Source organism: Diadema setosum, chromosome 21 (assembly GCF_964275005.1).
Source record: "Diadema setosum chromosome 21, eeDiaSeto1, whole genome shotgun sequence".
In the NCBI taxonomy this organism is placed as follows: Eukaryota; Metazoa; Echinodermata; class Echinoidea; order Diadematoida; family Diadematidae; genus Diadema; species Diadema setosum.
In genome coordinates this window covers 22671071-22743159 of record NC_092705.1, presented here as the reverse complement: position 1 = coordinate 22743159, position 72089 = coordinate 22671071, and the positions used below count along the sequence as shown (strand labels likewise).

The 72089-nt window shown below is 38.2% G+C and overlaps 1 protein-coding gene across 1 annotated transcript; it reads right to left on the bottom strand.

The window, feature by feature from the left end:
- Positions 1 to 14392: 14392 nt before the first annotated feature.
- Positions 14393 to 60108, bottom strand: LOC140244409 (probable E3 ubiquitin-protein ligase HERC4). Its single transcript, XM_072324047.1, has 13 exons — positions 59933 to 60108; positions 59093 to 59174; positions 57847 to 58063; positions 57182 to 57327; positions 55334 to 55469; positions 54425 to 54507; positions 52642 to 52911; positions 50467 to 50571; positions 47722 to 47843; positions 25319 to 25477; positions 17152 to 17323; positions 15005 to 15107; positions 14393 to 14652 (listed from the first exon to the last, which is right to left on the bottom strand). The coding sequence occupies exons 1-13, from the start codon at positions 60106 to 60108 to the stop codon at positions 14393 to 14395; spliced, it is 2031 nt and encodes a 676-aa protein (XP_072180148.1).
- Positions 60109 to 72089: the final 11981 nt, after the last annotated feature.

Below are 72089 nucleotides of genomic sequence, written 5' to 3'. Positions count from 1 at the left end.
TTCTTACTATTACCTAGAAGGTTATTTGAAATTTTGCAAGGGTTTAATACTAAAACAGCAGGACTGTTCAAATTTACACAAATGGTACATGTCCAGTGAAGCACCATGATATACTCTTATAAAACGAAAATGACGTGTAATCATCCCTCCAATGTTTTTAGGTCCCGTTGGCTTTTGGTCTCGGTAATATCAACACTCACGGCACTAGAGCTGAGTATTAATTATTGTTATTGTGGTGCAGTCGAGCTAGACGCGAACCGAAAACATTATAGCCCCCTTTATCAACATTAATTGTTTGTTCTTTCCTCCTACCATTGATGAAGGTCTGTAAGGATGTAAAGCAAGCATGAACTGACGAGTCACGCGCAAAACAAACTGCTCCTTTAACATTATATTCCCAGATATCCTACACTCATGATATGACCCAGAGATGTCGGAACTAGGGTTGGGTATTGGTATAGCAGAGAGTAGATTGGTGGACTGGTTAGAAGATATGCTTTCAAGTTTCCAACAAAGTGCTTTGAGTACACCTCGTTAGTTTGCGTCTTGGTTCTTGCTCAATTATGGCACAATAATTTTGAGTTGAGTGGGTACTTAAATGACTATGAAATTTCATGAGAATGATTATTGGGCCAAAGGTACAGACAGTTGAATTGCATGAGTGAAGTTCCATCCTGATATTGCTAGAAAGTGAAAGGTAATAATATATCTCTTGTGGAAATGAGTTGAATATAATCAGATGCCAATGAGAAATCTCCTGTCTTTGGTGTCATGTCATAGATGCTGTCATTTTTTATGTTGTCTAAGAAAAGCATGTATGCTCTGAATGAGCACTTTACATGAGACGTGCACGGTTCGTTGGTTGCCCTGCAGAAGTGCCTTAGCTTAGGTAAATGTTCCTAGCAGAAAGGTCTTAGCATAAAAGTGAGTGTAGCGTAGAAACTATCATAAGATTATTGATTCAAATTCTGAAGAACAGTGTACAACAATATTGACTAAATGGAGATAAATTTCTAGCCCAGAAGATTAAGAACTCCATTTTACAGAGACATTCGAACATCAAAAATGTGATTATCTAAAAAAAGTACCTTTTTGTGTGTGAATAACGCATCAGGCAAGGCCCTTCTGCAGGGCAATTGACGAGTTGTATGCCAGAATCATGCAATTATAAAAGTGAACAAATTGAATTTAAATTGAGATATTTGCTTCAAATGAATTATGTTATGAGTGCACAAGATGAATGCTGCAGTGGACTTTGAGGTAGAGTGAAACTTGCTATGATTTAGTTAAAAATTACACAGAATGTGGGAATGTTTCTTTTCGACATTATATGAAAATTGGAAACATGGGGATGCCTATGTTCCTGGTTGTTTGGAGGTGAGAGGATGCATTACCTAAGGGAAATGCACCCTCTCACCTATTGACTTCAAATTTGAAATGATTGGATATTTGCAAATGTGTACATGGGCATTGTAAATGCTGCCCAAAGGAAATGCATCCTCTCATCCTTATCTATTGACTTGAAACTTGATATTATTGGAAACAGTAAAACTGCGATTATAGGCGGATGTGGACACATTGATCTTTAGGGTATTTTTTAAGAGTTACCAGATTCTTGTAAAGAATAATACAGCAACAGCACAAATTCCTTTTGTGGGAGCCACCAAGACATATTCTTAAGTTCAAAGTGAAATTCTAATGTGGGGATGATTAGAATATAGTGTGGATGAGAGAGATGAGTTTGAAGGGACCTGAATATCCATTTAACATTTTTGAGCAGCAGAGAAGTCTCCCGCATAAAGAACTCATTAAAAAAAAAAAAAAAACTTTTTCGTATTCATACCTATCATGTTTTTGATTAGAAATGGTGTATTCCTGGACATTTTAAAAAGTGTTTATTATGGCCATGTATAGCCCACAGGGTGGCAGGAAAGCAAAAAGCCAACAGTAGGGAGGCCAATGACTTACTGCTTGGATTCTTTTATACAAACCAGACAAGTTTGGTATCACTGGATAGCTCCTGCCTAGAGAAAGACAATGGATCAGCTAAATCGATAAAAACTTGGTAAAGTTACAATCTTTTAACTTAAAAATTACATTCAAAAATTCTGCTGCAAAATCGGACTCTCTAGAACAAGACTAGCATTAAAATAAATGATCGTAAAATGATCCCCATACTTCAAGCTTTCATGTGATACCACTTCCATATGGGTTTTTAAAGTCCTTCATATCCCATTCCCAATTTGACAAAAACTAGAAAATTGTTCAATAGGACATTTTTGTGTACTGACAGATATGATTTCAAAATAACCAGATTTCACTGTCCTCCCTACCAACAAGCATTTATTTTGGGCCACCTAATTAAGTATTTCAATTTGTAAATTGACATTTTTTCTGTGAAGTTAAACTTCTTTTTTTTTTTTTAACCTGAAGAATATTTGGAACTCGTATCATTTATGCCCCCTAAATAAGCTGGAGATAGTTTGAAGGTACCCCAAAATCCATTTTAAAGTACTATCTGCAGCAATGCTGAAGAAAATACACGTGTACGCAACTCTTTCCCAAGCCTGGCCCAAGCCTTCGCGAGGGAGGTAAACTCTGCAAGTGGTGCAGAGCGGCTACAGCTAACGACGTAACACAAATTTTTACCTTGAATTTTATTGAAGGAAACACCTACATATAGTCATTCTTGGCGGCAGGATATCATCTATAAACACTAAATGTAGCACGGTGTGGCAGGGTTAAGGGGTGCCGGCAGTCCCATGGGGCCCATGTAAAAACCCAAGTTGGATAGTTGCTTCTTGAGGTTGAGTGTGGGGGCATCAACAGCCGATTATGGAAGCTTAATTGTTCCACTCGTTTACTAGGCCTATTCTCTTTGGCTATAAAAGTGTTTTTTTTTTTTTTTTCCTGATGTCCAGGCGACTCTTTGCTTTGGCTAGTTTCATGGAATGGCCTCTTGTTCTATGATAACCACGACTCACGAGTGCGAGTGGCAAGTTCAAAATAGTTCTCAATCTCAGGTTTTGAATTGTCAATGACAATGTTTTTGAATATTCTGCCATGTTCTGCATGTTCGGTATTCCGTATGATTGGAGTAGACTATGTCTTCATCTTCTCTCTTCTTTTTTGAAAAGACAAAGTGTCCAGCCTTAGTCTTTCTTCGGTAGGCCTAAACTTTAGAGTGAAGTAGAAATATCATCTAGGCTATTTATTACAGTATTGATATTATTATAAATGAACATGTTGATTTGGCTTAAAATCGTGGTTTAGGCCTTGGGCCGCCCTCTATCACCTCGCACACGTAACACAAACACTATCGCTATACAGTGTACGCAATGGGGACTTCAATCGGTACCTTTCAATCCACCTCCAATGACTTTGCGTTAGCCATGCTTCACAAAGAAGAGTTGATAATACAATAGAACCACCGTGCAGCGGTACGCAGGTTGAAAGATTTGAACGCTAACTATAGGCAACACAGATGTTTATGTGTGGGACAGCAATCCAGTCGTATAGTACGCGGCACAAATTGTAAATAAAAGGAATGCGTGCGCTCTCACTTTCAGCGAGTGGGGACCTAAACCACGAAATAGCCGTTGATTTTGTACTGTATGTGCGACATCGTGACATTACAACTAATAAAAAAACTTCAGCTTACTTACAACACCAGATTACTTTCTTTTCTCACTTCTCATGAACTTTGTATTTGATGAATGTTGTCGAATGCAACACATGCGATGATGATCAACAACCAATGCATCGATGGCGTTCAACTCGTTCGTTTGCGTTATAAATCGCAAAAAAAAATCGCACAAAAGGTCATGGTTTATAAATAGGCAGTGGCTTACAAGTCGCTTATAAATCGCCACTGACGGCAACAAATCACACCAAATGCTTGAGAGAACTATTATTTGGGATATAACTCGCCAAAAAATCGCACGCGGGATAGTGGCTTATAAACAGACAGTGGCTTATACACCGCTTATAAATTGCCGATAACGTTATCAAATCAGGCCAAATCGCAAACAGTAATTTCCTTATGAAAGCATTTGCAGTGTTCCGATAGAGTTTTCGACGAATGGGGGCGCCTTCGGCGTTCCGGGAACTTGGGTCAAGACTTTGTTATCACACACTAATTGGTATGGCGAATCCAGCGACTACACGAATATGTATTGAAGACTATGAAGCTACTTCTGTAGTCTGTAGGTGCTTTGCAGAGGCTAAACGTTGTTTTACCATCCTCCCGGACCGTGTTTTCTCTTTCAAGGGTGCTGAATACAAATCTTGATGATGCAATTTTTTGCGTCCATGAAGATTTTAAGATATTCAAGATGGCCTCCAAACATCATGCCAAAACGGCCGTCAATAACCCTATATTTTATATCCTATTTATAAACGATAAAAAGTTTGCTCTCTAAAGTAATTTTGGATAAGCAAATCTAAAAAAAAAAAAGTGATTCATATTTCTATTTACATTCATCATGAGCAAATTTGTCAAATAAACCAAAACAACATTCAAAGTGGCCGCCACTTTGGCAATTCATTCATACAAGATATTCAAATATGTCTCATAATTACATCATCACGCACACTGCATAAAAATGTTGGTATCAACGTCTTTTGTCAGATGTGAATGTTTGACTCTGAGACACACAAAGAAATGGCTGGGTGGGCAATTATTTTGCTATGTTACGAGCATGACGAGGGCATAGGCCTATGCCTATATTGTATAACAATGACATTCAAAATGGTTGCCGTGAGGTGAATTTACCCTGTTTCAGCTATTGTGAGTTGTGCGACATCTTTGAGATATTCTAGAGTAATAAGGCAATCACTATAATAGTATGTTAACTTATAAACAACTTTTCCTGTATTCTCACGCAACCCACGGTGTATACTAATGTATTTTGACTGTCATTAGAAATGACTGCTATACCATTGTCACTAGTGACTTCCAAGCGCAGTGAGCAGGCAACCATATCAATTTACATTCACGTACTGGACTATTGACTGTTGTCGATAATATTTGAACCACTCGTATAGACAGACATTCACGGAAGCAAAAAGAAAACATAGGCCTAACATAGAAAACAATGCGCCTTTACCTATTCATACTTTAATCGTACATATCTAAAGAAAAAATAAGTGTGCCTTTGTTAAACATTGTCTAGACGACCGCCATATCAACCAATTTGACCATTCATGGATTAATAATGACTAATCCTTAGTTCTCGATCCAGTTGCTTTCCATTTATCACCATCATTACCATGATTGAAATTAATTTCTGTCGATCACCGATTGTCACTATTCAGCAATGGTACGTGGATGACAACTGTGGAAGCATGCAGTAGCTAGACTTGAACAGCCATTTTGGCGGCCATTTTGGCGGCCATTTTGGCGGCCATTTTGGCGGCCATTTTGGCGGTCATCTTGAACGTCTCAGAAGCCTCTTAAAGGGATGGTACATCATTGGTGGATATGTAATGGGCTTTTAACTTTTTGCGAGATACCAAGAAACATTTTGTGAAACAGTACAGAGCTCGTAACCATTCTAAGAGGAATTCAAAGTTTATTTGATGAAAATCGGTTTTAGAATGGCTGAGTCGTTCAAAAACAGACTAAAAACAAAGCGATCCTAACAAAAAAGGCGGGTCCCACCTTTCAATAGGATCACTCTGTTTTGGATATCTCAGACATTTCAAAACCAATTTTCTCAAATAAATGTTGAATTCCTCTTGGAATTACATACTCTTTCATATTTCATAAGTGGTTTCTTGTTATCCCACCAAAAATGCTAGAAACCTGAAGTTCGGACTAACCAAAACTATACGATCCCTTTAAGGGGTGCTCAAGGTGCATTGTCGAACTTACCGCTAGAAGTTCTGACTCTTGGGGATCACGAACTTAACTATACTAGAACACTTATCATGCACCGGACGTCTCTCTGTGTAGTAGTATCATACTTTGCACGTCAACCTGCTGGTACTTCGACACAGAGACCAATGGCAATGATGGATTGTAAAATACCAAGTCCATAGTGGAAACACCATACCGGGAAATCCCCTCGCCGGGAATTCCCAACACTATTGAAATAACACAGGTCGGCCGAGGTGTGAATGGACTACAAAGTACATATACAGTGTAATACACTGTAGTTGTTTGTGAGCAGGGGGTGCGGAATAGGCCGTGAACTTTGGACGAACGTATCTGTGGGCATTGCAGAATGGATGAAAAGGAGACGTTGCACTTACGTATACATAGGCATTGCAGAACGAATAAAAAAGAAGACATTGCATGTTATACGTCTCCTTCATGTCTAGGAATACCAGCGGCCGTCGACTCAACCTCCGTCAAATTTTGATCTCTCTCCACTTCATTTGGTCGATGATGCATAAAATATATGCCTATTTCCGTAACGTTCAAAGTCCAAACACGAGTAAAATCTATATTCCAATTGTCTCGCGCCAAAGCAAGAACAAAAGAGGTTGATCCACCCACCAGTTTGCAGACACGTTATGAATTGTGATTGATGCTCTCTATCTCTCTCAAGGATCTTGAGGAGAATGCACTTTCTGTTTTTAAGGCCTTTTGCTGTTGAATACAGCCCATCTAACCGCTGTCCTGTCCCGTTGAAGTAGTAGAAACAACGTATGTTGCGACACGGATTGTCGCCCCTACACGGATTGTCGCCCCCGTCATGGATTGTCGTCTGGCGACAATCCGTGACGCTTGTGCAGTTCCCAGTTTTTGACCTCGAAGGCAACAATCCGTGATGGCCAAAAAAAAAAAAAAAAATTGTTGCGACACGGATTGTTGCCCCGTCACGGATTGTCGCCCCGGGCTCGGGGTGGTTCCTCCGGTGTTAAGCTTTGGTGGGATGGGTATGACTGGTAAGTTATGCGTATGTGTGTGTGTGTGTGTGTGTGTGTGTGTGTGTGTTTGTTTGTTTGTTGTGAGCTGCATGATATGTGCTGTGCATGATTTGTAGGTGCGTACAATAAGTGACTTGTGTATTAGTTTCCGTACTGTTGCGTATGTGTGTGTGTGTGTGTGTGAAATGTTTTCGCATTTCTTTAATTTGCTTTACAGTAATGAAAGATATATGAAATGAACTTGAAGTTTGAATTTTATTTGTGCAGCTCAAATATAGATAAACATCATAAATGTAAAGACTACATAAAATGATTATACCACAAATAGAATACTACCCAGATCGATAAGTTAAACAGAGTAAGAAAATATTACTTACAGTCATGAAATAGACAAACTGTGGTTACGTTGTCATTGTGCAGCGATATTTATTACTTCCTGGGTTATGTTAAGGAGATTGTTATAATAAAGCAATGCCTATTACATTTCCGAGAAAAAAACAAACAAACAAAAACATTAGGACATTCGGACACCTCTCCGACACCCAAATGCAATATTACAAAAAATGTAATATCCATGGAGCGTAAAGTGGGTAAGACTATAGGGAAATACTAAATTCGTTCTCATTTTATATAGTTTATCGCTGTCCCACACCTTCCCGGCCAGAAAAGTGAAAAAAAAAATGTTGTCACCTCATCCCCAACCCAAAAATTGCTTTCCGAGTTTCGTAAAATATACATTCAAAGAGACAAGGAAAAAATGTTCATCATCAATGGTCACGCGATGTCATGCGTATATGGGTGCCACCTAAAATGACCATAAATCTTCTGCTGCAGGCGCTACTGTGGCAATGAAAATGCCTTCAGCGTGTATGAGCACGTGTTTAAAGAGTTCACACCAGCGTTGATCTAAAATTAGTATGGGTGTGTCAATTTCAGCGGTGAGGCGGGCTAGACGAGAGAGAGAGACCGAGAGAAAATACATACGAGGGAGGTACCCCCCCCCCCCCAAATGTCATCTGTCTTTGTTTATTTTTTTACTGCAGTCATTTTCTTCCATCAGTCTTAAATATAAAGTCCATACCACTATTCTTTGTCCCAGAATAAGTTTGGCATGAAATGCATTAGCGAATAATTTCCACGCCGTAAATAATTTGTCGATCGTTAGTTGATTTTAGCACAAACGAACTGCCATATGCACACCGCTAATACATACGTAATACAAACAAACACCAACAAACACTCAAACAAATCCTCATAATGCAAATAAACCAACTCGACACTATTTTTTGTTTTTCCTTGATATTTATTGATTTCATTCAAATCATTCATAAATCGACCCATTCTGGATGTAACATGAACAAAAAAGTTACAAATGGCAATTTGAAACACAAACAAATCCATTTGTCAATTTATACTACAAATAATCTCACTTCAGCATAGATAACTCGAATATAGACCAGCCCTACTAACAATTTCTTCACGAGAAAGTTTTGACATGTAGGGCCCTACCAAACCTATATCCCTTGAATATATTGGTTTGGATCATGTAACACCTCCTTACTTATAAGGGCATACATAAAAAAAACCCACAAATACATTATACAAATCTAGAATAAAATCAGTCACAAAAAACCCGACCACCCCCCCCCCCTCCCCACCGAAACAAATCTAGGGACTACAACTATCCTAAATATTAAATCCTACCAAAATCTGTCATACCATTTATAACTATCCTTCTTCAAATCCAATCCCCAACCCACCAACCCCTGATTGACCAGAGAATCAATCATCCCACACCCACATTCACCAACCCACATACATACATACACACACACACACACACACACACACACGAAGGCTCGTTATTCGGAAGGTTCGTTTCTTTCCGAAGCTTCATTTATCTGAAACACACAATTCCCTGTAGCTAGAGGTTCGTTGATCCAAAAATGAAATTCGGAATAACGAACCTTCGAATAAAGAACCTTCGGACTAAAGAGCCTTCAGAATAACGAACTTTTGCAATAACGAATTGTAACCCCCTCCCCCACATATACACACACACCCGAACCGATACCACATTCCTTCCTGATGAAACGACTTCCCAATGTTGATAAATAAGACATAATGGACCGTACGCAGAAAAGCAGCATCCGCCCGCACGCAAGCACCACTCTGAATTCATAAACAAATCCGCCAAACCAACTCATCAAAGTCAAAGCTGCTGATAAAATCAATATCAACGTTTATGCCAGCAACAGCTTACTAGGTATCCCTACCCACGCGCAGCTAAAAAACACATACGCAAAAAGCTGGCATAATAAACACATTCTTCCATCATACACACACACACACACACACACGCACGCACAAACGGACACTAAATTATCATGTGCGCGCGCACATACACACTTTCTTGAAACCTCACCATGACTTTTTACATGGCATGTTTGCATGGATGTAGCCATGTTAGTTATGTGTTAGTATTTCAATGACTTTGTCCAGAACGATATTACCCAGCAAAATGTGCTTCGAGGGCGGGCGACAATCCTTGCCGCCAGCCCTCGTCACGGATTGTCGCCAGACGACAATCCGTGACGGGGGCGACAATCCGTGCCGCCAACGCCCGTCACGGATTGTCGCCCCGAGCACGAGGCGACAATCCGTGTAGGGGCGACAATCCGTGTCGCAACAAACGTACGCCGGAAATGTTGCCGTAATAGTGTCTCGCGAAAGCGGTATTTCCCTGTAGCTAACCCTCACCAAACAGTGGCGACTGTATACTTATCACACATTACATTTTACTAACAAAATCATATACAGTTTTAGAAAATAAAGATATTATGCAGATACTTCTCCCTCTATATCAAGTAATCATTTATTCATTCCATCACTTAATTTCCAATTCTATCAATCGTAAATGTTGAACTAAAGTAGTTAATATTTCATTTCATTTGTTCATAATACAATACGAAATGAAGTATTTATTCAGAGGTCAATGTAATTTACATCGACCTTTCATGATTATTGTATTTGCAAACATTCATGTAATATTGAAAAATCTACTGAAGTCAAGGTGAGCTCTTTGTGCCGTAATGAAACTTTTATTTGCACTGCGCAGCTGCTTGGTTTTCCTTTAGTTTTGTCACCAAAAATTGTCACTCTTGTTACCAATGTGTGCATTCAAGCAGCTATATAGACAGACATTTTTTTAGTGATGATGACGATAAAAAAAGGCTCTTTAAAACGTGACCGAAATATGGCAAGTTTTGTGCATTTTTAAGTAACCTAGATCATTGGAAATGCTAACTTCGCATCTACATGCCTCCAGTATGTTCTACAACAAAGAAAATCGATTTGCCACAAAAAGATGCAAAAACCACGCAATGTCATCTTTTTGGAGCATGTTAAATAGATATCAACAAGAACAACAAGAAGACTACCACACAATGCTTTTCAAATTGAAAATATAGCTGAAAAAGTACGGAAAGTTACACATGATTTGTATATTTATATTTTGTTTTCCATTTATTTTAATGATAGCACCGTCAACATGGCATGACATCTTGACTATATAAAAATGTTAAGGTTAAGACAGATGAGGATGTAGAAAAAACAACAACTGACAGTCAATGTATGAATATATTCTTGTGTGTGTTGGTACAAGGACACGCATGCAGATGATTGTAGAAAGGTTACCCAAATGTGAACAGCCGATGGGTGAAATAAATTCAGCCTATTAAGGACAGAGTCCTCTCAAGGTAGTTAGCCATTAATATTATTGCCAGCAGGCCAAGTAGGAGAAGATTCGATAGTGACCACAGAACAGGTGAACAGGTGAATATTAACACTCACCAAATACATAAAGCATGTTATCAAAGAACAGTGATTGGCGTAGTCACTTTTTCTTTTCTTCCACTGTGCTCCTCTTTGCAGACACTAAAGTACTTATTTTCAAACAAACGTCGATCTCATCCACCAAATACACTTTACAGTAACAATATGCAATAGTAACATAATTTCATAATCCAAACTTCTAGCTACATGTGTATAAAATTTACCGAGCATGACTACGATTTTGTTTGTGAGACAAACCTCTACATAAAGATAAACAACTAAAGTAGTAAAAATAAATAAGACATTTGATATTAAAACCTGAACAATGGCGCACAAAGGAATACGCAGAAACCCTATTATATCTTTCATAAATGCAACGAGATGTCCGTACTACGAGAGGATTTTCCGCTAAAACTGCCATTGTTTCCCCAAATGCAACTTTTTCCGCTGTCGACTATCTCTATAACAGCGTTCGTCTGATGGTAGGACTGTTGATAACATAATGACGGGTACATCTCCCTCTGTGAATAAAATTGGGCAAACTGGCACATTTAGCCTGTAAGTATTTGGAAAAGGAAGAACACTTCTCACAAATATAATTCTTGTAAGTAGTGAGGCATAATCATCTTAAATACACGAATGGAAATATGACGCGTTTAAATATCGATATGATATAGACAGAAATCATCGCTCACTAACTGTATTCTGTCATAATAAAAATACAATGCCCTTACTGTAACAATGCAATGACGTGGCACAAAACTAATAATTATTATGGTCATATATCATCGCTCAAATATTTCGTGCTGGACCATAATGATAATTATATGGGATAAACGGTAACAAGAAGGAAGACACAATGCCCTCGTTCCTTTTGTGTTTGTGCTGTTTTTATACCCTGCTTGTTTGTGTTTGTTTGTTTGTTGTAAACACAATCTTGAATTCATGTATGTATACATGTATGTATAATAATCAAAACAACACACTACCTTAAATTACCTTCTCATTCATTAAGAGTGTGGGCCCTTATTATAACGGGAAACAAACTTAAGTGCACATAGTTTACAAAAAACACGTAAATATTAGCACTAAAATTGTAAGAATGAGAAATTAAGTGCCATGATCTGCAGAAATATTTTGGCATAGCAACTGAACATTTTAACACCTAATCACATTACGAGACATATGAATAATACGTATAGGCATCGATACATAATTATTGGACAACTGACTAGAGTTTGATAAACATTGGTCAAACTTATGCAATTGCAAAATGGAAGCCACGTACAAAAGAACCAAAAAAATCGAAATAGGTTACGTTTGTGTGGCAGAACAGCCACGAAATTAGAAATTAGACGAAATTAGACTCGAGGAAGACCATACTCGGAGAATGCACAATAATATACCTAAAAGCTGAATATTCTCGACTCCCTAAGAGTGAATAAAGCACCTCGTCACTCACTCTTTGAAGTATGAGAGATCGGGGAGAAAATGAAAGAGATATTTTTTTTTTTTTTTTTTGACGGTGCATCACAAAATGAGCAAAAAGTCCCATGTCCCAATTTTGTATGAGGACTCAAAACAGGTGAAATGATTGAATGTGTTCAATCTTAGTTTTTAAAATTTTCTGAAAGAGCAATTCTTCTTCATAAAGTAAAGTTTGAAATCAAGGAGTTTAAAATTGTGAATTTCGCAGTTTTTCTACAACATTCTTTTTTTTTAGTTTTACTGGCCCCTATACTTTTCTCAAAATTCCTCTTTTTTCATTTTTCAGTCTAATAACTTTTGGAAAGATGTGGCTACTGCTCTGAAATTCAGTAGTAGTCGTGAATACCATATTATGTAGACCTACTTATAGAGTGTGCAAAATTTCAGGCAAGTCTTATATTTTGTTCATTGAAGTTACTATGGAGTTAAACATTCCATTTTTTTTTTGTCTCTTTCATTGCACAAAGTGCGGCTTGCTGAGGGTGAAGCGCTTGAACTAGATTTTAAAGGGACAATCCCACGAGACCAATACGTACCCACGAGTCATACGGCCCACGATACCGACATACGTTTGTCCATGAGTTAAACAGCTCACCAGTCATACAGTCCATGTGTTCGAAACTACGCACCGACACTACGCAAAAAAAAAAAAAAAAAAAAAGCTCAAAAGAAGCTCACGAGACCGACAATACGCATGAGAAGTTCACGGGATGGTCAGATGTGTTTGCTTTGTATCGTGGAAAATGTACTTAAAAAGGGTAAATGTGACCCTCTGCAACAAAAGGATCCGAAAGTCGGGGGAGGACAATTTTACTGAAAATGACATGACATTATTCCCTTACTCTTTCACTTTAATGCCATATATAACATGACTCGTGAAAGTACTTGGTTGCGGAGGTATGGGTGATTTTAATAGCGCATGTCGAGTGGTTTAAGAAATCAGCGTTTCGAGAAAACCGCCTTCAAAGTTTTCCTTCCGACGCTATCATGATCAAGGGGAAGCAAGACAGTTTTCACCGTTTGACAATAGACGGTACGCTCCTAGCAACCTCCGGCGATATTCATTCAAGTTTAGCGCCAGTGGCCTACGCACGACAAATCAGTTACCAGGATGCCACGCACTGACCAATGAGATCACTCCCTCATTGTTAGGGGCGGAGTCTAGGTGCGGCGCTGAATCCAAATCTTCGGACACGTTTTTGTTCCGTTGAAAGTCGGAAAATCATGGCCCAGAAAATTGCTATTTTCTTGCCTTTCCTTTGATCATTTAGCTTCAAACTTTCGGCAGATGATAGAAGATACATTAGACTACAAAATTATGTCAAAAAACAAAAATCCAAATGTTTTCACGGATTTTGATGATCTGACTTCGAACTCGATTTTCTCGGCTCACTCGTCAGCAACTTTAGGATCCTTTCGTTGTAGCGCGTCACAATAATATCATCAACATTATCATGGCTATGTCTGCGAATCGTTCTGAGTAATACCCTGGAGGAGTATGTGTAATATCGGGCTAAAAATACGCATGGATGACACTTAGTATAATAGATTTCATCATCAATGGCATCGAAATTATGCAAAGATAAATACATCCTCCTGCTCTCCATGACAATACATGCATCTTTTCCTGTAAGGAGGAAAATCAAAACAAACATTTCCAAATTCCCGGTCATACTCTTGGTTAACCAGGAAAGTTTTCCTTTAAGAAAACGCAAACAATTAAAACAACAAGTACAAACTGTTAGACTGTCAGGCTTTGGTACCGTTTTGATCTTAGCAGTGAGTGTTTAAAACCGTTGCAAACCCTGACATCCTATCACTGACTGTTTTGTAAAAAATGTCCATTGGAGATTGAAACAAAAATTCAATTATATTATTTTTCTGTGTTACTTGCAGGTTCGATTAGTCAGTATGTTGACAAACCATGAGTTACAAGATAAAATGCCAAAGAGGATTAAAGAAAAGGGAATAAAATTCCTTGTAGAAAGCTTTGCAGTATTTTTCCTCTTACGTATTCGGGTTTGTTTGATAGAAGAATATTTTCTACCACGTCTCTTACTTATGGTTTTCACTAATTGATGAATATTCTCGAGTATTCTGCAATGCAGCTTTTAACACGAGATGCAATCTTTGCTAATTTCATTTGATAGTGAAGTTTTGACTCAACTTTCAGCGTAAAATAGACCTACAGGCTTCACTGACACACATTGCGAGGTCTTTCCAGGTTGAAGCTTGGAGTCATTTCTATTGCCTTTAGGAGTCTGAACCGGATGTCGTCTTCGGATTCGTACTCGGGGAGGCCCATGGAGATGAAGCCTGGGCAGGTCATGACTTCTGGGCAGATCTCCGAGGGATCGGCGCCATTGTGACACGTTCTTGTGTCCATACGTCGGATGGTGAAATCGAGAGACCGGAAGCCACCGATGGGTACGTGGTCAGCTCCAGTCAAGAACTCTGCGACATACGACACGAGACAAAAGTTTGAAGCGTTGACAGTGAAATATAAAATGTTGCCTATGGTTTTGGTTTTTAATTTTAATTTTCTTTTCCTGAATTAACAAACTAGTGGAGAATTTATCGATTTAGACATGTATATCAACTGGTAAACGCACAATAATATTTACATGTATGTATGTATACCACTCATATATCATTACACACAATTATACATGTGTGTGTGTGTGTGTGTGTGTGAGTGAGAGTGTGCGCACGCGGCTATATGTCTGTGTCTGTCTATTTGTGATTACTTTGGTGACAGAAATGAAACGAAGACATCCTGAATAAACAGTAGCGTAAAGTTTCTTACTGAGAAAGAGTCTCTTCCTGTCCTCATCAAACTCAAGGAACACACGCCAGAATAGTCGGATAACTGGATGGTCCGCCCTGTATGGCAATCCGTAGAGTGTGCTCTGTTTGAAATACAGATATTTTTGGAGATATTTGATACCAGCTTCCACGAACAAAGCAATGGAATAAAATAACATTTCCTTTTTAAGACACAAAGTGATAGGCATTACTAGCTCACTATATTCATCCCATTTGCCGTGTTCATTATCATTTAACTAACATAATTCGTTTTATGTATCAGCTTGTAAAATCAAGATTGAATGACCATACATGGCTAACTAATACTTATATAATATTGGATGGCCTTGAGATTAATACAAGGAAATATTGGACGAGCTATCCTGGCTATGCAGGCTATGCACAAATATTTGACGAGTCGAAGACGAGTCCAATATTTTGCTTAGCGAGTCCAATATTTCTTTGTATTAATCAAAAATAGGACATCCAATATTATCATTATTATCCTACAGAGGATTTTAGCAAAGAATATTTTCACTTACCCTTTCTGTTTCCGAGTGCTGTATGGTATCCTACTTAGCTACTGTACTTGATCCTGACATGGGGTATGGTACAATCTTCAGTGCAAGTTAATCTACTTCATTCCCTGATAAAACAGTGATCTATTTTCTATGTATCCATGGTATCCGTCATGCTAACTAATACTTATATAATATTGGATGGCCTTGAGGTTAATACAAGGAAATATTGGACGAGCTATGCACAAATATTGGACGAGTCGAAGACGAGTCCAATATTTTGCTTAGCGAGTCCAATATTTCCTTGTATTGATCGAAAATCGGACATCCAATATCATCATTATTATCCTACAGAGGATTTTAGCAAAGAATATTTTCACTTACCGTTTCTGTCTCTGACTCTGAGTGCTGTATGATCTCCTACTGTACTTGATCCTGACATGCCTGACATGGGGTATGGTACACTCTTCAGTGCAAGTTAATCCACTTCGTTCCCAGATAAAACAATGATCTATGTATTTTGATGTACATTCCAAAGGAAACTTAGATCAACGTCGAACTAGGCCAAAACAACCATGTTCTTGTATTCACGTCACATCTACCGTAGATCATGAAAGATCGAATTAACACATAACGTAACATGCATGCAAATGCAAGCTGCGGCCGGCTATATGTATTTGTATATCACGGGCTATCTAGCAGCAGTAGCGCTGAGCTGATCGATCGTCGCCTGCACAAAAAATGCAACTTGTTTTCATCAAACCTAAATTTAATTTTCTGTTATGAAAGTGATATTCTTAAAAATTGTATTTAAAAAAAACAATTTTAACTAATTAATATATGAAATTTGTTTGTATAAACACAGAATTGAAAAAACCCGATATTTTAGTTAATTCGTGATTGACCAATCACAGACTTTTTACTTCATATTTCGGGTCATCTCGTATATCTCAACCGATCACGGTGCAGTTTGTAAAAACTTGCCGTCCAATATTTTAAATATTGGTCACCTCGGCAAAAAATATTGGTTGAGTTCAACAAACTTTCTAAGTGGCTCGGAGGTTATGAGGTGCGTCGACAAAATAACACTTGTATTTGGGCTCTAAAAATCCTCTGTATGGATAATAATAGGCTATAAATTATCTTTTAGATCAGGTTGCCTTTTCTATGAAGATAATTCTTATGATACGGTCTGTTTCACTAAATTATCCTAAGCACAATTCCGGGGGACAAAATTAATACTGACGTAGCGTAATGACCAGAATGCGACCACTGCAGTACAATGTGTTAACCAACGTTACTGCTTTCCCCTCCATTCTTTTTTTAGTAGGTTCCTTCATATTTCTTTAGCGTTCATTCCCATATTCCAACTTTTATCGATCGATCACTATGTGTTATATGTTTACAGTATTCTATGTATGTGTCCTAGTTGGACATGTATTATTAAATTTTGTTACATTTGATGTATTTTTTTTTTTATTATTCATTGAGAAATATGAAAGTCAAAAATGAAAATGAAAAAAAAAATGAAAAAGTTGACAAGAGTGACCTTAAGTCACTGTCAGCATGTAAAAGGTGCATATTTGTTTATCATCCTATAAAGACAAACAGAATGACGATGACAGCATACGTTTTCAAAGGATTTCCAGTCAAATTCTTCTCCAATGATCACGTCTCGTAGCTCTTCAGGTTTAAACATGAAGAGAAGATCCGGATTCAGAATCCTGTGGAAGCCAATGCGGAATGAGTGGAACTGGGCATCTGCGAGCTGATGGATGGATTTCTTGTCAATGTACTCCTGCCTGGTTTTTGAGCAGTGATCATAGAAAGATACAGATTAACGGATATGATTCTACTGAAATATTTGGTAGATATCAGATTCTCTCGTCTCTAACTTATGTGATATAAAATAATATGACTATATGATTCTCTATAATATTATCAAAACCTCTATAAACTTAAAAAGGCATAATCAATTCTTTTTGTAATAATAGGTACTATTTACACTCTTACATACATATTTACATAGAAAGCGAAGAAATGTGTTTCTTTTTGTATATGAATTATACACTATTATATATATATATATGATTATATCATAATAAAAGAGGTGACAAAGTTGAGAGGTAAGGCATTTTCAAGTCCAACACTCACAGTGATATTTATTCATTTATGTACTTATTTATCTACCTATCTATCTATTTATCTGTGCCATTTTCAACGCATGCATGCGTCTTCTTCAGGGTCGACATGAATTATAGATTAGATTATACTCCAGTAATGACGTGACTTTAGGGAATTTTGTCACCTATCGATGCAGCATGTTGACTGAACGCTCTCCCTGATTGTCGATTGTCCTGTAACCATCAATAAAACATTGTCTTCAAACTTTAATTTACGAACGAAAAGCCTCAAAATCTCATGATACAACGCGGTTGTAATGCCCTCAATATGGCATCGGATAAAGTACTGCGTAATAAGTCATATCTCCAATTATGACTCATTTTACATTACACACTCTAGTCAATGATGCAAAATCTTCATCGCCATTATTCAAACGTAGAGTCTCATGTGAAAAGTTAGCTAGTCTTGATGTCGCTCTTGTATGATAATGCAGATCGATCACGAGTACAATGAAAGTGATGATGCTACTCTGTCTTTTGATAATCTTATGGAAATGTTTGATTTTCCTATGGATGATACTGTATTCCGAAGCAAAATTCAATGAATAAATAGATAAAATTGGTTATAAAAAGGCAGCTACACTGTAGGTTGCCGTGGATTTCAAAATCATTTCTTCGTTCAATTAATAGAAAAAGAAAATGATTGTACTATAAATACAAAATGGGGCAAACTGAACGATCAATGAACAGATATACATTGTATGAAAATTAGAATTTTACGTTTGAAAAAGAACAAAAGTATTATTCTCACCAGTTGTCGAGATTCAAGTTTGATGTTAAGAATACTCGGAAAGTTTTAAAGGAGGCTTTAAACATTCCGACTAAAAATACAGAAATTGGTAAGTTAGATGATGAAATAACTAATGACCCCGTTGATATTGGAATTCTTTTTCTTAATTGAAACGCTTGCTCAAGGTATTCCGGTCACAGGACAGAATTTTACTGAATTCTTAGGCCAGTGTTACCCCAATTCATTTTTGTTTAATTGCAACAAATAGATGCGAGATTATTGATATTGTATCCTCTTTAAGAACAAACGAAGCTCTGCTTACGATGATATAGATAATAGCAGCCTTAAAGGTGTTAATCATGAAATGAAATGATGAAATGAAATTTGCTAAGGTAATTCCAATATCTAAGAAAGGTACTACTTTGGATGTTAGTAATTATCGTCCAATGTCTTTAATATCTTCATTGTCCAAACTATTAGAGAAAATAATATTCATCAGAATAATCATTCTTTTTAATGAGTACGAAACATTTAAGATTCCTAGTTTGGTTTTTGAGAAAAACGTACCATCCACGCAGTCCTTCATTTTATCGATAAAGTTGTTAATTCAACTGACAATCATTCTCATTTAATTTGTATATTCTTGGACTTCTACAAGCCTTCGTTACATTGATTACATACTCCACATGTTGTGTTCCACAGGGAAGTCTTTTAGGGCGCCGCGCCGCTGTTATTCATAATATTATATCAATGATTTTTCTTTCGTAGCTGAGGTACTTTCTTTTATATACATTTTGCTGATGAACCCAGTGTTTTTCTTACCCATAATGATGTCGATGTTCTTCTTGAATAAGTAAATATAGAATTGGAAAAAAAAATGAACAATTGGTTCAGAGCTAATAAGTTCTCTTTGAACGTTCCAACAAAAAAAAAATAATAATATGCCTTTCAGCAATACTGTTATTTTTTTTTTTTTTTGTTAATTCAGAAATAGTTCAGGATGACTGTAATTTAGGAAGTGTGTCATATTTTATGTATTTTTTGGTATTTTTGTACATAATAAACTTTCTTGGAAAACAAATATTGATCACAACTATCTGCAAAATTATTTCTTGCAATATAGGCTTCATGAATTTTTGCATCCCTCAATTGGCATTACTTGTGTTATACTCCTCCTTGATACTCCCCTGCCTTAATTATGGATTTTTAGTTTGAGGCAATACTTGTCAGACGCTCCTGAGTAGAGCGCTATTACCGCAAAAGAAGCCATCCGTATCATTTGTAATTCTCCAATACGTTCACATGCAAATACATTGTTTGCCTGTAATAAGTTATTAGAAATCAACGAAGTATCTGTATCTAACTTAGCCAATTTATGTACATGTATGATAACAGTTAACTTCTGCCTATTTTTTTTATTATATGTTCTTTAAAAAAAAATCAGTCTTTCCATAATTACCCCACTCGACGCTCTAATGAGTTTCACTTACCACTTCTTAAAACCATTTTAGCAAAGAATACACTAATTTACACTGAACCGAATTACTCTGAATCTTGATAATGAAATCTGCTCCTTCGTTATATTCATTCAAAATGAGATAGAGGATTTCTCTTTTACGATCCTATCATGACGACGCCCCGAATCGGATTAATTTATTTCTTCTATTACCCGTCTCTAAAATTTACATTGCCGTTTATCATTATTATTATTATTATTATTATTATTATTATTATTATTATTATTATCATTATTATTATTATCGCTACTATTGCGTAAGCAAAGGCTATGAATAGACTTGTTTAACCTATAGTTCGCAGTTGAAGGGTTTATTGTACATTTTTTCTTCTAACCCCCCCCCCCCCTCACACACACACAAAACCTCCGAGGATCGTTGCACTCTTAGAAAAAAAGGTTCTTTCGAGCACCATTAAATGGTTCTCAGCACTGTCACAATAGCGACACCCTTTTAGGTGCTCGTGAGAACCTTTTTTAAATGGTGCTTGTCGGCACCTTTTGCAAAAGGTGCCCATTAGAACCTTTTTCCCGATGAAATGGTGCTCGTCAGTACCATTTAAAAGGTGCCCATGGGCACCTTTTTGACTACAGATGGGCACCTTTTTGACTCTTTTCAAAAGGTGCTCATGGGAACCATTTCATTGGAAAAGGTTCTAATGGGCACCAATGTTAAAAGGTGCTGACAGGCACCATTTAAAAAAGGTTCTCACAGGCTCCAAAAAAGGTGTCGCTATTGTGACAGTGCTGAGAACCATTTAATGGTGCTCAAAAGAACCTTTTATTTTTTTCTTAGAATGTAGTATGTGAATTGATGTCTGTGTATTTTTTGGTGTGTTTCACATGTAGTGCTGGTAAGGTGCTTCATTGGCACCATTCTTAAAGGTACATTACCTATCTGCATTGAAAATGTGCATCACAAACTCATTTGAAATGAAATGAATTCATCTGAATTTCATCTCATCAGTCAAACATACGTTCAAAACATGTATATTAGCAATACATTAGCATGTCACACATTATCATTGACACTGGAAAAAAAAAAGAGCAAGGATAACACACCCATGCACACAGAGTTTCACAAGCATGAATACATGTGCATGACATTCACCAATATTTTTTCATGAAACATTACTCAATAACTGAAAACCATAGAAATTTGCTCTTTCACAAATTCGCAAAAATGTATTTATTCACCTTGACTTTTACAATCTAAAGGTGAGGTTTGTATTTGTCATGTTATAATCAGTCAAATATTCTTAACAAAATATTTTCATTTGTTCACTATTACAATTCTTTTTCCACAATATTTGTCATTTGTGTACCGAGCAGTTCTTGAAATACCATCACACATCTCTGTACAGATGATATGAAATAGCAAGAGGTGCATCAGGCTTTTGAAATACATAACAAAATTTCTAATTCTCTGTGAAATGATTCCTGCATGGATGAGATACAGTAATTGTGTCAGTCTCAAGAAAGGCAAAGGTCAAGTACATTACTTAAGTAGTATGAGGAACTTTTTCCACATATTTGCTAGTTTGTTCGGTGTTGTTGTTTTTTTTAAGCATATTTGTCCTAAAAGCAACTACAAAGGGCAGGAAAACAATTCCATTAAACAGGACCTTTGGCATTGTCACAGAAAACATACATTATATTGCAGGTATGATACTTGGGATAGGATAAGCTTTACACTTCTTCACTTCACTTCACATTCATAACGTCGAGTATTTGAATTAACTTATCTTTGTTTGTATACGAGTGACCTTTTTTGTTGTTGTTGTTCTGCAATTTGAAAGCACCATAGACACATCTATACAACTGCAAACACAAGAAGAGTATCAATTCAGGTTAATCATGACTTCTGACAATTTACAGCATGTCCTACGAAAACACACATAAAAAAACAAGAAAAAAAGAGAAAAGAACACATTGTTTTATAATGTGAAGGATAATAAGAATCCCAAGGGGAAAAGAGCTAGGATACGACACCCACACAGTTTTACAAGCATGAATGAACAAAATTCCTCAACCATGATCTAAAATATGTAACATTGGGAATCAATAAAAATTTACACTTTTTTTAAAAGCAGAGCAACAGAGTAAACTATATATGATGCAGGCCTAAAGCTGAGGTTTGAATTTGCTGTTCTATAACCTGCCTATGACAATAATATGTTGTTAGCATTTTTCATTTTGTTCACCAAATTTGCCAACAGTCTTTTAAACACCACCACCACGTACATATACATTTTGTATTTCTGCAAAAGCAATATAAACTGGTGACAAGAGGTGCATCAGTGCTTTGAAATAAATTACATAATCTTCAATTGTCTACCCAATACGTAATTCCTGCGTGGGTATAAATGCAATAAGTTTTACCAGTCTAGGTGCAAACTTTAAAAGTGTGCAGAAATCGACCACACAATGACAGGAGAAGTATAAAGAACATTTTCCGTTTGTGCTTTTAAAGTTTAGAACTATGAATGACTCCACTTCTCAGATTGGCATGTGGTCTGATCTCGGTACGTCTACCCTCCCCCCCCCCCCTCCCCACCCCCACCCCCAATACAGTTGATTCAAAGCTGTTAAATGCAAATCATAGTGAAACATTATCACTGGTACATTGTAAGTTCAAAATACATGTACTGTATTGGAATCATAACAAAACATATGTGACCCTCCATCACACAAACCAACAAAAAGTCGCCTGACATGAATATTTGGTTGACGGCAGATTCTGAAAGAGCAGCTATAAAATGTACACTATAAGTCAATGCAAAGGGACTTACCTACCCTATCTACATATTTCTCAAAGGTTTTCTCTGGCAGCATCAGTGTTTTTTCTTTGACTCAGCTCATTCTTGGCTAGCGTAGGTTTCTGGTCGATGCTTTCAATGGGCTATCGGGCTAAAATTGTCATTCTGATCGATGTATTCTGTTGGTCACCCAGATCATTCTTGACTAGCCCAGGGTTCTGTTTGATGCTGTCAACGGGCTATCACGGGCTGTCATTCTGATCGATGTATCGTCTTAGCCACACAGCTCATTCTCGACTAGCCAAGGGTTCTGGCTGATGCTGTAAATGGGCTATCCCGGGCTCTTATTCTGATCGATGAATTCTTGTGGCCGCCCAGCTCATTCTTGGCTAGTGTTAAGCCTGCGACGGTTCTGGCCTATGTTGTCAACGGTCTGTCACGGGCTGTCTCTCTGATCAATGTAGAGTCTACCTTTTTCCCTAACCGCACCAGCGACCCAAACACGTACGTTCTGCTTCATCGTCCCGGCCGGAGTTACTTGTTCCCTGGTTTCTGTGCATGTTGGTGTGTCCACTTCCCTGACATATGAATTGAAAGAAACAATAGACCTACACCGCGTTAATAAAACAAAGTCATTGCTATAATTCGATAAACAGAACACGGCATTTCATGACGTGACTCCTTACTTAGAACAAGCCTGAAAACACACTGAAGAGATTTTGACTTACCAAGTTAGGCCTACTGGGCTGTAGACAGACCTCTATTTATGGCTCTATTAAACGTTAACAATGACAGTTATAACTTACCGTATAGAACAAAAGTTATTGCATGTACCGGTAGACCTTACCATGTTACCCCGGGGCGCTCCTTGTACACAGTTATCTTTGCGTTCGGCATTCGGGCTGTGTTTCGGAGTTAGTAACGTTAGACTCTATTTTTAATAGGCATAAACGTACATGCAGGCCTAACTGCGACCAGCCCCAACAGTGTGTAACTGTGTGCACGGAGCGTCCCGGGGTTATATAATGCAGGCCTAGCTAAGTAACTTAGCCCGGCCCAGTCGCTGTAAAAACGTGACAGCCATGCTCCGGCCCCGCACGGCGTCTGTTCGGGCTAGCCCATGGGCCATTGCTATGCCAAATTTCTAATTGTAAAGTGTTAGGCCTAACATGTTATTGTTAGATCTGGATGTACTGTACCTGGTAAACATTACACAAGATAGCAGCTTGGATCAAATTAGATCTAACATTAACGTTAGGATCTAGATATAGCTAACCGTTCACTGACTGAAAACGAAAACTGAGTGATGAATCTAACTTGATTTTGTACCAACGAATGTCATCTAAAAATGAGATAAAACCACATTAAAACTAAAAATCTCACCTATATTCTCCTAAATTGTGATGACTGCCATGGCGAAAATAGAATTGACAGTGACACGTTTCCAGTCCACTTCAGACAAAATTAATGTCTAAACGTAGCCGGGTGCCGTTCGTTATATGGGTGTGATACTGGTGATGTATGTCCACAGCCGTCTGCAGCTTGCTGCTGCATGCATGGTATTGTATTGGTACTCTCCTCTTTCTGCCGCTGTGGTCGTAGGTTTGCATAGGCGCGCAGCAGGCAGGCAGCACAGGGCTACATATAGCCGCGGCGCGTGCCGCGGCGGTTACATAGTCCTACAGTGCAGTACTAGTATGTGTACGTGTACGCGTACGCATATCTGATCGAGCGCTAAAATTGGATCGTGGCAGCTGTCAGTTGGCACGCAGCCAAGAGAAGTCATTAGTCTACGATAAAAACAATTTTATGTACTTTTGATTATCAAAGCAGTAGAAACACATACAATATTTTTGTACCAATACCACAGTTTTGGTGATTCTTACATCTGGCATTCGAATATACAGCAAGGGGAAAAATGAAAGTGGACCTAAAGATATTGTTTGACCTGCAAGAGTACCAAAAATAACACTCGGGGACTGGGTCGCATACTAGCAAATGGTGACGAACGGAACCATTTCGATTGGGAACCATTTATAGGTGCTCATCGGAACCATTTTGCGAGAACCATCTGATGAGAACCATTTTGGAGCCGACGAGAACCATTTGAGAACCTTTTTTTCTTAGAGTGTGTTCTATTTGATTACCTATTTGTCACGCTTTAGTCTCGTTTCTTGTCTTGTCGTCAAGTCATTTCTTCCCCTACATGTCTCATGTTTGTTAGTTTGTTTATTTGCTTTTTTGTGTGGAATTGTTTGTCTGTCTGTCTCTCAGTGGGCTCCAAAACCTTTTGTGCTGCTTTTTTGTTGTTTTCACTCAATCTTTGTATCGAGCTTTTTTTATCGAAGAGGGGCCCACACTCTATAACCTTTGTCTTTTTAGTGGGTCCCTCCGTCATTTTCATAGAGGTGATCACATTTGTTTTTACCTCAGGAACATTTGCAATGTACAACCCTACTGTAAGTGTTCAATTAATGTTTCCTCTGCACAAAGTTACATGCATTATTCATGTCACTGAAGATAGTGAAATTTGTGTTTATAAATCATTTTACTGTGAATAAAACGAAATAAATTTGAACTTGAACTTATGAAAAATAGATACTGTGACTTACAGGTTGTCCTGAGTGACAGCAATGTTCTCTCCGTCTGGCTGTAGCCCATCAAAGCTGAGCTCGAGCTCTTCAAGCTCCTCTGCAGAATACACTTTCAGACCTTCTAGCTGGAGATAGAGCTCTGGGTCTAGACTTTGGAGATCTTCATGTGTCATAAGCCTTCCAGGGAAAAGATAACCGATCACATTTTTCAACTTATAAACATTTCTTATTAAATGGCGTCTGTTGCGACACGGATTGTCGCCCCTACACGGATTGTCGCCCCCGGCTCGGGGCGACAATCCTTGACGGAGTTGGCGTCACGGATTGTCGCCCCCGTCACGGATTGTCGTCTGGCGACAATCCGTGACGAGGGCTGGCGGCAAGGATTGTCGCCCGCCCTCGAAGCACATTTTGCTGGGTAATATCGTTCTGGACACAGTAATTGAAATACTAACACATAACTTACATGGCTACATCCATGCAAACATGCCATGTAAAAAGTCATGGTGAGGTTTCAAGGAAGTGTGTATGTGCGCGCGCACATGAAAATTTAGTGTCCGTTTGTGCGTGCGTGTGTGTGTGTGTGTGTGTATGATGGAAGAATGTGTTTATCATGTCAGCTTTTTGCGTATGTGTTTTTTAGCTGCGCATGGGGAGGGATACCTAGTAAGCTGTTGCTGGCAAAAACGTTGATATTGATTTTTCAGCAGCTTTTGACTTTGATGAGTTTGTTTGGCTGATTTTTTATTATGAATTCGGAGTGGTGCTTGCGTGCGGGCGGATGCTGCTTTTCTACATACGGTCCATTATGTCTTATGTATCAACATTGGGAAGTCGTTTCATCAGGAAGGAAGGTGGTATCGGTTCGGGTGTGTGTGTGTGTGTGTGTTTGTGTGTGTGTGGGAGGGGGTTACATTTCGTTATTGCAAAAGTTCGCTATTCTGAAGGCTCTTTAGTCCGAAGGTTCTTTATTCCGAAGGTTCGTTATTCCGAATTTCATTTTTATATCAACGAACCTTCGGAATAACGCCACAAACGTTCGGATTAACGAACCCTTTTTCATTTTCGGATTAACGAACCTCTAGGTATAAGGAATTGTGTGTTTCGGATAAATAAACCTTCGGAAAAAAACGAACCTTCGGAATAACGCACATTCGTGGGTGTGTGTGTGTGTGTGCGTGTGTGGGTGTGTGTGTGTATGTATGTGGGTTGGTGAATGTGGGTGTGGGATAATTTAGGTTTTGGTTAATCAGGGGTTGGTGGGTTCAAGGGGATTGGATTTGAAGAAGGATAGTTATAAATGGTATGACAGATTTTGGTAGGATTTAATATTTAGGATAGATGTAGGCCCTAGATTTGTTTCGGTGGGGGGGGGGGGGGGTTGGTCGGGTTTTTTATGACTGATTTCATTCTAGATTTCTGTAATGAATTTGTGTTTTTTTATGTATATGCCCTTGTAAGTAAGAAGGTGTTACATGATCCAAACCATCAAGGGATATAGGTTTGGTAGGGCCCTACATGTCAAAACTTTCTAGCGAAGAAATTGTTAGTACGGTTGGTCTATAATCATGATAATCGAGTTATCTACGTTGAAGTGAGATTATTTGTAGTATAAATTGACAAATGGATTTGTTTGTGTTTCGAATTGCCATTGTATCTTTTTTGTTCATGTTACACACAGAATTGGTCGATTTTTGAATGATTTGAATGAAATAAATAAATATCAAGGAAAAACAAAAAATAGCGTTGAGTTGGTTTATTTGCATTATGAGGATTTGTTTGAGTGTTTGTTGGTGTTTGTTTGTATTACGTATGTATTAGCGGTGTGCATATGGCAGTTCGTTTGTGCTAAAATCAACTAACGATTGACAAATTATTTACGGCGTGTGGAAATTATTCGCTCATGCATAAAGCATGTCAAACTTATCCTGGGACAAAGAATAGTGGTATGGACGTTGTCGTTAAAGGTAGGGAATCCCATTTGCATGCCTTAAATGAAGAGTTGTATAAACACAGTGGTATGTTGAAGAGAGTATCATTTTAGAAACTCCCATAAAGTATTAAAAGTGGAAGGTAACATTTAATACATTTATATTGACCGTTAGATTTTAAATTGAATTTTTTTCGGGGCTCACCTTAAATTCCAGTACATTACTAGGATACCTTTGCAGACCCATGCACTGCATGTGTGCCCATCATGTATATTTTGTGACTAAAGTTCATCAAAACTTACAAACATTTCTATATACATTCTTGCCACACACTCTATATGTTATTACATCAGGTCTTATACTTTTAGATTTGTGTTTATAGATAAAAAATACAGAAGACTGCAACAAAAAGGCTTAAGTGTGGCTGACACACAGAACTACTGAGTAGTTGAGTTTTGTGCATTATTCAAATTGTAGATAACTGTTGACTTCCAAATTTCTAAGCAGTGGCCTAAACAAGTCCCCTGAGGTTCATATTTAATGTTTTGCTGCATTTTGGGAGTTCTGTAAAAGGTATCCCCTACCTTTAAGACTGATGGAAGAATATGACTGCAGTGAAAAAATGAACAAAGACAGATAACATTTATAGTCCAAGAGCATTAGGTCAAAATAGGCCTTAACCTGGACATTTTTGGTAACAAGCTGATTTTTTCAGGATAGGTCCAGGAATATGTCTAGAATAACATACTAAAAGTCCTCATAAATCCTCCATGAGCGTTTTCCGCAATCCAAGATGGCGTCTAAAATGGCCGCCTCTTCTGTTTTTCTCATAACTTTGCAAGTAGGTTTCCCCAAAACACACTTTAAATGTCTACATATATGTTTTGAAGTATGAGGAACTCATTAGAATACATATTAAGAGATGTTGAAGCATGCAAGTACCAATAAGATCGCTTGAGCTCTTCCAAAAATTAAAAATGGCGTCCAAAATGGCCGTCATTTCCTGTTTTTTCTTATAACTTTGCAAGTAGGTTCCCCGAAAACACACTTTAAATGTCTAAACATATGTTTTGAAGTATGAGGAACTCATTAGAATACATCTTAAGAGATGTTGAAGCATGCAAGTACCAATAAGACCGCTTGAGCTCTTCCAAAACTCCAAAATGGCGTCCAAAATGGGCGCCATTTCCTGTTTTTTCTTAAAACTTTGCAAGTAGGTTTCCCCAAAACACACTTTAAATGTCTAAATATATGTTTTGAAGTATAAGAAACTCGATAGAATACATTTTAAGAGATGTTGAAGCACGCAAGTACCAATAAAACTGCTTGAGCTCTTCCAAAAATCCAAAATTGTGTCCAAAATGGCCGTCATTAACAGTTTTATTTCAAAATTGTTTAAATATATATCATTTATTAATAAACCGTGATATTTCATCCTGAAAATATTCAAAAAACATTTCAAATAAAAATGTGGTTGCTGTCCATACAGTATTCAAATCAATTTGAATGTTAAAGTCTAGAAGTGTGCCCTTAATCGCTTATGACGTTACGAGGGAAATATTTATCCATCAGTTTGATAGGGCGACATATTTTGCCGTATGGTCCATTTTCGTCACCTAAAGCTCGGAAATTGAAAACTTTGTGCTAGCCTTTTTTTACCAACCAGATGCAGTTGATGTCTACCATGAGGTGAGTTCTATTTGAAACATTCAGTTATCATTAAGGAAGTAAAACTATTATTTTTGGTACTCATACTAAATACATGATCAAAATGTGTGTCTTCATGCATGTACTACACAGTACTGTGTAATATCACTTGACAGGGAATTTCTGTGTAGTAGTGTATCGTTACACCTAAAATATTGTATTGCATCATTTTATTTGTTTCATGTAGATGAAATGAATTATAGTATAATAGAAATCAGAGAGTGTATGACACTCCTACCTATTGGTACATGTATGCTGTATTTGTATAAAAGATGCATTTATTGTGTATCATGTCATTCCTATATTGTGATATGCAAGTATACATTCATTATTAATAATAGTGGACATTTCATAGTGCTTTTTCCATTGGATACAAAGTGCTATGAGATGTCATCCCTGGTTGTCATAGGAGATAAGATATATTACCAGGCTGCGACAGTACAAGTGCAGTGCACATGTAGGGATAACAAAATAAGTAAGTCTTCAAGTCACATATTACATGACAGTGAATTTCTGTGGAGTAGCCACTATCATTATCATTTTCCTCTCGGGTTTCCTTGCGAGATTTTCTCTGCCCAATACAATTCCTACCAGACATTCTGGCACCCCACCATGAGTTGATTCATCCGTAATTTAACTTCACTGGTATCAATATGTAAACATGCTACAGAACTGTGATTGTGATGTGTTATTGAAATTACTGAATCATGTGATGGCATATCCTTCCCTCAAAGCATCTTCAATGTCAACACATTACTTTTTAAATCTCTTTTGATTAAAACGTAGCAACCTGATTTATCATTTCCAAGCAGCTATGTGAAGTACGTTTCACATTAAAAAACAAACAAACAAAACAATGTCCATGACATATTTCTCTCATTACAGATGATGGATGTGGTTTGCATCATTTGCACAGAAACATCACCTGCTACAATTGAAGTTGGGGAGAAGGGGCGGAGGATACTTGTGATGTCAAGTTTAGAACGTGGTGATGGCTTCCATGAGATGTTTCAGAATGCAACACCACTATGAATCCATGCTGTTTGTCGCAAGAATTACACAAGGAAATGTTCCATAGTGTCTACAAAAAGAAAATCATCCTGTCTTGAAGAAGATGAAGATGTGACTCAATTACAGTCGACTGCTTCAAAGACATTCGATATAAAGAATGATTGTATGTTCTGTTCGGATCCTATCACCCAGGACACTAAAAACCCTTCTCGTAGGAAAGATTCAGTAAGCAGTGTTCAGACCTTAGAGTTTCAGGCAACAGTATTAGATCGTGCAAGAGAGCGAGATGACAAGTGGGGCAATGATGTCTCTGATCGTGTGCAACATGCATATGATCTGGTTGCAGCTGAAGCAAAATATCATCGAGCATGTGCCAATCCTTTCTCAAGAGAAAGTACGAGGGAGTGTCAACTGAAAGTATTCGCCAGGAAGCATTTCAGAAGCTATGTGAGTTTCTTGATGATAGTGATGAATGCCAATACTCAGTTCAAGAGCTTTCAGAGTACATGGCCACGTTTTTGGATGGAAACGAGGGATACTCAATGAAGCATCTCAAACGGAAGCTCAAAGAACACTATGGTGATGATCTAGTCGTAACCACCATCAGTGGAAAGTCGAGTGTCGTGTGTTTCCGTGACTCGGCGCACAAAATACTTCATGAAAAGTGGAGCAGTGATCAAGTGTCAGACGTTGAGAACCAAAGTCATCGTATAATAGATATGGCTGCTTCCATCATCCTCAACGATATCAGACTGACAGTGTACAACCGTGAAGAGTACTCAACATTAGATGGAACTGAAAATGGAGAAACATTAATACCGAGGTCCCTAAAGCGTTTCGTACATAACGTAGTGCACGGCAAAGGCAAAAATGATCCGGTTACGAACAGGAAATGCACCTCAATAGCACATGCCATCATCTCTGCTAGTAGGCCCAGGTCATTCGTGTCACCGATATTGTTGGGAATAGCTGTGTATGTACACCGTAAGTATGGATCTCGTGAACTGATAGACATCTTGAGCAGCATGGGCTTTGCTGATGACTATAAAGAAGTGCAGCGGTTTGAACAAGCTCTCATGTCAAATGATGAACCATCCTATCACCTAGGTGGCTTTACCCAATTTGCGTTCGACAATGCCGACGTCAACGTGGCAACAGTAACTGGTCACAACACTTTCCACAACATGGGTGGAATCGCTTGTGTTACTCCGCCCGGAGTCGTTGCTACCGCACCCATCAAACGCACAGTAAAATTGCAGTCGGCTGAGAAGGTTGGAGCATTTGGGCATATTCCAATCAAGACATACAGCAAACCTGCTGTTCCTGGCTTGCGGTCTGTTGTAATAGATCCCCTCAAGATACCTGACCAGGAGCTCCCATCTCTCAGAACCGCAATTGCCTTAGACTCCCTCTGGGTGGCTGGCTACGTTCTGGAACTAGACTTGTGCCCTTCTTGGAGTGGTTTCATGAAAGTTGCCATGCAGACTGACCAGTACGAGAGGACAAGAGTAGAAGCTCTCCCCTTCATCAGTTTGGACCCGTCCGATCCAAGTACCATCTACACGGCACTATGCTTTGCGCAGTCACAATGTGAAAAGCATGACTTGAAAATATGTGCAGTAACATTTGACCAGCCATTGTACATCAAGGCAGCAGAGATCGTAGCTTCCTCACAAGACCTAGACAAAGTAATCATTCGTCTTGGAGGATTTCACCTCCTCATGTCATACCTTGGTAGCATAGGCCACATCATGGACGGAAGTGAACTTGTAGAGCTATGGGATACAGTGTACGCCAAAGGGTCTGTCATTCATATGCAGTCCGGTCATGCATTTTCCCGTTCTCTTCGTGCTCACATTCTCACTGCAGCTCCCCTCATTGGAGTGTTACTTGATACACCTGGCATCTTAGAACGCATAGATAAAGACCACTTAGCGAATCTTTACGTTGCACTTCTCAACCAGGACAAGAAGGCAACTGATGTAGCTGAGGAGGCGTGTGTGAAACAGCTAAGTCTGATAATTTCACAACTCCTTGACCAGGCAGCAGGACAAAGTAGGACAGGGAAGCTATGGGTGCAGTATATCAGACAAGTGACTCTTCTGCAACGTTTCATTCGAGCTGAAAGGACAGGTGACTGGAATCTCCATCTCAGCTGCGTGAGGGACATGATACCGCATTTCCATGCTGCAGAACATCTTCCCTATGCCAAATCTGCCAGGTTGTATTTGCAACAGATGGAAGCCCTAGAGCAGACCATGCCAGGAAATGAATGCACACTGTTTGCAAAAAAAAAAAAAAAAAAAAAAAAAAAAGGGTACTTCACTATCCGCCGTGCTGACTCATTCTGGGGTGGAAACTTCTCTGATCAGACCATTGAACAGTTTCTGATGCGGCAGCTGAAAACATCTGGAGGACTGACACATGGACGTGGAATCACAGACAGTACGTTGGCAAAGTGGGTTCATGCTCTTCCTCGCTGTATTCATATCTGTGATGCACTGGAACAGTTCACCGGAGTACACACTGGTACATCAGAGCAACACAAAGACATACGACAAAGTACCAGGTCAAGAGACAATAAAGACAGATGCATCTTTGTTGGATGGCTGCAGGCACATCCGCCATTTGCTGGGTATGAAACTGATCGCCTGGTCTCCTTGTCAACTGGTATCGTCGCTGACCCGTCTGTCGATTGTGATAAAGCTGTAGAGATTGGCCTTGCAGCGGCATCCGAAATGAATGGTAAGAAGTTCACAGATATCAAACTACATCGAAAGGACAAGGTGAAGACCATCGGTGCCAAGAGTAAGACAGTGAAAATCAGGGGACAAAGCACAAAAGTCAACTCAACGCTACTGTTCAATAGAATCACATGCGTCCTGAATAACAGCACTGAGATGGAATCGTTCTTTGCTTATGAACTTGCTCCCCAGCCGCCTTCCCTTTTCAAAGACGGGGTGATGCGGAAACCAGCAAAGAGTTCTCTGGGTCTCCTGCTAAAGTCGTTCACCAAAGAATCCAACCTGCCGGAAAGTTGTCTCTTTGTTTTAGATGGTGGTCACCTACTGCAATCAGTTGTCTGGCTACAGCCGTCGACCTATGCTGATGTTGGTCAATCGTATATTTCGTACATCCTAAAACACTATGGAGCTCAATCAACGGTGGTGTTCGATGGATATGGAAGCGCAACTTCGACAAAGGTAGCTGAGCAGAGACGAAGAGCTCAGAAGTGTACCTCTAGTGACATCATATTTGAAGATGATATGCTCACCACCACAACCCAAGCGGCTTTCTTAGCCAACGGCAACAATAAGGCGAGACTTATACAAACTCTACGTGACAAAATGCTCATGGCTGGAATATGTGTCAAGCAGGCAGAAGCAGACGCCGACACCCTGATTGTCTCCACAGCACTAGCACTGGCATAGTCAGAACAGGTGCCAGTTGCTGTCGTTGGTACGGACACAGACTTACTGGTAATGCTAGTTGCTCTGGCAACCTCTTCCACAGATGTGTACATGCTATGCCGCAGTAATCCTGTCACGGTCTTCAACATTCATGAGATTCAGCATGCCATAGGGGACACAAGAAATCACTTGATGTTTCTTCATGCTGTGACGGGATGTGACACGGTCTCTGCGATCTATCGTCAGGGCAAGCGTAAAGCTTTCAACATGGTGCACAAGAAGCGGGACTACGACTTGCTGGATACCTTCACCAACAGTGGAAGCACCCATGACGAGGTGGAAAAAGCTGGGGAAGGCTTCATTCTTAAGCTTTATGGGGCCAGCAGTTTTGAATCTCTTGATGACTACCGTCACATCGCATACAAACGGGCAATCGGTCGCAGTTCCCTGAGTTCATCCTTTCAGCTAGAAAGTCTACCTCCAACTAGTGCTGCAGCAAAGCAACATTCATATCGCGCCTATCTTACCGTCCAAGAATGGATGGGTAACTCCTTATCTCCAACAGAATGGGGCTGGCGATTTCAGGACGGGACTCTTACCCCGGTAGAAACAGACAATGCTGTTGCACCCGACACTTTGCTGAACATGGTGGCATGTGGGTGTAAACCAGATGGTTGCAGAAGCATGACATGTAGCTGCAAGAAACTTGGGCTCTTTTGTACCTCAATGTGCAGTAAATGCAGTGGTCTCAATTGCAACAATACAGCACCGACTGTTATAGTTGCCGACGATGATATTACCCCAACTTCAGAGGACATCAACATTGAAGATACAGCATCCGACGATGAAGACAATGACTGATGCAACTAGGTGTGTTCATGCGTAAGGTAAAGATTCAACTGAAACTTTTGAGGTTTGAATCTCTAGCATGATCTTGTTTTGAATGTCTTTGTCTCTTGAAACAGGCTAAAACAGCAGTGTGTTGATAAGTGGCGGACATTTTGAGCACCATTTGAATTTCAGAAAGAAATTCAGCGGTGTTATTGTTTCCTTTGTACTTCAAAGTATCTGAATGAGTTCCTTATTTCTCAAGACATAATATACTTAGAGATTTAAAGTGCATATTGAGGTAACTTAGTCGCAGGGTCATGAGAAAAACAGGAAATTGCAACCATCTTTGGCGCCATTTTGGATTTTGGGACGAGTTCAAGTGGTTTTATTGGTATAGATATGCGTTTTTCAAATTTGCGAATAAGAATTTATCTAGATTCCTTGACTCCCATAACATATATGAAGAGCTTGCAACCAAAAGGCGCTAAATCCATTCCGGCTACTTTCGAGTAAATTGATGTTTTTTAATTACACATATTACAGCTTGTTTATTCATTAGCTCTATGCTCCTAGTGGAAGAGCCATCACAGTAGGTAATAAAAATGCACATTAAAAAAATCCTGCACACACCATTTATTTTTTATGAATTTTTATATTTCAGATTTTTTCGGATTTAGCGCCTTTTGGAAGAAATACTTTTGAGTTGTTCAATAACATTGGTATTAGGGAATGTCATTAATGTACAATCCAGGTAAATACTAGAGAACTGCATAAATTTACATCACAGTAGCCACACATACCCACACACACGCACACCCACACACACACACACCCACCCAAACACACACCCACATACACATACACACACAAATGCACCAAAACACACACACATCAAAATGTGAAATCCTTCCCAGCATGCTGCTTTTAATTTTACTCATAATAGCAGCATACCGTACACCTATTCATTATACATTCCACACATGCAAAATACAACTGCAGCAGCAACAGCAACAAATTAAATACTTTGATCTCCTAATAACACTTTGCACTGAATATCATGAAGTCTATACAGAAGGTACAGTGACTCAAGGAAAGTGAGGACTTGCAGAGATTGTGAAATCATGTTGACTGATAGTATTTACTTCAGGTGAAAATAAAATACAGGTTGTCATGCAGAAATCTGACTGCAACAGACATGAAAACAAATCACTATGATAAGCCCTCACATTGTATGCTTTACCTATTAATACTAAGAAAGCATCGCAAGGCTTTGCTGGAGGCTTTTTGATTTGGACTAACCAAACATCTATTTTAAAAAAATGTCAATTTGCTAAAACTGTAGTACTTATTAAGAAGGCAACAGATGCACATGAAAGCACATCTGTGGACAAAACTCTTTGTTTATACGTAAGTCAACAGCAATAAGGCCTACATCTAGGCATCTGTACTGTGAATCACATTGTCTTTTTTTGTCTTCTTACCATGTTCATTTCTAAAAAGTAAAAATTGAGTCATTTACAGCCAAAACAGGAGGTTTACCGCATGAAATGCATACCATCAAGTCCATGGCAGAATATCTCAACTAGTTATAGCTAAGTGCCTGCCCTAAGAATCATAATATCTTGCCATAAGCTCGAGTCAGAGTTCCGTTCATCATTGGTGGCCACTGTTGCTTCATCCTCATTGCCAGAGATGTCCACTGTATTCAATATCAAGGAAGTCATTCAAAGCACTGGCCACTTGGTTAGTCCCTCGCCGAATTCCTGTCCACCGCCTAAATGCAAGCAATATCACCTTGATGTTGTTTTCCAGGGATGTTTTCTCCTCCTCTCAGCTTAAGTTTAATGATGTAAAAAAACACACAGCCACTCGAAGTACGTTGCACCTACTCAAGTACTCAAGAAAGCTTAATTCAGCATTCAATGAGATTAAGACCACTGTGATGCAATCCTCTGATTCACGAAATCTTGGCCTTTCATGTACTGCTATGAATGCATCCTGTCACCCTCCTGTTATAAGGCATGGTAAATGTCATCGATGTGCGCTTCTTCTTCTTCTTGCGTATGAGGCAGCAGCAGCTAAATAACGTCCCTCAGTTGTTGTAGCCAAGTTACAGTCTCAGGAGTAGGGTGTGTCAGGTCCATGTTGTCAGGAGGGCGGAGATCAGGGCACTCACTCAAGATGTGTTGAGCAGTCTGTTCTGGTGCACCACACTGGCAGGCTGCTGACGGGCGTAGCCCCCACTGATGCATGGCTGCGTTGAAACGCCCAACTCGGGTTCGAATCCGATTTAATGACACCCACTCCCTCCTTGGGAGGTTTGCTCCTGGGGGGACAGATGTATTGGGCGTGACAATGAGTTGGGCAGGTCGTTGGGTGTCTTGCCAGCTCAGTGACACTTGCTGCTTGCAGATATGCTGTAGGTTGTATGACTTTCAAGGATGATTTGCCATTAACCTGAATTGGGAGAAGAATAAGAGAATTCAATCAAAAGTAATTAATACCGTTGGCTTAGAATATCTGTCCACGAGTAGCAAACACAACCTCAAACTTCCAATTTTGATACATTTCTCAATAGCTTCTAGACAGCCATAGTGATTTGGAGCAACACTTACTCTACTAAAAGACCAAAAAGAAAGGGATTAGTTTGATTTACAGATTTTTTAACATAATTTTTTAATGTTTAATATAACCATAAAAAAACACTAATGCAATCATATCAGGATTATAAGATCCATCAGTGAATATTAGACAGGCTCTAATTCTATCATTACCAGGGCAATGCACCCGTGCTGCATAGACCAACTCGAACAGTTAGAAAAGTAGGTAGCCAGGTCATTACCATTGCAACACAGCATAAGCAGTACTGTATAGACTGACTTGAATAGTTACACGCTGTAGATCAACAGAAAACTTAACTGAGAAAATGAGTCAAGGTAACTTCATTTATTGATTACAGTTCCTTCAACAGATAATTAGTGACATACTTGTGAAATGGACCCCACCACTGTCTCTCTATCATCAGTGCTAAATAATACGGCAGCTTACCTGTTACATCCCCACCATGTGGTGTTCAATATGGTGCTTTCTTGCACAATACAGGGCTAATACTGAGGAATGTGGCCCCACCAAACGACACTTTAATATGCACGATTGATACAGCAACAGGACCAGTTTCCTCTGCATAAAATGTAGCAATACACTTCATTTGGCATACTCGTGAAGTAGGCCCCACCACTGCGTGTCAGTACTAATACTACAGCGGTTCGCCTGTTTATACTCGTGAATTCAGCCCCACCGTGTGGCGTTCATTGGTACATAAGCACGGCGTTGGGGCTTTCTTTCATAGTATAATACTTGTGAATGCGGCCCCACCAAACGGTGTTTACGAGCAATTGATACAGAGGCGGGGCTGATTTCCACAGCATACTCCTCCCTATCTCCTGTTTTTTTTTTTTTTCTTTGGTCTTCATGTTTTATTCTTGGAAAGACTCCCTAATGTCCCTCGACTAATTCAACAGCCAATTCAACTATAAGTACAACACTAACCTAACCTTAAACCCTAACCCTAACCTTGCTTAATTGCTAAATGCACGAGTGCAAGCACACTGCTGTGGGGCCGATTTCATGATTTTGCCCTTCATTCTATCCTTGGAAAGACTTCCTCATGACCCTTGATTATTCTTACCATAGGTATACAACCCTACGCTAAACTAACGGCATACTTGTTAAATAGGCCCCACCATTGCATGTCAGTATTGGTTCACAGCGGCTCGCCTGTTTATACACACGCAGCCCCGTTGCTGTAAGTCCACCCTATGTTAGTAACGTTAGTAGTAATTTACCTTGCTTGGCATTGCATCGCCGAAAAGTACCGGTACCCTGTTTATACACACACAGCCCTGTTGCTGTAAGTCCACCCTATACGTTAGTAGTAGGCCTACTGGTAATTTACCTTGCTTGGTATTGCATCGCCGAAAAGTACCGGTAAATTTACCCTGTTTATACACACGCAGCCCTGTTGCTGTAAGTCCACCCTATAATATCTGGTAGTAGCTACTACTGTACTAGTATAGGCCTAGTAGTAGCCTGACCAGACACTGTGAACAGGGTCTGACATGTGTTAGTGTTTCAACGTTGTAACCGACCGTCACTATTGACGGCAAAATCACATAAAATACCTTTTATTTTGTATGATTGTAAGAGTAATATAATTGCAACACTTACCTACAGCATATTTTCCTGATTGTTGAGTTGAATTCGGCGTTTTGTTGGTATCCAGACCTTATTGTTGAATTTTTCGGAGTATAGATCGTGCGGTGGCATCTTTTCCTTCGAGAGCTTCAAAAAATCAACAAACTACCACGCATGCGCATTCAGAAGTGGTTGCTTTTTACCTACGCCCGTGCGCCCGTGCGTTTCATGTGTTACGTAAAACTTGTAGTAGATCCGCGCGTGCTGCACCGGCAATGATTTGACCTTTTTGAGTCGGGGTCATCCGACTATCTCCGACTACCTACGTTGTAGTATACGAGAGTGAATGCTATTCATATAACACGCAGATGAGGAGTGAAGCAGTAAGGACGTTTACAGACCTGATTTCAGCCATAGATTTCGGTAAGTCTTAGACGTAATTAAACAAAAAATCGCATACCGGTTATTGAATGATGATCATAGATTACGATAGTTCCTTATATTTTAGTTTTCCACGATTAATAAAGATATTCATGAAGGAAACAGTGAACGATATAAGCGCGATAACAACGTCCGCGAAGGAAAAGGGGTGCAGCGCTGTCGCGATTACGACAGCGCTGCGTGTAGTTAGCCTAGTAGTAAATTTACCTTGCTTGGTATTGCATCGTCGAGCAGAACCCGTAGATCAAAAGGTTTAATTTACTAAAACTTATTATATAGTACTAACATTTAATAGAGCTCTAACGTTAGAGCTCTACACTATAGTCTTGTACAGGTAAACATATTTTAGCTGGTAGCCAACACGTAAAATACATAATTTACATTGATGCACGACGACGAGCCCTGTGGTGCCGGTGCATGGTGGGGCCCATTTCACGATTTTCCCCAGCAGATTATTGATCCCAGTGAATGATTAATTATAAAATTTGTAATAAAACCCATGCCAATTTGACATTCTACGTTGCTTATAAATCAACTCAACATGTTCAAAGTAGGGTATGATGCCCATCTCGGTCCCAACACCAAGACGCATATATGGGACTGACTTAATCTGGGCGTCGTACAGATAATTAAACTCACCTTTCACAGCTGTATTTCCACTGCTTAGCCTTGCATTTCTTCAACACTGCCTCATTTTTCCACTTTTCGTACCACTTTTTAGATCACCGGCAGTCTTGAGTCTTTCATCCATTATGAAACTGTCATGTACTTTCGACTGATAGCCATGGTTCTGTACAGCACTACAGACAACAGTGGTAGTGATCCATGACCGTGAAGAATTGCCATTGAACTATGTAGTGCAGCTAGCAGTATCGCTGCATGTAATAGTACGTGTTGCATGTTCTCATTGGTCAGAGCACCCCTAGCTGGCGTGCTCTGACCAATCAGAGACCGGAATAGAGAAATTGGATATAGCGCCTTTTGGTTGAAAGCAAAAATGGATTTAGCGCCTTTTGGTTGAAAGCGTGAATTTCATGCTTGATTTTTTCATATTTCCTCAAACAATTTTGATTAAATTTTTAGTGCCTTATGTGCACATGACAAAGATCTGTTCGAATCATGCGAAAGATGGAAAAATTGGATTTTATAGCGCCTTTTGGAAGCAAGCTCTTCATATAAAGACATTTTAGTGTGCGTAATTGGGTTACTTAGTTACAGGGTTATGAGAAAACAACAACAGGGAAAGGGGCATTTCGGGCGCCATTTTGAATTTCAGGATGACCTCAAGTGGTCTTATTGGTAAATGTGTGTTTTTGAAAAATTCCCAATAGGTATATGATTCATTTCATTGAGTCGCAACACATATATTAAGACATTTAATGTGCGTGTTGAAGTACCTTGATGTTAAAACAGAAACGGCAGCAATTTCAGACGCCATTTTGGATTTCGGAAAGAGCTTAAGCAGTTTTATTCGTTTTTGTGTGTTTCAAAACCTTTCGATATGTATTGTATTGAGTTCCTTATGCTTCAAAACATATGTTTAGACATTTAAAATGTGCTATAGGTAAACCTACTTGCAAATTTATAAGAAAAAAAGGAAATGGCGGCCATTTTCGACGCCATTTTGGATTTTTGTAAGAGCTCAAGCGGTCTTATTGGTACTTGCGTACTTCAACATCTCTTAACATGTATTCTAATGAGTTCCTCATACTTCAAAACATATGTTTAGATATTTAAAATGTGTTATAGGGAAACCTACTTGCAAAGTTATGAGAAAAACAGGAAATGGCGGCCATTTTGGACGCCATTTTGGATTTTGGGAAAAGCTCAAGCGGTCTTACTGGTACTTGCGTGCTTCAACATCTCTTAAGATGTATTCTAATGAGTCCCTCATACTTCAAAACATATGTTTAGACATTTAAAGTGTGTTTTTAGGAAACCTACTTACAAAGTTATGAGAAAAACATATGGCGGCCATTTTGGACGCCATCTTGGATTTTGGGAAGAGCTCAAGCGGTCTTACTGGTACTTGCGTGCTTCAACATCTCTTAAGATGTATTCTAATGAGTCCCTCATACTTCAAAACATATGTTTAGACATTTAAAGTGTGTTTTTAGGAAACCTACTTACAAAGTTATGAGAAAAACATATGGCGGCCATTTTGGACGCCATCTTGGATTGCGGAAGAGCTCAAGCGGATATATTGGTACTTGTGTGCTTCTACCTCTCTTATAATGTATTCTATTGAGTTCCTTGTACTTCAAAACATATACTTAGACATCTAAAGTGTGTTTTGGGGAAACCTACTTGCAAAGTTATGAGAAAAACATGAAATGGCGGCCATTTTGGACGCCATCTTGGATTGCGGAAAACGCTCAAGGAGGATTTATGAGGACTTTTAGTATGTTATTTTACACACATTCCTGGACCTTTCCTGAAAAAAATCAGCTTGTTACCAAAAATGTCCAGGTTAAACCCTAATGCTCTTGGACTATTAGGGAGGGTACCTCCCTTGTATGTATTTTCTCTCGGTCTCTCTCTCTCTCTCTCTCGTCTAGCCCGCGTCACCGCTGAAATTGACACACCCATACTATTTTTAGATCAACGCTGGTGTGACCTCTTTAAAGTTTAAACACGTGCTCATACACGCTGAAGGCATTTTCATTGCCACAGTAGCGCCTGCAGCAGTTTCGGATTAACGAACCTTCGGAATAACTAACCTTCGGAATAACGAACAGCATCCGAATAGAACACCCCTCCATTTCCAAAATACAAAATAAAAATGTAATACGCATTCCACGGAGTGTAAAGTGGTTAAGACTTTATAGAAATACAGTCTTTCTCATTTTATATAGTTTATCGCTGCCCCACATCGTCCCCGGCCAGAAACGTAAATGAAATGATGTAACCCCATTCCCTACCCAAAATGTGATTCGAATAACATACATTCAGAGAGTGCAAGAAAAATAAGTTTAGCACCATGGGTCAACGATGTCATCTGTATATGGGTGCCACGTAAAATGACCATTTTGTGGGAGAAATTTCATAACTCGACCATGCCACTGCCACTCCATCACTCTGACTGTGTTGCAGTATTCTTTCAGATACAATGCGCTGCAGCTTAGCAACACGGGTGGTGTAGTTTACCATTAGTCTCTATTCCTCTAAGAGATGAAAATGGAAAACGCCAAAGGACACACTTGTCCGCAGCATCCGTATAACTGCCCGTAATAATGTCCGTAAGCGATCGTAAGTGTTGTGATACGTTAACTTGCGGATGATTTCGGATACTTAAAGTGGACGGGAATAAACGCAAATGGACGGGAGGTAAACTTATTTGCGGAAAGTCTGCGTCCAAGCTACGGATCGTTACGTTCAGTTACGGATAGTTACGTTTAATTACGGTTACTTGCGTAAGTCTGCATCCGTGGAGTCCCTCTACGAATTTTGAACATTTCAAAAATTTCGCAGGCTTGGCGCCGTCATTTTGCGTTACGTTAGGGTTACGTTATGGGTTACGTCCGCCGCGGATAGATACGAATGAGTGAACGCAGGGGGACGCAGCGTGGACGCAGGCATCCGCAGGGACGTATGTAGACGTAACTGTCCGTAACTCATCCGTAAAGAAACGCAAAATGACGGCGCCAAGCCTGCGAAATTTTGAAATGTTCACAATTTCGCAGAGGGATTCTACGGATGCAGACTTTCGCAAGTAACCGTAACCAAACGTAATTATCCGTAACTGAACGTAACTATCCGTAGCCTGGACGCAGACCATCCGCAAAAAATTTTACCTCCCGTCCGTTTGCGTTCGTTTACGTCCACCGTAAGTATCCGAAAGTAATCGCAAGTTAACGTATATCAACACTTTCGTCCGCTTACGTATATTTGCGGACAGTTACGGATGCTGCGGAAGATTACGTCCTTCAACGTTTTCCGTTTTCCACTCGCATTGGAACACAGAGACTCGTGGGAAGCCACACAACTCGTGTTGCAAAGCTGCAGCGCATTTACCTGAAGGAATGCTACAATACAGACGGAGCAGTGGAGAGGCAGAACCGCATGGTCAAATTATGACATTTCTACCACAAATGGTCATTTTAGGTGGCACCCATGTACTCATGACATCGGTTGACCCTTGGTGCTGAACTTTTTTTTTTCTTGCACTCTTTGAATGTATATTTTTCGAAAAGGCAATATTTTGATTACGGGAAGGGGTGACAGCATATCATTCACTTTTCTGGCCGGGAAAGGTGTGTGACAGCGATAACTATATAAAATTCTCTATGTCAATGGTATGTCAAAATTCTCTATGTAGGGGATGGGGTGAGAGCATTTCATTCACTTTTCTGGCCGGGAAAGGTGAGTGACAGCGATAACTATATAAAATTCTCTATGTCCATGTCAAAATTCTCTATGTCAATGATATGTCAAATTCTTCAAACATCCTCTCTTTCTTATTATTTGCGGATGATGATAATGTGTTTTATCTGATTCTGATTCTGATCGATTAACACATGATACTTTAAACTGTGAATTAACGAAGTTACTCCATTGGATAAGAGCGAACAAACTGTCAATAAATTTACAAAAAACTGCAAGAAAAAATGCATGCTGTTCAGTAATTCGCTAGAAAATCTACCGAGAAACGCTTTCCTGGAAGACACGGTCATAGACGAAGTCTCTTCCATCAAATTTCTAGGTTTGATTCTGGACAATAAACTTACCTGCATGGGGTTTGCATATTGATTCTGTTTGTCGTTTGTTATTTCAAGGAATATAGGTATTATAAACAAAGTTAAATTTTATCTTCCCAAAAATTTACATTTTATGTTATATTCTGCTTTGATACTACCTTACTTAAAGGGACTGTACAGTACTGGTTGAGGTAGGCCTAGGGATTCATGTTTTGAACATTCCTAAGTGAGATAATGAAAAGCCTCTTATGAAATATGAAAGAGCATGTAATTTTAAGAAGGATTCAACGTTTATTTGATGAAAATTGGTTTTCAAATGGCTGAGATATCCCAAAAAGTGCTAATAATAAAAGGCGACATGCCACAACTTTATTAGGATCTCTTTGTTTCACCTTGTTTTTGGATATCTCGGCCATTTCAAAACCAATTTTCATCAAATAAACTTTTGATACCCCTTAGAACTGCATGCTCTTTGACATCTCACAGAGTGGTTTCTGAATATCTCGCAAAACGTTAAAAGCTAAATCCTCACCTCGACCAGAACTGTACACACCCTTTAAACTATGGTATACTCGCATGGGAAAACACTTTTTCTAAATATACAGAAAGAATACTATTATTACAGAAAAAAACTCTTCGTATCATTTGTCACGAATCGTGGAGAAGTCATACTTATAATTTATTTCACGAAAATAATATTTTGAAAATTTGACCTTTATCGTTTGCAATTAGGACAATTCATGTATAAACTCACCAACCATTCTCTCCCCCTTGTGTTTGATTCCATGTTCTTAAAGAATGAAACTGTTCATGCATATCCAACCCGTCAATCCCATGAATATCATTTGCCTTTGACTAGGACGGTTTTTGCAAAATCTTTATTCTCCTTTTCTGGACCAAAATTCTGGAATTCTTTTGATAATAATGTAAAAGAAGCTTTAATTCTTAATACATTTTCTTTAAAGTTAAAGAATTATTCAAAAACTTCGTATGCAGCAAAATGAATAATTCTTTTTTTTTTTTACTTTTGATTTTCAAAATCGTCTGTGCGTCGGTAACCTCACTACTCTTTGTTTATCAGCGAGTCTGTGCCTCCAGTGCCCTGGTTATGACCCACCATTTCCCTCTCCTCCCCCCCCCCCCCCGTCCACCTCGGACTTCCTACCTCCCTTACTATCTTTCTATCCTCTCATCAATCTTTCCTTACAAGAGAGCCTCTTTGTGTTTGTTAATGTGAGTTGGTATGTGTGCATGTATGTGTGTATTACTCTGTCTGTCTTTTTTTTAACTACCGTTAAGGGAAATTGTTGTTGTTGTTGTTGTTTGCTAATATATTTTTTTTTCTGTATGAGGGGACTGCATTCTACAAGCCCTGTTTTTTAGCAGTCCCCTCCATTTCCAGCAATATTGTTTATGCATTCACCACAGTGACGTAACAGTTATTTGTATCTCTGTTGATAATTTACCTGTATCTCTTTTACAATGTTATTCTGTTCATCGCATTGTGGTACTGATTTCATGACATCTGTGTATTTGAGTGTTTCATTGTATTTCTAATTATTTTGTTTGATGGAAATGAAATAAATCAACTTGAAAAAATGAGAACGAATTTGGTATTTCTCTATAGTCTTACCCACTTTACGCTCCATTGAATGTGTATTACATTTTTTGTATATATATTGTGCTTGGGTGCGGGAGGGATGTTTGAATGTCTTGATGTCTTTTTTTTTCTGGAAATTTAATAAGCATTACTTTATTATAAAAATCTCCTTAACAAAAATAAGTCATGAATATCGCTGCACAACGACAGCGTAACCACAGTTTGTCTATTCCATGACTGTAAGTTATAATTTTCTTACTCTAATGTATAACTTATCGATCTATATTGTATTATATTTTTGGTATAATTATGTTATGTATTCTTTACATTTATGAAGTTTATTCATATTTGAGTTGCACAATAAAATTTGAACCTCAAGTTCAAAATTTCATATATCTTTTATCATTGCAAAGCAAATTAAAGGATTACGATTTTTTTCACAAATTGTACGTAATTGAATTTCAGTTTTCCCCAGTCATGCCAGTGCACAATGTAAGACAGTCCACTATGTGATAACCTTGCTGTCATAACACACTGACTTAGCAGGGATCGTCACAGAAAACAATACTGTCCATAATCATCTATAACAATCTGTAACTATCCCTAACTATCCAAAAATATCCGCAACTCTCAGCAAGTGTTCAGAACTATTATGTGCCAATTCGTAAGAATATCCGCAAGTGGACGCAAGTATTCGCATCTGATCGTATTTGTCCGTATCACCCGCACTTTTTCTCCGTATGTTTTGAATAAATTTTCTAGTGACGGCAAAGGATCCGCGGGAGTCCGCAATAAAAATGACTTTTTTTGGACGTAACGCCGGACGAAGAGCATTATGTGACTCGGGCTTTACGTAGACACACGAACGCGCTCACACACAACACACATACGTAGGGCCTACGTAGCCCACGAACACCAAACCCCTCAGATACTCATGCAGGCACAAAACTGCGCCCACAAACACGCACCATCACTACCCTTTGATATACACATACGCCACTATATACCACATACACACGTACGCATACAGGCACACGTATACACACAGACAAACAAACAAACCACGACCACTTTCCAACCGCCACATATGCACAGTTTCTACATATTGTATTATTATACTCCAAACACACACACACACACACACACACACAACTATACGGAAACTCATACACAAGTCACTTATATTACGCACCTACAAATCATACACAGCACATACCATGCAGCTCACAACACACACACACACACACACACACACACACACACACACACATACGCATAACTTACCTGTCATACCCATCCCACCAAAGCTTAAAGGTCCAGTTTACCTTTGGGAGCAGTGATTTCAAAAATTTTCAAGATATCATATTTGATGCATATGTGTAGGTCTGTTGTATCATAAAACATCCTACCATATGAAATATTTGCAATAAAACCTAAAATATAAGGAGATATCAGGGTTTTTCTCAATAAACCGTAACTGTATACGGTTTAGTCTGGAAATTTTTTTATTATAACTATTGTTCACATTTTGTGTATTTAACAACACTTAACATCGATTATACGGATTCAAATTTTGACAGTGGTTGTTTCTATCCCTAACTCATATTTTAGAACTATTTTGTAGCACTAATGCTTTCATCTGCAAATGGTAAATTATGCCTTTAACACCGGAGCAACCACCCCGAGCCCGGGGCGACAATCTTTGACGGGGCGACAATCCTTGTCGCAACAAATTTTTTGCCATCATAGATTGTCGCCATCGAGGTCAAAAATTGGGAACTGCACAAGCGTCACGGATTGTCGCCAGACGACAATCCGTGACGGGGGCGACAATCCGTGACGCCAACTCCGTCAAGGATTGTCGGCCCGAGCCGGGGGCGACAATCCGTGTAGGAGCGAGAATCCGTGTCGCAACAGACGTCGTTTATTATCATCGCTGACAATTAACTTGTACGTTAGGTATGTACTGTATTTTCCTTTGTTGGCAATGCTGAAAATGTTAGTGATGATGTTATTTTGTATTGAAAATGTAAAAAAAAAACCCAAACATGAAGTTACTTTGAATGGAAATAATGAGAATGGAAATAATGAAAAATGCAGTAATAAAACCAAACAAACAAACGAACATTTCGTCAATTTCGTGTGAGCGTGCAGTCGAAATCAATAAAGGAGGAATGTGATTTGTGCTGTTTCTGTATGCTGTTTCTGTATGCAGTAGAATAAAATCTACCTTCACAATGAGACTTGGAAACTGTGCTAAAATCACCATCACAGCATTAAACTAGACTAGTGAATGAATTTTCATTCATTACAACATATGAAAAACAGAATAACGTACATTATTAAGGTCTTGATGATAATGTAGTAGAGTATCGACATACAGACACTATATCTCTTGGGCATTCATCAGGAATCATATTGTTGCAGGTCAACCTGTTGATATGATTTCATATGTTCAAAAGACGACTGGGAATTCTTTTTTCGATAAATGCAACTAATTAGATCTCAACACTTTTTAATAGTAAAGCATATAAACATTTCCATGCCATAATTATCGTTTTGTTTTCCTTTGTAATGAAAACCCCAAAGTGCTACCTACTTTTCGTTCAGGAGTTTTTCGTACATCAATAGAGGTAACGGAAGAGTGACGACCGATGAGTTGTAAAGACATAAAGAGAAGAGGAACCCGATCTTTTGTAGAGTCTTGAGGTCCTTGTTGTCCTGTGGTAAACGTAACAATAAAAATAGTAAAACAATATCGATATAACTAAATGTTACACTATCTGTAAATGTGTAATTAGTCCCATTACCTAAAAAAAAAATGAAACATTATTGTGCAATTGTTACTACCTCATCATGTTTGTGATGTATACATATATCACACAGTTATAGAGAATATATGAAGGGTTTGTTTGCAAAAACCGATAAGTCCATTTTTGATGATTTTGAAGTGCGATCTCTGTCATAAAGTTCAAAATAATACCTTTTGAATGATATATTGGTCACTACATATAATGGTATATTATTTAAGTTATGGTCAAAAGAAGCAAATTTTTTCTTATTATTCTCCTTATTTTTCTTGACCTTTAATCGCAAATATCTCCATTTGACAAATATGGACTTATCGGTTTTTGCAAACAAACTCTTCATATGCATGTATAATCACAATATAAATTGAAACTTCATGTATTGGCTCTGAAATGAAGATGAAAATTGGTAATGCATTTTTTAGCCAATAAAGTACAGGTTTATTCAAATTTGCGGCGTCTCACGCATTTTTATGGCTCCATAAAAAGTAATTGGGACGCCGACAATTTGAGTCAAATAAACCTTTATGTCAGTGTCCGAAATGCATTACCAGTAATAGACACACACACACACACACACACACACACACACACATATATATATATATATATATATATATATATATATATATATATATATATATATATAATTCAGTGGGAGAAGAAGAGCATTCGTGGACGTAGCTAGTGAGCAACGTGCGTGTTTATTGCTGAGCTTTCGGTCTCGTTAGGACCTTCATCAGGGCTGTAATGACACAAAAATCTGCTGTAACCCAGAAGACGAATCGCATCATCTCGAAGAACTTCAAAGTCATTTCGTAAGACGGAAATACGACCAACAGACCGTAAATGATGCAATAACAAGAACAAAACAAAAACCCAGATCTGAACTCCTCACCTAGCTACCACAAGCGTAGAAAAACACAAAAACCAATCTTCACAGTCACATACAACAGAGCCACGGAAAAAATCCCACGCATCATCCAACAGCACCTCTCAACACCACAGTCGTCACCACCACTGCAGAAAACTTTCCCCGAACCCCCTCTCATCTCAATCGACCGAGATCACGTCGTGATATCTTAGCTAACGCAAAAGACCCGAAAACACAAACACACCATCAATACACAGACATCAACCCCCATTCTGGCTTCTACAAATGCAAATCAAACAAATGCATCCTACACCAACACATTACAGAAACAAACTCATTCACAAGTACCACCACAAATCGCACATACCCCATCACAGACTACATTGACCGCAAATCAACTTGGGTCATCTATCTACTGACATGCACACTCTGCAAGAAGTAATACACTGGCAAAACTGAAACCACACCCTACACACGACTCAACAACACTAACTCAGAAATACGAACATTCAACACTCAACCAAAACACCCCCCCCCCCCATACACAAGACACTTCAACCTCCCAGAACACAGCCTGAACTGCTTACAAATCACTGCCATTGAACTAATCATGTAGAGGACCCGCTCTGTGATTCTAAATCGTGAATCCTACTGGATAGCCACACTGAAAACTTTACAGCTAAATGGCATCAATGTTGATCATTAACTGCACATGCGCAACAATGTGATGCGCATGCAACCACACGCCAACCCACACATACACACACGAACAGACACACTTAGCCCACAGACACCACCGCAAGTCTTTATATCCGCCATCAATAAGGTACACTCTTACTTCATTATGTGAACCGTTAACATTTTGTACCTTATGTAATATTCTGTTATTACGTTATATTATTTCTTTTTAATATGTACACAAATGGTTGTGCAATATATATTATTTATGTTATTATTATTCGATAGCCAGAAGACGACGCGAGGCTGCTGTACTGCATTATATATACCCACTTACGTCTTGCACTGCTGCCACATGCTGTATTATTGTCGATAACACATAAAAATGTTTATTTTCATATTATTATAGTCTTATGTTACATAGCACACAATACGAAGATATTGAATTGGCGTTTTTGTTGTATACCTTCATTTCAATTCATAACACGAGTTTGATATGAAATGTATTCAATAATATGATATTAATTTTGTTTATTATCATTATTGTATTCTGTTTATAATTACGGATTTATTGATGACATAGTCATTATAGACACACGCTAGTTAGATTTATATTGTTACGAGTGTAGCCATACGAGTGAGTCATTTTTGTATCATTACAGCCCTGATAAAGGTCCTAACGAGACCGAAAGCTCGGCAATAAAGACGCACGTTAATCACTAGCTACGTCCACGAATGCTCTTCTTCTCGCACTGAATAATATAAATAATGAAGGAGCTACACCACTGGTGCTGTACATAGTCGAGACCCCTTCTCGCACTCTCCCTCTCTCTCTCTCTCTCTCTCTCTCTCTCTCTCTCTATATATATATATATATATATATATATATATATATATATATATATATATATATAAGAGAGAGAGAGAGAGAGAGAGATAGATCTATGTAGGCGATATATGAACTAACTTATAGGCTGATATATACCGCATCGAACCACATGTAAGACGAAACGCTCTGTTCATCCAGCCTTCTGAAGAATGGCAGTTTGTTCGTGTCCATTACCTCCCTGAAGAACTCCTGAAAGAATTCCTTTAAAATTAAAAGAATATCAGAATAACAATAACTTGCCATTCCCACAGTTTTGGTCTAAACGGGATAGGCTGCGTTTCTGCCGCCGCATTTCCTATGCGGTCATCTAATATTAAAAAAACAAATAAAATTAATGCAGAAACAGCAAACATGTTCGACTTGAATGAATATTTCATGATGCACGAGTAGTGAAAATGACAGCACAAATTTCCAACTATATTATTATAAAGAAAGAAACTGAAATATGCTTCAGACTTAAAATGCTTAGTGGTAACGTAATTACCAGAGGTGCAGACACGTACCCCTCCCCTTTCTGTAGCTTGTGTGTGTGCGTACAAATTTACAGATCCTGTAAAAGCCATGCCACCGCGTATTGATAAGGCACTTAATCGATATTGGCATTTATCAGTATACATTGCATCGACCTTGTAAATAGATATTCATCAGGGAAAAACTGATATGGGGTAAATCAACAAAGCTGTATCTTATTTTGGACAGAGGATCCAACTGTATATATACATATATATATATATATATATATATATACATATATATATACATACATATATATATATATATATATATATATACGTATATATAAAAAAAAATCTTCAGCCCTAACTTACCTGGGCTATTTAGCAAGCTTGAATTCCTGGGGGGGGGGGCATTATGGCCCCCACTTCAGATCTCGGCCGTTGATCGCGCAATCGCCGCAAAATTTTGCATGAACATAAAGCCGGATGTAATCTACAAGACTATTAAGTTAAATTTTCAAAAAAATTGCATTTTCTATTTTAAATTAATTAATTATGCAAATATATGCAAAAAAAAAACTCATTTTCGTCTGTAATTGGCTTATAAAAGCTTATTGAATGCTGATTTTTGGTGTAAATATTCCTAGTGACATTCCGAACATTTGTGCGTAAAAAAAAATCAGTATCCAAATTAATTTCTTATGTTTTTTATTGCTTTATCATTTCTTTATGTATTTCTTTGTTTTTTCAAACTTTTGTTTTTGTTTGTTTTTTCAGCAGAATTTGTCATACACATCTTTAGAAGCATAATTATACTAAAATGAATTTATTTCAGCCATTTAAATCAAAAATATGAATCTTTATATCAATTAATTGAAAAAACACAATTTGTATTGACTTTGTACACGAAATCACGTTTTTGAGCAATTTTGGGGTTGACGAAAATTTTTGAAGGGGCGTGGCTTCGGAACGGTATGCCCGGGCGCGACAAATTTGGTCTCAAAAGTTGTGCGAGACTTGAAAGTAAAAAGTCAGCGAGCGGCGCGGTCAAAAAAATTTTGCGCGGCGGAATGGTCGTGTAATTGGTCGAGGGGGGGGGGGGCATTGTGGCGGTTACAGCTCGTTATTCCGAAGGTTCGTTATTCCGAAATTCCGAAGGCTCTTTATTCCTAAGATATGTTATTCCGAAGGTTCATTGTTCCGAATTTCATTTTCGGATTAACCAATCTTCGGAGTAACGAACCTTCGGAATAACGCCATAAATTTTCGGATTAACGAACCCTTTTTCATTTTCGGATTAACGAACCTCTAGGAATAGGGAATTTGCGTGTTTCGGATTAACGACCCTTCGGAGTAACGAACCTTCGGAACAGCGAACCTTCGGAATAACGAACAGCACCCCATTATGCCCCCTCCCCCCCCCCCCCCCCCAGGTAAGTTAGGGTTAAGTAACTTAACAAAAATAATCGCATTCATTCTCACATTTTTAACAATACATCCTGACATCCTGACAAAGCTCCAATGATGAAAACAAACTAGGCATATCACACATTATTGTTTGTAATCGATCATAACGATTGACCAATTCCGCAACCCCCCTGCCCCAAAAAAAAAAAAAAAAAAAAAAAATATGTAGATTATGCTGGGAAAATGTTATTGTGCAATAATAGAATTATCGTTAGGTCGACATAAATCATGACCTTAGGAGTCTTACTCAGCAAAACCGTTTTTTGCATTGATATTGAGTTTGATTATTTTATTTGTTTATGTGGTGGTGAACTAAAGTGAGAATCTGTGTGATGACGACATCCAGGACCTTTGTAGGGCCTCCCAGGTCCGTTACACACTCGTCTTTAAACTGAACTTCCAACGGTTTCAACCATGTCGCTTTTCCGTCGTTCCAGTACCGATCGACATTCTCCATAGCAGACTGCACGATACTCGATCCTCGTTGGATGTCCACAAACCTCAATACGGGAGATCGGAGATCGCTTGGGGGAATCCCCAAGTGTGGATTCGCCCGCAAAGTGTTATTCTGCACAAACTGGATGTAATTCTGAAAGTCGATTTCAGAAGTGATGAAGTCCTGTACAAAAACAAAAACAAACAAACTAATAAACAAATAAACAAACAAAAATGGTAAATCAACAACATCGACAAAATTCATCAGACATAATAGTTTGATGCCACCCTAACATGTCTCAAGTAGAAAAAAAAAACATACATATGAATGGACTTAAAAATGAAAGCTATTAAGCAAATGAACAAATATACTCAACAAGAAGATTTCAAATTTAACACCTCTTTTATAAGCTTCACTGTGAAGAGTAGAATGTAATCGAAATTGTCCTACCGATCACTGGGTAAGAAATTATATTTGCATGAATTCAATGAGAAGTTAGATACGGTTCTCTACTTTCTTGTGTGACAGTGGAGCACATGAAATTCATGTCGTTATGGTAACTGGTAATATGTAAGCCAGTGTAATGTATTATTTCTAGCTCTCATAAAGTTAAGAAAATTGCGTTAGCACTCCATCATGACAGCATTTGCCATAACACTATAGTCTAATTACTTCCGCAGGATTCTGAAAGAAGTTACAATGCGATGATTGCATTCTCTTCAAGCCCAGGATACGAATTACTATCTACATCTGTACGTTCTTGTGATATTACAGTCATCCAAATTACAGTTGTTATGCGTTATCATCATTGTTACTATTGATAACTATTGCCATTACTACTATCAATGTTACTTTTTATCCTTGTCAATACGTATTGATTATTCTCTGTATCAATCTTATTGTCGTTACTGTTGTTATCATTTAGAATGTTAGGGTGTCTGAAGGTATGGTATAAAAAAAATCATACAATCCCCTACGCTGTAAATTCATTTGCTTAGATGAATTAAAATCAAGATTATTGAACAACGCCACTTCTCCACGCAACACGACGCGCTTTACCTGAAATATACACGTGTATCATCCTCCCCTGAGACAATATCGAACTTTCCTTGAGTAATATCCTGGCAGTTTTTAATCAAGACAACGAGTTTTCGGATTAACAAACCTAAGGTATAACGAATCTTCGGAATAACAGACCCTGTACATTTCCGGATCAACGAGCCTTCGGAAAACAAACCTGTTTTTATTTTCGGATCAACGAACCTTCGGAATAACGAACTCTATTTCACTTTCGAAAAAAACGAACCTTCGGAAAACAAACCATTTCTTCTTTTTTTTTTTTTTTTTTTTTTTTGGATTGACAGACTATCGGAATAACGAACCTTTATTCATTTTCGGAATAACAAATCTACGGAATAACGTACCCTATTTCATTTACGAAGAAACGAGCCTTCGGAAAAACGAACCTTCGGAATAACTCCACAAATGTTCGGATTAACGAACTCTTCTCGCATTTTTGGATGAACGAATCTCTGGGTGTAGAGAATGTGTGTGTGTTTCGGATTAAGAACATTCGGAATAACGAACAGCACCCGCGGAATCATTTCATTGAATCCGAAATACGATACCTATTTTTTTTTAAGGTTAAAATTTGTGTTTTTCTCTAAAGGTTGTTTCTATAATAGAATGAACTTACCCGAACCATATCCGCTGACATTTCGAGAAGCTTCCACTTGCTGTTGACATCAAGTAGGAATAGATACTGAATCCAGGTGAATGTCTGGAAGAAAAAAAAAAAAAAACATTTGATGGATTGGTCTCTGAATTGCGTCAGACAATCACAAGAGGAGAATGACAAATCACGGTAGCTTTCCTAATTCTCTTTGTTGGCAAATACAGAAAAAAAAAATTGTCAGGCTAAAGGCTACCGTTACACGACCTGATAAAGTAAAATGCCATCAAATTAATTTGTATACATGTGTAATTAAATCAAATCGTTCTAAAACCATTTTCACCTAATAAATGATTCCTTTAGCAATTTCAGTACGATAATCAGGTACGACTAGTCTCTCATAAGTTTATTCCCTCCCAAATGTTTTTTTTTTTTTAAATTTACATTTACTTATTCGTACAAGAGATGTATTAGTATTGTTTACTTGTCTTACTAACAATTAGTTTCTTGAGTTTGTGACAAATGCAGACAGGATAAAACTGACAAGAAAGAATATAATTAGTAGAAAAATTAGCAAAGAAGTGATGCACCATCACTTCGATGATCCCTCGCATTCATCCCCAAGTTGAATTATCCTTCGGGTTTATGCAAGGTTTTAGTGTGTACGTGTGTGTCACACACAAACACACTGTTATAGCTTCTGACCATCCGAACATTGAGAATTGAGGATTTCTGGGACGAACACTGAACTAGGGCTTTCTATAGCTCATTCGGTAGACTACCGGGCTAGCATCCTTAGGTCTCGGATTCGAATCCCGATTATATCCCATTTTCTTTGCTCATTTTTCCACTAACAATTAGTTTCGTCAGACTTATCCCGTTGAATGAAATACACCTGTACAAGCGCATACTATCTGTTAATATAACAAAGGAAATTTGGACTTACTGGTTGAAAATTTAGAGCCTTGTCCCCGAAATATTTTATCATATGATTTTGGAGTTCTATTTCGCTGATGTCCCGTGTGTAAAACATCCGATAGGATACAATACGGTGCTTCCTTTCGTTTGCCTGACGAGAAAAGAAGAGTAGTAAAACGTCTGTGACATCGAAAAGGTATAAAAGGAAGGCAGATATGAAAATGTCAATTCTTAACTTTTATTAGTACTTTATGTAAACAGTCTACGGAGTAACAATTAATGTATGACTATCGATGAGGGATTGCATGATGTTTATTTAAGCATGTCATGCACTATAAAGGTATGGAACAGGAGCAACGATGTATAGTTCCCTCGCTCGGCTGAACAATTTTGTGTGTGATCATATCTCCCTTCTGAAGAAAGGCAAATCAATGTCCAAGGGTAGGACATAGAGGCCTCGTGTGTGACATAGTCACAACTCGTGCACGTAATATCTACACGCTTTTTCTCCAAATTTTTTTTAGACCTCCAACTATTTCATTGTCTCAATTTCAGCATTTTCCAACTCATACGAATGTCTTCAGCCGAAATCCATTGTTTTTTGGTTTTGTTTTGTTTTTTACATTTCTCATATTATCGGTTACACAAAAATGTGTTGGAGTGACTGCCACTTTGAATCAAACTTGTTAAGAGTACCCGATAAAGATCATTATGTGACCCAGAATTTGGAACAATTTCACCATTAAAGTTAGATACTCGACTCTCCTTGACTCTCTGTCGTCTTTCCTTCAACAATATTGAGGAACTTATTTGCTTTAATGCTTTGTGTAATATTGGGTCTGTATAACACCCTGGAGATACCCCCAACACCCGAAATGCACATATCTCTTGATATAACGATTACAGTGAATAATTATGTTCCATCTTTATAAAATATTGTGTTGACAATTGGAACCACAACAGACATAAACTTATACATAGATTGAAGGCATAGGATTATTATTGATGCTGCTATTGTTATGATCCAGTCATTTTTAACATGCATAATAATTCACTTCGTGTACTCAAGCTGAATTCATTAAATTGTTCTATTCATCTAAAAATATGCCACTGCTGCATTATATGACATGATTGTGTGTGTTTGTGTGTGTGTGTGTGTGTGTGTGTGTGTGTGTGTGTGTGTGTTGAAGATATTCAATTGTTTTTAATTCCTGATGTGATTCCTTATTTGCTTGGAAAGGCCTAAGGGTCATATAATAAGGGAAGTGTACCTCAGGGAGGCTGGATTTCTTACGATTTTGTACTACGCATGTGTTTTTGTGAGTAATGCATTGTTCTCTGGAAATGTCGAATAGATAATTCAACTTTAAAATCTTGAATAAAAATAGAATAAGGATAAACAAGAAAACGTAAACAGATAAAAATGTGTCCCATGTACGCGTATCCACATGCATTTTGTCAGCGCTCATCTCATCTTCAGATTCAGATTGTGTATTATGATTGTCATGAATACAAATAATACAACCAAAAATATTCCCAGACCAGTCTTATTATATATGTAACAATTAATGCACATTAAGTACAAAATGCATAAAAATGTGGTTATGACACACGACATTAAACAAACATACAAAACCAAGAACTAGTGTTACATTTGCACACAAAACTTTGTCAGCTTTTCATTTTACCTGTCTACGTAGTCAATGGTATAACACTGACTTTAGGCAGAACCTGGTAACCAGAGGTGAACAGAAAAACGCCTTGGGGGGGGGGGGGGGAGGGGGTGGACATTTTTATCCCATCAGTCTATATCAGGACTTTTTTAGGGCTGACAGGACTATTTAAAGCTGTTGGGCACTCTACCTCATTGAGATGTTTCAGTGCGTTGATCAAGACGAAAACAGTACCAAATTCCTCGTACGCCGTGCTTCGTCGAAGGACCAGCAGTCCTTTCTTTAACACGAGAATCATCCGCCGCAGTAGACGGTCATCGTGTTCCCACCAATTGCCTGTGTGTCAACAACAACAAACAGTGAGTATGACATCATTTCCGCCATAATCTTACGTGTGCGTGTACACGTATGTACTACTTACGAGTGTGTGAGAAATCATTCCATTGCCGGGTACACGATGTAGGCCTACTTCAAGCGTTATGAGGCAACTTCACAAAGAGACTTAGGATATTTTACCCTACGATACTCTCATTGATGTTAGCTAAGGAATAATAATCATAGTATGCATGGTATAGTGACCAAATTGTTGCAAATACTTGTCCTTCAAAGCATTCAAATTTTGCATGCTCAATCTTAGCAAGGCAATCGACATAATTTTATATTTCACCAGCTACATCTGAAGTTCTCTTGTTTTGAGCAGTCTGTATAGTTTTTTTTTTTTCTGGGTTAAGCAAGCTTTGGGTTTGCCAATTAAGGGTCATCGTTGCCAAGGAATATATAGCTGAGATTTATATACATCATCATGCGGAGAGATTTCATGCAAATAGTTTTCATGCAATAGGAATCTGGAATTACAAAGAGTTTCGAAGGCATCCTGCGACTGGCTTGTCCCAAGCTTGTTAAGACATTCGGCAACGAGGGCGATTATTCTGCGAGACCACGCCTTGTCCGGGTGGGCGAAGGCAGGGCACACAAGAATGAGAGGCAGTGCCCTTAGAAGGGCGTGGTCGTATTGGGCGTGGCACAGTCTCGACCAGCATCCGTTGTATTGCTCATGAATAATGTCTGCCACCTTTGATGGGAAGGTATAATGTAAAGAGGTATATAATACACACACACACACGCGCAGACACACATACACACATGACAATAATCATGCACAATTATACTATATTTTGAGCTTGCGTGGAATTATTTACTTATTGATTCGCGAATTTCTAAGTATGTACTGCAGCACCCTCTAAACTTTTAGGAAAGAACTTAGAATACAATTATGCAGATAGGACCTTATTTTGAAACATATAAGATACGAAAATAGAAACAATCTTTTTTTTTTGTTTCTTACTTCTGTTTGCCCATGTAAGGGTGTGTTCTTATGTAACATGGCATGTTCACTAGAATACTATTTCTGACAGACGAATGGTGCATGGATATAAGGAAGCAAGTCGAAAGATGTATTCTTTCTTGCATGGGTGAGTGTGCGCAATTGTGTGTGCGAGAGATACAGAAGAAGAAAGTTCTCATCCACTTCTCATTTTAAGAACAAAGCTGATAAACAAAAGAAACGGTTATGAAGTTTGAAATATCTTCAGGAACAGCAGGTTGCTAGTAAGTTTTAACTATACCCATTGACACGAAACAGTCACGCCTAATCAGTTCTCATGAAGTCCCATTATCTAAAACAAAATTTTCATCCGTCAAGGCATCTACATGACATGCTAATATAAGACTATAATGTTTATAGATAACAATTCAGTTCCCTGCAAACCAAAGCCGGAAGAATGTTTTCAGATCCGTGAAATTATACGAAAAAAAAAGATAAATAAAAAGTGCCTCTAATACAATCAGGTATGGGAAGGGTGGTGCGTTTGAGGCCTCATTCTCTTTTGGGACATGCTATGACGCGGAAGGTAGTTTTTACACGACAATTTCAACGGTTTCTGCATCAATAAAATTCACTGTCGTTCTGATCGAACAGTAATATCGAACACTGAAACGCTTGTTCGATCATATGGCTAGTGTGATCTAATGTGGCTTGTATTGATTTACAGCTTGACTTCTGCATCTTCGTTGCGTACAATTATAATTTCAATTATTTTACCAGTTTGAGGTGGAAGTCCTTCAGCCGCAGAATGCGAAAAGTTTCCCCAGCCTGCGCCAGATCTATCAGCTGATCAGTTTCGCTGCAATATCAAAAGATATTTAGAGTTATTCGTTCTCTTTTCAATATGTTTTTGCTTGTCGGAAATCCAATGATCTCTAATTTCTAATAAATCTTAGCCTGCGTTGATTTGTTTTAGCTACATTCTGATCGTCCTTAAGTATTTTCCTCCGATCATTCTCTTTTTGTTTTTGATTCTTGTTTTGAAGTATGCAGCATTAATGCTTACTAAAACAAACTCGTCGTGACTCAGTAATATGAAATTACAGACTTTGGCTTAACATTCTGCTTAATGAAAAAAAAAAGTCATCTCCCCTGATCTCTGCGACTGTAAATAATTATGATGATTTTAAAATATGTTTTTATTTTCATTTCATTAATTCCATCACAGTTTCTGGCATGAACCGCAAAGGAAAGAAATGTCTACAAAATTATGCCATCCGTGCCAGTCAATTTAATATTTTATTTGACATTAAATAGCACGAAAGGAGGTTAACAATATGGCGGCAAGATTGCACTGCAGCACCAATTTCAGAAGATGCATCTTTATCACTTAGTCCATTTTTTTTTGACAAAATGTCAAAAACAGGTCATAATAACGATTATGAAATGACAATTCAGTTATCGATAAAGATAATCAAAATAATAACAACAAATGATTATGAGGGAGAATACAGATATTAAGTAATTAAAATGACATAATAATCCATGAATTGTGTATGAGGTGTGTATAATTGGGTCTCTGAGAAATGCAAATGGTAAAGTGTAAAAGACACAAACCCCCGAGAGTTCCTGAAGGCGTGTCCTAGAATCTCCGGCGAGAGGACTTCGGTCACTTCTTCAAGAAGCTCGGGCGACGGACTGTCTGCTTCCACAAATCGATGGAATACAGTCTTTACGCGACCGGAGGTATCATCACGGTAAGGCGCAAAAGCGCCAGCTTGAGCCCTTTCCATCACGCGCTCTGCTTGAATGGCAGAAAAACACTACCGAAAGATGCTGAATTCAAAATCGTTATATTAGGCTGGATGAGAATAAAGTCAAACGATAAATGTAGTCAGAAGTTATATATATGTGACCCTGAACCACAAAATCAACAAAAAGTCGTCAAACAGGGATTTCTAGCTAAGGGCACATTCTAAAAGAGCAGATTTTAAACTTGAAAATTATTTAAAGCTCAATTCAAATGGACTCTCCTAACCTATCTAACTATTGGAAAGAGAGTCCACATTCTGGAAAAGAGCGTACTGGAAAAAGAGGTTGTAGAGTATTGGGTCTACTCAAGTCCTTAATCTCTACCAAACCGTGCTCTATTCAATGAATGGGACAATAAATATGATGTAAAACTCCATAGGAACACCAATCCCTATAAATAATACCAAATTTCAAAGTAGTAGCATAATAATTTCAGAAGTAATTAAGATGAAAGTGAAGAATGTGTAAAGGGTATCTAAGAAATGAAAGAGGGGCATCAAAAAGACATACCTAATCAAACTATTCTATTTAAAAAAAAAAATGTTCTACAAAAGCTGCTAAATAAGACATTTCCCATTCGATTTATGATCCCTAACTATATAGTATAATATAGAATCAGAATGGCTCTTTCAGAAAAATTAAAATCCTCAAGATTAACAAGGTTGACCCGTGTCACCTATTTTGAGTAATCTCGCAATTTTCTTCTTGGTTTTGTGATGCACGGCCACATATTGTGTTGAATGTATTTATTTATATAAAAATATTTAGAAATATATATTTATATGATATATACATATAAATGTTTATATATCAAATTGCCTACAACCAATGTCCACCATGATTATACTTTCGAGAAAGCTTTACTGTATTCATCAGGTGACCTAATAATAAGGGACTTTTTATGATTTACAATTCCCTTGTCATTGTTATTATTGTAATCTAATGTGGGCTGCAAGTGCAAAGACTAAACTCAACTATATTTGTTTATTACAAAAGAAAGCCATTCGTATCCGTACCGGCTGACAATATTTAGCCCATTTAAATTAGCTCTCAGCTAAAACATTGAATACATTTGATATAAATATATTTCAATGTTTGCTAATTTGAATAATTTACTCCAAGATTTTTTTCACATGTTTCATGAGTTTTTAAAACTGAATAACACTTTTCATTCTTATCTCACTTGTAATTGTCAAAATTTTCATTTAGTAAATCCAAAGTTATTAATTGTTTAAAATACCATAAGACATAATGGACCAGACCTTGTGATCATTTTTACAGATAACGTTAAATCATGTAAAACGTTATATTCTTTTAAGGAGAGACTGACAATTATGTCATTGTAAGACTACAATCTGTGAACATCGATTTTGTTTTGTTGTGATTAGATCGTAACTGTGAAGTACATTTGAAACAGTTACTACAATAAACAGTAATGATATTCCTATATGCCTATCTACCATTTCATTTAATCACCATCACATTCATCTTCATGATTACATTTTCCCCCTCATTATCACCCTTTCATCATAATCATAAATCTACCATACTTTTATTGGTATCTATGCACTGGAATATGAAAACTGAATGCATTAATATATGTTCACTTTTTTTTCTCTCTCCCTCCATTCTAATAAACTAAGTACGAAGCTATACGTAAATATGTTTCCTGGGCTGCCACTTGTTCAAGCATCCGCTTATACTGGCAGGCATTATTCTGCATGATTTCTTAGGTAATTATTGGCAAATTTGGTAATGCTTTTTATTTTAGTATTCTAGGGAACCGATGTACACATTTATCTTTTCTCCTTTGAATAATTCCTTGATGTTTTCTAAGGTATAATACTGAAAAGAATTCTAATTCATGTATGAAATCACGTTGAAGAAAATCAATAAATCAATCATTCAATCAATCAAACAAACAAACAAACCATAAGGAAGTTCAGTGTTACTGCAGCTGAAAAAAAAAAATCCTCATTTTTTTTTTCGATGGAGGATATGATAAACACAATCACTGATAAAAATCTGTATAAATATCAAGGCAGAATTAACCCTCTTCAACAAGTATAAGGTCCTTCACAAGATGGTCTGAGATTAACTTGAATGATTATCACAATGAATCATAAGGGTTAATTTGCAATTGCACACGTCATGAGGCAAAATGCACAATGCAAAATCCAACAAAGGGAATAACAGATAAGTAATAACAGTTAACTTCTTTTCACGAAAAAGCGTTATGTTATATGATATGGAATATTTTATATACAAAATTATTGAGTTACTTGCAACAAAATAAATGTAAATTAGATGACATTGGCTATCAAGAAATCTCCTCCTACCATGCACATAAAACTTCACCGATTTCCATGCAAGTAGTCATCATTTAGCTTTTTTTTTTTTTTTTTAGATTTGTCTATACGCTAAGGATTACGTTGTTTAGATCAGATCAATTGTTCTGTTGAGCAATGTCATACAAGGCTATAATACACCGGTCCCATAAGGAGGAATCCGCAAAATCACTGTTCCGTGAACATTCACAGAAATCATAATCCTCGCAGTTAGACAAACAAACCCATATACCTATGAATAAAAGACTACCTTGGGAAGACACAATGACCATTAGATTGTATATCGCATTAAACTTACCTCTATCTGTGTAACTCGTCGTAATCACAAACTCACACTATGTAGGCTAAGCTGTTAGACTACTTGGGAGCACACAGAAGCTGTTATTTCGACACAGAGAGCAATGGCCATCATGGATTGCGAAATATATTATTCTATTTCCGTTGGGGGAATACCCACGCAAAGTAATCTCCACACTAGACTACATAGATGGCATGAACCTTGCAAGATACTATATTTCAGTTGTGTACCATAATTCGTCGTAAAGCACCCTGAAGCCGGCCACAAGATACATACTGTGTACAAGGTGTATTAAGGTGGTCTAAATAGAAATCCGTGCTCCATATTTTCCTATACACTTGTACCTGATTTCACTCTGAGACCTACGACTAAACAAGATCGATTTTATGTAGGCCTCATTATATATATATGTATACATATATGTATATATATATATATATATATATATATATATATATATATATATTTCTATATATATATATGTATGTATATGTATATATAATGTATATATTATATAAAAAAAATTATCATATCCTACTTTTTAAGATAACAGTAAATTACTACTCTAAATAAATCATTATGTTTTCATATTGAGACAGCTGTACACTCAGGTGGTGGCTACACTTAATGTTTACTTTTTAATTTCTGTACTTTATGACATGTATGACTGTATTTTTTGTATGACATTTTCTTGAGAAATATGCAAATAAATTCAAACTTTTTACGCCTATTGTTTCAGGGAACAAATACCGATGTGAAGACATCTCGCAATGGAGATAGGACTCAATGTAAGTACTGAGGACAAAATGGTAACATAGCAAGGTACAAGGGACAAAAGAAGTAAAGGAAAGAGAAGGAGAACTAGGTAAAGTAGGAGACCTAATGCCCCAGTCACACAGTGCTTTACGATGGGTTACGTCCGTCGCGGATAGATACGAATGAGGGGACGCAGGGTGACGCAGCGTGGACGCGGGCATCCGCAGGGACGTATGTAGACGTAACTGTCCGTAACTCATCCGTAAAGAAACGCAAAATGACGGCGGCAAGCCTGCGAAATTTTGAAATGTTCAAAATTTCGCAGAGGGACTCCACGGATGCAAACTTACGCAAGTAACCGTAACCAAACGTAACTATCCGTAACTATCCGTAACTGAACGTAACTACCCGTAGCTTGGACGCAGACCATCCGCAAAAAGTTTTACCTCCCGTCCGTTTGCGTTCGTTTACGTCCACCGTAAGTATCCGAAAATAACCGCAAGTTAACGTATCACAACACTTTCGACGGCTTACGGATATTTGCGGACAGTTACGGATGCTGCGGACGATTACGTCCTTCGACGTTTTCCGTTTTCCACTCGCATGGGAACACAGAGACTCGTGGGAAGCCACACAACTCATGTTGCCAAGCTGCAGCGCATTTACCTGAAGGAATGCTACAACACAGTCGGAGCGGTGGAGAGGCAGAACCGCATGGTCAAATCATGAAATGATCATTTCAGGTGGCACCCATAGGCCTACTCATGACATCGGTTGTCCCTTGTGCTGAACTTTTTTTGGTGCACTCTTTGAATATGTATTTTTTTCGAAAAAGTCAATATTTTGGGTAGGGGATGGGGTGACAGCATTTTATTCACTTTTCTGGCCGGGGAAGGTGTGGGACAACGATAACTATATAAAATGAGAACGAATCTAATATAGGTTTTCCCGGCCAATTTCGCACTTTTGTCAGTCCAATTCCTAATTGCTGCATTCACTTTAGCAAAATTTAGCGTAGATGACATGATCGGTAGTTCAATTTTATGATCTCTTCATTCAAATTCATTTAAGAGCATTTAAATTACCTTTCTCCTCATTCTGATTAACACTTTTTCAATTGAAATTCGTAAAACAAGCACCATTTCGTTATTCTTTCATTCAATTTAGAATGATATAGTCACGTGATCACGGACATGCTGCACTCGTTCATTCAAATTCATTTTTGGGCATCCAATTTAACATCTTTTGCAGTCAATTTAACACGCATGTTTATGCTTTGGGTCTTTCTTCAGTTTTTTTTTTTTTCAACAAAGTTATTGTTTTGAAAGCGTCATTACATTTCATATTTTCGTACTCATTTTAGAGATTTTGGCAACAGTTTTTTTTTTTCTTCAATGTGTTTAGTGAGTCTTTTAGTTTGAAGATAGTGCATCGTGTGGCCACAACTTATCTGGTCGTTGAGCGCTTTATTCTGAGTGTGTTGGCCAGTTCTAGGAAGTCAAGGTTATGATCATCAAATGTTCCTATAATTCTTTTTCTTTCTTCTTGAGAAATACGTCTGTATCTAACTTGTGCTGTCATGTCTGTAAGAAGATGAAGTTAACCTGTAGTATTGGTACATGTAGGCCTAAAATGACATGTATGAAAGAAAGGGAGCGTTACAGAACAACAAACTCGAGTTATATAGGGTCAAAAATATGATACTTTTACTGCTTAACAGTGCGTGGATGAAACAAAAAAGTCACATAGAAATACGCGTTTAAATGCTATTACCTTTCCAAAAAAGAAATAACATGACGTTTAATATGAATGAACATGTTTGGAATTTGACTGTCCATACGCGAAATTGAATGACTGAAATACCCATTTTGAATGCCCGTTTTACGAATTCGAAAGGCACAATATCATGTGCAAATTTCATTGATCGAAATGCCAAATTGAACGACCAACTTGCAATTTTGAATGACAGAATGTGCAGTGACGAGGATTTTCGATAAATTGAATGAACCTTTTATTAAATGGACTGACAAAAGTGCGAAATTGGCCGGGAAAACCTATATTTCTCTGTAGTCTTACCCACTTTATGCTCCACACACACACACATACATGTATGTATATATATTTATATTGTACTTGTGTGTCGGAGGGGTGTTTGAAAGTCCCAATGTCTTTTTTTCTGGAAATTTGATAAGCATTGATTTATTATGAAACTCTCCTTAACATAACCCAGTATAAAAGTCATGAATATCGCTGCACAATGACAGCGTAACCACAGTTTGTCTATTCTATGACTGCTTCTCTAATGTTTAACTTATCGATCTATATTGTATTTTATTTGTGGTATAATTATGTTATGTATTCTTTACATTTATGACGCCTAGTCATATATTATTTGAGTTGCACAAATGAAATTACAACTTCAAGTTCAAAATTTCATTTACCTTTTATTACTGTAAAGCAAATTATAGGATTACGATTTTTTCACAACTTGTATTATACGCCATTCAATTTCAGTTTCCCCCAGTGTACAATGCAAGACAGTCCACAGACAATACACTGACTTAGCAGGGATCGTCAGAGAAAACCATATTGTCCACAATATAACAATCTGTAACTATCCGTAACTATCCGAAATATCCGCAACTCTCCGCAAGTGTTCAAAACTATTATGTGCCAATCCGTAAGAATATCCGCAAGTGGACGTAAGTATTCGCATCTGGTCGTATCTGATCGTATCGCCCGCATTTTTCCCCCGTATGTTTTATACAAATTTTCTGGTGACGGCAAAGGATCCGCGGGAGTCCGCAGAAAAAATGACTTTTTTGGACGTAACGCCGGACGCAGAGTATTATGTGACTGGGGCTATGGTGAAGAAGACAAGCTGACTCAAGTACATACAAGCATTATACCGTCAAGTCCATAACGAATTCTAGGTGTGAGAATGTGTGTAAAGAGGCTCGGAACAGCGTTGCCAGGTCCCAGCAGAACAAAATCACCAAAAGACATGTGAAAAATCACCAAAACTCATCACAAATCTCATGGAAAAGTGTAGTTTTGGCTTTAATTTCAAGACAAACACAAACTGGTTCATGACTGATCATGTCAATAAACCATTACCAAACACTTTACATGATTACATTGCGCGAGTCTCGGTGCAGTTTGATCGTACTACACGTCGTGGTCACGCACACACATAACGCATAACGTGTACAATGTTCATGGATAATACTCGATGTGTATGTGTGTGTATGTCTGTGTGTGTGTGTGCTGAATGACAGAAGACGCACACGTTATCTTTGTACAGGCATTTGCAGTGCAATTTAAAGGAAGAACTTTTGGGAAAATGCTTTTCGTTTTCATTATTGTGATTAAATTTCATTGGTCTCAATACATACATATATATATACATATATATATATATATATATATATATATATATATATATGAAGAGTTTGTTTGCAAAAAGCGATAAGTCCATATTTGCCAAATGGAGACATTTGCGATTAAAGGTCAAGAAAAATAAAGAGGATAATAAGAAAATTTTTGCTTCTTCTGACCATTACTTCAAAAATGTACCTTTATATGTAGTGACCAATATATCATGTAAAAGGCATTATTTTGTACTCTATGACAAATACCGTACTTCAAAATCTTCAAATATGGACTTATCGGTTTTTGCGAACAAACTCTTCATATATAGATATACATATATGATTGTTATATTTTTACTTGCATATTTTGCAGTATATTGCATTGTATGACATTGCTTGTTTGTTTTTTAATAACTTTAGCTCGTATATTGTACCTTTTTTATGAGACAAATTAAGAAGAATTGAGATTGAATGAAATGAGACTGAATTGCGTCAATCGATGTACCTTTTAAAAATCATGGGCGTATGTACTCGAGCAGGATTCGAACCTACAACCTCCTAATCTCCGAACAGGCGTCATCTCCACTAGACCACCGAGCTTCTGCCCTACAGCAAGTGTTGATTCTAACCCTTATAGCTTGCTGCGGGTACTGCGAAAAATTCTAATTTAATTTTATCATGGCTACTACTAAAACACTGATCAATTCGGTGCTTATTTACGTTGATGTAGGGAAATTTGTCAATCAGTTGCAATTGCATGATTTTTTTTTCAAGATATAACATTGATTAGAAAATTGATTCAGTAGTAAAAATTGGACGTGATAACAAGTCATGCTGAGCATCACTCAATAAATGAAGGCGATTTTCAGTCTTCAAAGAGCTTGAATCAATTACTGCATTTTTTTCTCGGAATACACAAAGAATATTTCGCCAGAGATAACTTTCTTGATCATGAGTACTATCTATTGGATAGGGACATTTGATACGAACAATCCAATAAATTAGAGTTGATATGAAATGGCACCTTGTGTGTGTGTGTGTGTCTGTAAAAAAGCTCACGTGTTACCGATAAAGAAAGCACCTAAATACCTTTGAGCCAGCTCCCATGGGACGGACGAATGATAGCCCCCTCTGAATTAACAAGGCAATGAGAATGAATGACCTTGCAATCCGCTATACACCGCATGAACACCCGAACCAGGAACCTTGCGGCTTAGAGTCCGTCGTTTTGTCCATTGGACCACATACCTTCTTCACGCGAACGTTGGAAAGGGCTCCATGTGAAGAGCTGCTTTTTATCGATCTTATGTCTGTGATATCGTGTTTACTTTTTTTTTTATTTAGAAGGCCTACACAGTGAAAGGACATGTGTCTCGAAATCGCAATCAATTTACACGGGTCTTGAACAAATAATTCTGATTTTAACAAAGGAGTCTAAAACTGTCATGTAGTCGTTGCACATAGAATACGAGAATGTTTTCACGTAGTTTCACTTAGTTCCAAGTAGTTAGTCATTTTCAAAGCATGAATCTCCCAAATCTAGACACTATTCGTTTTTCATCGGGCTAGACTCTCAACCCATCAGTGATTATGCTTTACATTTTGTTGTAACTTTCATCGTGCACATGGCTTGGCCCACGGAAATAGGCATGATCTATTGAAATACTGTAATAGATCAGACATTATGAAAAGTCTATAGGTCAACAAATTATTCCCGTCAAACGATAATGACAAAAATCGTGATGGTATAAGTAGTCTTTCAGTTTCCGTATATTCATTTCACATAGTTGTAATGTAGCTTGGTTCTCTGGGATCACAAGCTGGAGACTGACAGTATGATTTCAAACAAAGAGGTATACTTGAGCAAACTTAAAACTGCGCGATGTATGGCCTCGCCTGAGACGTAAATCATACGCGATAATTGCAAACTCGTGATCGCAAGTAATCTTTCAGTTTCTGTATATCATTAATTTGATATAATTATCTTAAGTCCTTCTTTCCCACGCTACAGGCTGACCGTACATGCTTTCAAACAAAGAGGTACTCGATCTAACTTAACTTGGACTCAGTGAAGTGAAGGAATGTAGTTGTCTTGTCATCCTTGTCACAGGTTTCTTTCAGACTGTGTTTAGACGACCTCACATTTCACACTCTGTCTTCCTCGTCGGCATACGTGGTAAGTTCCCACTACCTTAATTGTGCATTAGCTGAATTGGGCGTTATGAATACAACATGTCGAGTGGAAGTAGATTTTAAGAGTTGTTTTGCTTAACAGCAGTGGGAAAACTGTTTTAAACGTTTGTATGTTTTATTGATGTTAGTAGTCGTCATAAACTAAAACAATCCAACGGCAGTGAACAGTGCTACTAAACGTTAAAGTACAATCGGTGACAGAAAAAAGTAGGTTTATTGGAAATAATGAGCTTGTAATTAGTGTGAATCGAGAATGGCGATAAAGTATATCTCAGTAGAACGAGCTCTATCCAAAAATAAAACCGACGTTTATCATAAAAAGTTTCTCTTTAAATGGATGTTGAAACCGTTTCATGCCCACCATTTCCAAATAGATAAAGAAAAGTAGCGTTTAGATAAAACGACTTCTGCATTTCGATCTCATTGCTGCATTTACACACCTTTATCTCCGCATATTACGTCTAGCATGGCACTGCGGAGACTAAGAGGAAATCTGTAGGATGAGAAAGAAATGGTCATACTCTCCTTCGTGACGTGGAACCGCTTTTGTCAGAATACGTCAGTCCTGAAGGAGAGACCTCGCTACGACATAAATCTGATTTTGTAGTTATAATTTCGTCTAGTCCACTGAAGAGCATTAGATCAAAATAGGCTTAAACGTGGATATTTTTGGTAACAAGCTGATTTTTTTTTTTCAGGATAGATCCGGAAATATGTCTAGAATAACATACTAAAAGTCCTCATAAATCCTCTTTAAGCGTTTTCCGCAATCCAAGATGGCGTCCAAAATGTCAGCCATTTCCGGAAATTCTTTAACTTTTCAATCAGAGAACCCAAATACAAAATTTAAATGTCTAAATATATGTTTTGAAGCATGTAGAACTCAACAAAATACACATTGAGAGATGTTGACGCACACAAGCACCGCCATCTCATGAAATTCTTATATCTTTTCAACCAGAGAACCCAAATACAAAAAGTAAATATCTGAATATATGTTTTTAAGGATGAAGAACTCAATAAAATACATATCAAGCGATCTTGACGCACGGACGTACATATTAAACCGCTCGAGCTCTTCCTAAAATGGAAAATGGCGTGCAAAATGGCCGGCAGCGAGTAACAGTTTTATCTCCCATTTACGTAAATAAATGTCAGTATAGTTTATAAGAAACTTTTTATTTAAAATAAATTCTTATGTGTAAAGAATACAAATAAAAACATTTGGATGTGAAAATCAAAGAGCGTGTCCTTGTAACGAGAGAAACATTTCACTATCAGATTTGTTGCTAAACGGAGAGCCTATTAGAAGGCAACATTTTGTTTGTATGTTTTTTAACAACATGGTTTATTTTCTTCATCTCAAGCACATGAGATGACAATTTAGTGCAAGCTTCTTCTTTTTTTATTACAAACTTATTTGATGTCTAGCATGAGGTGAGTTCTATTTGAAACGGTCAGTTATACTTAGGAAGTAAAATGATTCTTTTTGGTGTCTGTGCTACATACATGTTCAAAATGAGTGCCTACATGTGCTACAAAATAATGTGTAATTTATCACAAGACAGCAAATTTCTTTGGTGCAGTAAATTGCTCCACCTAAAACATAGTGTCTAAATTACCTTATCCATTTCATGTAGATTAGATAGCAATCAGAGAATATGACCCCGTTTACAGTGCGGGGCCGGGCTCGGCCGCGGCTCGGCCGCGGCCGAGTCCGGCCTGAATTGCGCGGCCGAGCCTCGCAATTTTGTCCGTTTACACTGCTGGGCTCGGCCGCGCTTTTGATTCAAACCTTTCAATTTTGTCGTAGTGGCGCTCTGCTTGTAAACAAATGCAATTTGGTATTGTCTGGTTTTCAGACCCTTTGCCAAATGAATTCCGTGGCGACGAAGTCGCCGTTCGGGCAAAGGCCTTTGCCGAAGGAAAGAATCCTTTGCAGGACAAAACCACCTTACACTATACTAGTTTTCGACGTTGAGGGGGTAAATATTCTGAATAGCAAAATATACATGCAGAGGGTTTGGAAGCCAGACTAAAATTGGCCGCGCATTTGGCCGCGCATTTAGCCCAGTTTGCGTTTACACTAAGACCCCATTTACAATGCGAGGCTCGGCCGCGGCCGAGCCGCGGCCGAGCCCAGCCCTGCTTCAGTGTAAACGCGCAAAAGGCCAAATGCGAGGCCAATTGGCCTCGCATTTGGCCTCGCTCTGGAGGTGGTCTCGGCCGCGGCTCGGCCGCGGCCGAGCCCGGCCTCTTCTTGGTGTAAACGCAAACTGGGCCAAATGCGCGGCCAATTGCGCGGCCAATTTTAGCCGAGCCCGGCCCCGCACTGTAAACGGGGTCCAAGAAAAGGCCGGGCTCGGCCGCGGCTCGGCCGCGGCCGAGACCACCTCCAGAGCGAGGCCAAATGCGAGGCCAATTTTGGCCTCGCATTTGGCCTTTTGTGCGTTTACACTGAAGCGGGGCTGGGCACGACCGCGGCCGAGCCGCGGCCGAGCCTCGCACTGTAAACGGGGTCTATTTATGACACTCATGGTTATTGGTACATGGAGGAGCGATACTCATCTCCAACACGAGAGATTTTTTTTTGTTTTGTTTTTTGTTTTTTTTTACTTGAAAGTGAAACATATAGTGCCAAACGTTTGGTAAGAACTTGATATAGAATTGTTCCATCACAGAGTAGGAAAAGTATTCAGGGGAACGGGCAATGGGAGGGTGTTTAAGCGGGTTTCCCCATATTCAGATATCTAATGAACCCTATTGGTGAAATATTAGATTTTTGTTTCCATCAAAAAAGGAACAAAAAATATACAATCATGACAATGTACGGTCATATGGTTGCCCCCTCCCTCACGAGGGAAAATTTGGTGAAATGTCCGATATTTATTTTCTATTTAAAGACGTTAGAAAAATATATATATTCAGGAAAGCGTCGAGGAGGAGGAGTGTGGGAGGAGAATACTGCATATTTAAGGGAACGATGTCGCTGGACC

Excerpts from the sequence above, each read along its gene's own strand:
- LOC140244409 (XM_072324047.1), bottom strand. The coding sequence starts at position 60,108 with ATGGAAAGGGCTCAAGCTGGCGCTTTTGCGCCTTACCGTGATGATACC. Across the intron at positions 58,064-59,092 it reads AGGACTTCCACCTCAAACTG|GTGGCAGACATTATTCATGA; the intron begins GTAAAATAATTG and ends TTCCCATCAAAG. Across the intron at positions 15,108-17,151 it reads ACTGGAAATCCTTTGAAAAC|AGCACACTCTACGGATTGCC; the intron begins GTATGCTGTCAT and ends TATTTCAAACAG.